The 72089-nt window shown below is 35.2% G+C and overlaps 2 protein-coding genes across 10 annotated transcripts; one reads left to right on the top strand and one right to left on the bottom strand.

Annotated features, from left to right (window-relative positions):
* Positions 1 to 32398: 32398 nt before the first annotated feature.
* LOC121992641 (histone-lysine N-methyltransferase ATX4-like) lies at positions 32399 to 45132 on the top strand. 4 transcript variants are annotated; one of them, XM_042547141.1, is made up of 23 exons: positions 32399 to 33603; positions 33702 to 33757; positions 33851 to 34046; positions 34198 to 34311; positions 34440 to 34508; positions 34603 to 34668; positions 34776 to 34855; positions 34949 to 35041; positions 37968 to 38103; positions 38759 to 38846; positions 38958 to 39057; positions 39194 to 39318; positions 39493 to 39638; positions 39762 to 39866; positions 40422 to 40486; positions 40675 to 40879; positions 41118 to 41204; positions 41294 to 41350; positions 41428 to 41517; positions 42196 to 42282; positions 43802 to 43876; positions 43956 to 44056; positions 44555 to 45132. In XM_042547141.1, the coding sequence occupies exons 1-23, from the start codon at positions 32650 to 32652 to the stop codon at positions 44643 to 44645; spliced, it is 3186 nt and encodes a 1061-aa protein (XP_042403075.1). In that variant the 5' UTR covers positions 32399 to 32649; the 3' UTR covers positions 44646 to 45132. The 4 variants fall into 4 exon arrangements, 3 of the variants coding, with proteins under 3 accessions (XP_042403075.1, XP_042403076.1, XP_042403077.1); XR_006114969.1 differs by lacking the exons at positions 43956 to 44056; positions 44555 to 45132 and having other exon boundaries at positions 41466 to 41517; positions 43802 to 43856; XM_042547142.1 differs by lacking the exons at positions 43802 to 43876; positions 43956 to 44056; positions 44555 to 45132 and having other exon boundaries at positions 41428 to 41566.
* Positions 45133 to 46194: 1062 nt separating this feature from the next.
* On the bottom strand, positions 46195 to 51185 carry LOC121992640. 6 transcript variants are annotated; one of them, XM_042547136.1, is made up of 10 exons: positions 50966 to 51184; positions 50399 to 50530; positions 49489 to 49659; positions 48840 to 49001; positions 48623 to 48728; positions 48237 to 48419; positions 47936 to 48098; positions 47227 to 47525; positions 46913 to 47002; positions 46195 to 46735 (listed from the first exon to the last, which is right to left on the bottom strand). In XM_042547136.1, exons 3-10 carry the CDS (start codon positions 49501 to 49503, stop codon positions 46668 to 46670), a joined length of 1086 nt encoding a protein of 361 aa, XP_042403070.1. In that variant the 5' UTR covers positions 49504 to 49659; positions 50399 to 50530; positions 50966 to 51184; the 3' UTR covers positions 46195 to 46667. The 6 variants fall into 6 exon arrangements, with proteins under 6 accessions (XP_042403070.1, XP_042403072.1, XP_042403073.1 ...); XM_042547138.1 differs by having other exon boundaries at positions 49489 to 49634; XM_042547139.1 differs by lacking the exon at positions 50399 to 50530 and having other exon boundaries at positions 46195 to 46559; positions 46630 to 46735.
* Positions 51186 to 72089: the final 20904 nt, after the last annotated feature.

Raw genomic sequence — 72089 nt, 5'->3', positions numbered from 1 at the left:
ACGTATCAAGTAATGGTATACACTTAGACGCATTTAATAGTATCCTCCTCAACGGAGTCACTGTTATTGTTTTGCGTGACCAAAGGAATACCAACTATTAATTTATCATGAATTTAGGTGAAACCCCCTCTTACAAATGTCTGAATTTGTATATGTCCACACTAACGTGACATATAAATTTATGGTGTTTGAGGTAATTTTATTTGTCATAAAGTTAGGTTGATAAGATAATAAAATGGGTAAAACCTCTACAAATATCTGAATTTGTATACGTCCACACTAATGTGGCATACAAAATTCATGGTGTTTGAGATAATTTAAGGTTGACAAGATAATTAATGGGTAAGACCCTCCTTTTACAAATGTTTGATTTTGTATACCGTGCACACTAACGTGGCATACAAAATTCACGGTATTAGAGGTGTTGGTGAATTTAAATAATTTGTTTTGAGGAATTAATATTATTTTAGATTCAAAGTTTTGACCAAATATTTGATCAAAGACAGACCAACTATTAATTTTATTTGTCATATAGTTAGGTTGACAAGATAATAAAATTAATGGATAAATCACAAGGATTTTGAGGTGTTGGTCTTGACCAAATATTTTTGTGATTCTTACGATTTCAAATGTTTGTCAATCCCCTAGTTGGTATACTATAGAATAGACTTAGTAGTCCCAATTATAATGATTGGAAATAGAACTTGGACTCTAAGGTAGACTGCCCTCTCAGAACTAAGAACAATATAGTTATATTTTATTCATTAGTTGTTGAAACATGTTTAGTGGTGATATCTACTGGTACTTGGCGTGTAGATACAGGAGCCACTGATCATGTCTGCAATTCATTGTAGGGGTTCCAGGAAACCCGACAACTATATGAAGGAGAAATCACCGTCTACATAGGCATTGCTGCAAAAGTAACAGCTGTTGCAGTGAGAGATGTTTATCCTCTGATAGGAATAAAACATGTATTTTGAGAAATTGTCTTAACGTACCAAGTTTAGAAAGAACTAGATTTCAGTTTCTAAACTATTCAAATAACTTGATATTCTGTCTCTTTTGATAACAAAGTTGTTATCAAGAAAAAGAGAGAAGTTATCTGTTCTGGTACATTGGATGCCAATTTATATAAATCCAATAAATTCCACGATGCAACAAATGAAAATTAATAACACATCTTCTAACTCTAATAAGAGAAAACAACCTTTAGAAATGAACCAATCATATCTTTGGCATCTAAGGCTAGGTCATATTAACTTGAGTAGGATTCAAAGGATAATAGCCGATGAACTTTTGGGTTCATTGGTGGAGGAAAACTTTCCAACCTACGAGTCTTGCTTGGAAGGAAAAATAACCGAGAGGCTTTTTAAGTCTAAGGGGTATAGAGCCAAAGACGTGTTGGAATTGGTTCATTCTGATTTGTAAGGACTTATGACTATCCAGGCAAGAGGTGGTTTCGAATATTTCATCTCTTTTATAGATGACTATTCGAAATATGGGTACATTTACTTGATGCGCCGCAAGTCTAAGTACTTTCATAAGTTCAAAGAGTACAGGGTTGATGCGGAAAAACGTCAAGGTAAAAGTATCAAGACACTGCGGTGAGATCGTAGTGGCGAGTACCTCTTAGGAGAGTTTAGAAGACACTTATCAGAAGTCGGTATTAAATCCCAACTGACTGCACCTAGTACATCCCAACAGAATGGTGTAGCAGAAAGAAGGTATAGGACTCTTATGGAAATAATTAGATCGATGATGAGCTATTCAGAATTACCAAATTCGTTTTGAGGATATACTCTGGAAACGGAAGTGAACATAGTACCTTCTAAATCAGAACCCTTTACACCCATAGAATTGTAGAATGGGCGTAAGCCTAGTCTAAAGCATACTCGGATTTGGGGTAGTCCAGCACATGTGCTGAAGGGAGACACTGATAAGTTAGAATTAAGAACAAGAGTTCACTTGTTTATGAGTTATTCTAAAAAAATGAAAGGAGGTTTATAGTTCTAAAAATCAGAAGGTCATTGTTAGCACCAATGCTCGATTTTAGAAGAGGACTATGTAATGAACCACATGCCCATAAGTAAATTTGTTCTTAAGGAAATAATAAAGGGCATGTCCAATCTAGTACCAACAGTACAAGATGAGATACCACAAGAAACTGCAACATGTGTCACAAATAATGCACAATTATAGACAGTGTCTCGTCATAGTAGGAGGGTTGTTAGACAACCTGAAAGATTCATGTTTTGGGAGAGTCTCTGGACTTGATCCCTGGTGAACATGAACCTGATCCCTGGACATATGACGAAACGCTTCAAGATAAAGATGCAGCATCTTGGCAAAGAGCAATTGAATACTAAAATCGAATCTACATATTCTTATGAAGTCTGGGAGCTTGTAGAACCACCAAATGGAGTAAAATCCATTGGGTGTAAATAGTCTACAATAGGAAAAGAGGGATAGATGGGAAGGTGGAAACTTTCAAAGCAAGGCTTGTTGAAAAAGGAAACTTTTTCACCGGTAGTCATGCTTAAGTATATCCGGATTCTTTTACCTATTTGCTGCTCATATGGATTATGAGATATGGCAAATGGATGTCAAGACAGCTTTTATTAATGGAAGTCTTGAAGAAAGCATCCATATGAAGCAACCGGAGGGGTTCATTGCGAATGACAAAGAGCATCTAGTATGTAAGCTTAATCGGTCTATTTATGGACTGAAGCAAAGCTTCAAGGTCTTGGAACATCCGGTTTAATCAAGTAATCCAGACCTATGGATTTATTCAGTGTTCGGATGAGTCTTGTAGAAGTGTGATGGAAACGTGGTGGTATTTCTTGTACTATATGTAGATGACATATTTAGTAGTTGGAAACAATATCAAAGTGTTGTCGGAAGTAAGGGTATGGTTGTCCAAACAATTCGATATGAAGGACTTGGGAGAATGCACATATTCTTGGGATCAAAGTAATAAGGGATCGCAAGAAAAGAATATTATGATTATCCCAAGCTTCATATATCGATACGATCCTAGCTTGTTTTAGCATGCAAGACTCCAAGAAAGGTTTTCTACCTTTTAGACATGGAGTAACTTTATCTAAAGAGATGTCTCCGAAGACATCAAAGGAGATAGAGCACATGAAGGCAGTTCCTTATGCTTCGGCTATCGGAAGCCTAATGTATGTTATGCACGAGACTGGATATATGCTTTACCATGGGCATGGTTAACAGATATCAAAAGTAACCCTGGACAGGGACATTGGACTGTTGTTAAGTATATATTAAACTACTTGAGAATAACTAGAGATTATATGCTGGTTTATCAAGCAGATAATTTGCTCCCTAAAGGTTACACGGATTTTGACTTCCAATCAGAAAGGGACAATAGTAAGTTGACCTCAAGGTTTTGTGTTTACTTTATGAAGTGAAGTCATAACAATGGAAGAGTGTTAAGCATAGGTGCTTTTCGGATTCCACCATAGAAGCTGAATGACTCAGAAACTTCATGATGGACTTAGACATGATTTCTGGTTTGTCCAAAAATTATTACAATTTATTGTAATAATAGTGGTGCAGTAGCAAACTTGAAGAAACCATAAGTCCATAAGGCAAGTAAACACAATAGAGCGCAAGTACCACCCAATACGAAACATCATATAACGAGGAGAAGTTGTTGTCGCCTAGATTGCATCAGGTGATAACTTAGGAGATCCTTTCACTAAGGCCCTTAAGGCAAGAGCTTTTGATGGGCATGTTGAAGGGATGGGAATCAGATGTATGGCAGGATATATGACAGCATAGTCATTTAGTATAAGTGGGAGATTGTTGAAATGTTTACTAAAAGCCTAGCTTTTTGTATAAACATTTACTTAGAAATAATAATCATATTGGTCAAATATCTACATTTAAAAGTTAAGTGTAGTTATTTGATGAATTTATATTATAGATAACATGGTATGTGGTGTGACACACAGAAGATCATGTTATCAATTCCTTATAAATTATAAACATTAGCTCACGATTGAGATAGAAAGGAACAAACCATTAGAATAGTCATATTGTAATTAGGTATTAGTTTATCTTGACTGATAAATTACACTAGTACACTCTGAGTGTATTGAGCAGGACCATTTAAGGTAAGTTCTTTTTATACTGACTTAATAAAAAAACAAGACCTTAGTTATTATGGAAGTGTGTGCTCTTAATCCTAATATAATAACAAGCACATATATTTAGTATTTATTTCTTTAACTTATCAAAGGGTGAGATTTAGCTCGATAAATCAATAGGCCCGATAAGTTGGAAAATGATATTACTTATAGTGTGTGCTGTTGATTATAGAAGGAAATTGTGTCCTAGTAATCTAGGTTGATAATGCCCCCAAGAGGAGATCATAAGGATTGTCATGTTAAACTCTGCAGGTGGACTTAGTCAGGCATGACAATAAGGTTGAGTAGTACTACTCTTGGACTAAGATATTAATTAAAATGAGTTGTTAGTAACTCAATTAATTAGTGGGCATCCGACATCTTAAACACAGGGAGATTAACACACTCATGATAAGAAGGAGCCCAAAATGTAATTTGGGATTAGTGCGGTAGTTCAATAATAATTCTTTAGTTGAATGAATTATTATTGATGAAATTAAATTGGGTGTTCAGGGCGAACACGGGAAGCTTAATTTCATCGGGAGACCAAAACCAATTCCTCCTCTCGGTCCCTATCATAGCCTCCTGTTTATAAAGTATTATACCCACCTATACCCACCTTTATACCCATCCTAAGGTGGCCAGCCAAGCAAGCTTGGAACCCAAGCTTGGACCGGCCAAGCAAATAGGATGAGCCAAGTTGTGCGGCCGACCCTAGCTTGAATCCAAGCTTGGTGTGGCCGACCACATTAAATTAAAAAGGATTTTATTTTTCAAATATTTCTTATGTGGATACCATGGTTTTAAAAGAGAGTTTAAAATTTAAATCTTTCCTTTTATAGCTTTCTACAAAAGATTAAGTGAAAGGTTTGATATCTTTCCTTATTTGTAGTTAAAAGGAAGATTTTAATTTTTGATAAAACTTTCCTTTTATGAAACCATCCTCATGATTTTAAAAGAAAGTTTTAAAATTAAATCTTTCCTTTTATAGTTTCTATAAAAGATTAAGAAAAGATTTGATATCTTTCCTTATTTGTAGATTGAAAGGAAGATTTTAATTTTTGATAAAACTTTCCTTTTATGAAACCATGTTCATGATTTTAAAAGAGAGTTTTAAAATTAAAATTTTCCTATTATAGTTTCTACAAAAGATTAAGAAAAGATTTGATATCTTTCCTTATTTGTAGATTGAGAGGAAGATTTTAATTTTAAAGATACTTTCCCTTTTAGAAATCATCCACATATTTTAATAGAGAGATTTTAATTTATAAAAGTTTCTTTTTATAACCAACCATGAAGGAAAATTTAATAGAGAAATCTTTATTAAAAATTTTCGGAAGCAAATTAGGAAGTTTTAATTCTTGTGTTATTAAAATTTTCCTTGCTTGGAGCTATGAGGTGGCCGACCACTTTAATTTAAGAAAAAGAAATTATTTTTAATCAATTAAATTTTCCTTTCCATGGCAAAGAAAATAAGAAAATTTTTATTAAAACTTTCCTTATTTGCCAAGACCAAGGATTATAAAAGATAGGGAGGGGGTGCCTTCATGAGACACAACTCACTTCTATTTTTCCTCTCTCTTTTCCTCCTTGGTGGTGGCCAGCCCTATCATCTTCTCCTCCTTTTCTTCCTCCTTTGTGGACGAACCTCATCAATCTCAAGGAGCTTGTTTTGGTGGTCGGATCTAGCTTGGAGAAGAAGAAGAGAAAGGAGGATTTTGTTTCCTAGTTTTCCTTGGAGCTTGGTTGGTGGCCGAGACTTGTTTTTCTTGGAGAAAGTTGCTTGGCCGAAACTTGGAAGAAGGAATAAGAAGGGCTTGGTGGATTCTCATCTCGGTAGATCGTTGTCCACACAATGTCCGAGATAAGAAGAGGAATACGATAAAAGATCAAGAGGTTGTTTCTTACAAAGAAACATATAACTAGTAATTCTTTTCCGCATCATACTAGTTTTTTCTTTGTATAGATTTTGAAATATCAAACACAAGAGGATAGAGATTCTAGATGTTCGGATGTTTTCGAATTTGTGTTTCTTTTATTTTTCGATCTTGTGATTCGATTGTTCTTTTTGGTTAAACCTAGAGTTATATAAGGAAATTAAATATTGAATTTCGTTAAGAGGCTTTGTCGAGGCAGTGGTGGATGTTCCCATACCTAAGAAGGCCAAGTGCCTTGCCATGTTGACCTGAGAGCCGATTTTCGAAATAAATATTTAATTGAATTTGTAACATAGGTAGATTTGGATCTATAATGTTAAAAATCGTTTGCGATCCAAGTCTAAATCTCTAAGAACAAATAAGTTAAATTTGGAATCAATAATCTTAAGTTCCATTTACGATTCTGAATTTAATTTCTAAATGACACAATAGGTTGTTAGGAAAGGTTCAGGACTTATACAAAATTTTTGTACAAGGGAACCGTTACGATATTCCTAGGACCAACCAACAAGATCCTATTGCAGACGCATAAGGTATCTTATCTATGTAAATCCTCTCATCTTCTGTGTGTGAGCACATAGACTTTGAAAGGTGAATTCCATGCCTCATAGGTATGAAACCTTTCTTGGATTTAGATATGTTAAACTGTTTTATCACTCTGTCTATATATATCAACTGTGAAAGACCAAACAACCTTTTCGATATATTTCTATAGATTTTCATCCCAAAGATGTAAGTTGCTTCTCCCATGTCTTTCATGAAGAATATTTTGGTCAACCAAACTTTAACTGACTGTAGAACTGGCATATCGTTTCCCATAAGTAATATGTCATTAACATATAATATCAGGAATACGACCACACTCCCACTAATCTTTTAATACATACAAGGATTATCTGGATTTTGTGACAAATTAAATTCTTTAATTGCCTCATAAAAATAGATATTCCAACTCCTGAATGCATGTTTTAGTACATAAATGGACCGTTAAAGCTTGCATACTTTGTTTTTGTCAACAGATGTGAAACCTTTGGGTTATGTCACATACATATTCTCGAGTAGATTTCCATTAAAGAAAGTTGTTTTCACATCCATTTGCCTTATCTCATAATCATGATGAGTTGATATGGCTAGGAGTATCCAAATAGATTTAAGCATGACTACAGGTGAGAAAGTTTCGTTATAGTCAATGTCTTGCCTTTAACGATAGTCTTTCATTACCAACCTTGCCTTATAGGTAATTACATTACCATCCATGTTGGTTTTCTTCTTGAAAATCCACTTTCACCCTATAGGCGTTATGCCCTCAAGTGGGTCCACTAAATTCCAAACTTGGTTTTTATACATGGAATTCATTTTGGTTGTAAGCCACTTGTCCTTTTCTAAACTATTCAGAGCCTCTTTGTAATCAGCAGGTTCCTCATCCTCAATGAGTAACACGTCATTTGATTATCTTATAAGAGATCCATATCTCCTAGGAATATTGCGTGTCCTACCTAATCTATGAGGAGGTTGTGTCATAATTTGTTGTGGTTCTTAACTAGGCATCTCGTTAGTATTTATTGGAGTCTCTTGAACTTCATCAAGTTCAACCATACTCCCACTTGCTTCTTGTAAGAGAAATTATTTCTCTAGGAAAGTAGCATGCTTTGAAATAAACACCTTTTGTTCTAAGGGATGATGATAGAATTGGTAACCCTTAGTTTCCTTAGGGTATTCAATAAATAAACACTTATCAGACTTAGCGTCCAACTTGTCTAATATAGTCCTCTTCACTTAAGCAAAACATCCCCCATAAGATATGAGGGGTTTCTTACTAGTATATACCTCATATGAAGTAGTTGAGATTGCCTTCATCGGGACTCTATTTAGCAAGTAAATAGCTATCATGAGTGCATAACCCCAAAATATTTTCGGAAAATTTGCATGATCCATCATTGACCTAACCATGTCCAACAAGATTCAATTACATATTTCCAATACACCATTATGTTGTGTCATATATGACGGAGTCCATTGAGATAATATACTATTGTCCCTAGATAATCTTGAAACTCTTGACTTAAATACTCACCACCTCGATCGGATTAAAGTACCTTGATATTTTTACCAAGTTGTTTCTCTACTTCATTTCTGAATTCTCTAAACTTTTCAAAGGCTTCAGACTTGTGTTTCATTAGATACACATACCCAATAACGAGAGTGGTCATTAATAAAAGTAATGAACTAGCTATAACCTCCTAGTGCATGAGTTGACACTGGTCCACATACATCGGTATGTACTGTTGGTCCCTCGGTGGCCAGCTAGAAGGGGGTTGAATAGCCCTGCATAATCTAAAAACAAATACCCTTCTCGGACTTAAAAAAACACTTGCATAAATAATTAAAGACTGAACTTAAAAGAAAAGAGACGTCGGAGTTTACTTGGTTACAATCGAGGTTGTTAATCCAAGGAAGATGATCGCACTAAATTCTCCTTCAGGCAGAGAAGTCTTTTTTATAACAGTGTAAGCACAGAAAGAAGGAAGCTAAACAAAACAGGAAAGTGCACAAGTGTTGTTACAGTGATTGCTTGATTGATTGAAAAGCTTCTAAACCAAGACTATATTTATAGCCTTAGTCGGGGCGCCTAGAGGGTTCCAGGTGCCTGGGAGGGGATAAAACTTTATCCCCTTCACAACGGATCACGGTCAAACGTGATTTGGTCAAAGTCGAATTCCGGGCGCTTGGAAGGGTTCTGAGCGCCCGGAAGGGTTCCGGGTGCCCGGACCCTTAAAGTCAACATTGTTGACTTTTTACGGTCCGGGCTCTCTACTCCAGTTCTGTTTGCCTCGGTCCAGATCTTCCGCTCAGCTCACTTGGGTTATTTCGGCCAACCGAAATAAGGCTCACCCGAACCCAATTTAAGCCTTCTCGAGCAACCTTCCGCTCCGGCTTCTCGTCCGCCCGTATACTTTCCCATAGCACCTCGTCCCTCGAACGCACAGAGCCTGTCGGCTCTCTCCCGTGTCGTCCTTCTCGCTAGCTGCGTCTTTTGCTCGACTTCTTGTGTTTCTAAGCTCCTGCACACTTAGACACAAGGTTAAAACACCACAGGACCTAACCTAACTTGGTTGATCACATCAAAATAACCTTGGTGTTCCAACAATATCCCCTTTTTGATGTGGGCAACCCAAGTTAAGCTAGGGTAAAGAGACATAAGGTTAAAATAATAAATTTTACTATAAAGTGCAAAAATAAAAAATTTGAATTTACCTCCCCTTAGACTTAATCTTTTTCTTCTCCCCCTTTGATCACATAAAAATGGGGTACCAAGAAAAAATCTAAGAGTAGAAAATTTTTGAAATAACTTTATCGAATTTTGAAAACTTTGAAAATTTTGATAATACTGAAAAAATTTGTAAAAATTTCCAAGTAACAAAATTTCAAGCAGAAAAATATTTTTGACTAATTAAATAAAAACATATTTTTTGAGAAAATTTTGCTAAGTGTTTGCAAGCAAAAATATTTTTGAAATTTTCTAAGAAAAATTCAAGCTGAAAAAAAATTTCTAAGTAAAAAAAATCTAAGTTAGACATTTTTGCAAAATATTTTTGAGACAATTCCAAGTAAGAAAAATATTTGAAATATTTTTTTAAAGCATTAAGTAATCCCAATTTAATGTTTTATCAGTTAGTCAATTAAACATTTTATTTCAATATTTTGGCTTCCAAACTGTGGCAAGGCACTAGGCCTTCTTGGTTATTGGATCATCAACCACTTCTAGACAAAGCCTCATACAGAAATTAAACGTTTAATTTTCTTGCTGAAAGCGTTAAATCTAAGTTAAGGTTTAAGTTAAATAAGACTTCGTAACCCAATATAGGTTCTAGCCAACTGGATTAATTAGGTATTTCTTAAGGACATATTTCTTTGAAATATTTCTAATTTGTCCCTTGTGATATCTAAAATACCAATTTAGATTATTGAATTTTCTAAAACTTGTATTAGATGAGCATGCATGATTTTTTAAGTTATTTATTTCTTTTTGCAAAATCTCATTTTCTACTTTTATTTTGTCAAATTCTTCTAATGGACAAGATTTTGCTAGAATTACTTTCAAATTTCTAACTTCTTTTTACAATTTGCAATAATCTTTAGTTAATACTTCAACAAATTTAAATAATTTATCGGGAGGAAGAGATCGTACCTGACTTACCTTATCGATCTCATTATCTGTGGCTCCCCCTGAATTACTGCTTTCTTCCGATATAGCTCCCCCTTCATCGATGCTCTCGATGCTCATTTCGGACGAGCTTGAATCGTAGTCCTCATCTTGATGACTTGCCATTAATTTAAGTCTGGAGAAGGCCTCGACTTCCGATTCGGACGACGTATCATCCCACGTCACTTTTAGTGTCTTGAACTTGTTTGTTTAAACAGGCTTCTTCCTTGTCCTTGTTCCTTAGCTTGGGCCAGTTGTCTTTAACGTGCCCTTCTTTGTTGCAGTGGTAGCACCTAATTGTCCTTTTCTTTCTACCCTGCGGATGGTTAGTTTTACTTGAATTAAACAACTTTTTAAAGCGCCTTACCATCATTACCATTTCCTCGTCGTCGAGAGAAGATTCTAACTCATGTTCGTCTCTTGTTGCCTTGAGTACGATGTTGTGCTTCGGCTCCTTCGTACCTGCACATCTCGATTCATGCACTTTAAACGTAGAAAATAATTCTTCTAAGGTAATAGTTTCTAATTCCTTAGAGATATAAAAAGCATTTACTAGTGAAGCCCATTTCATATTCCTAGGGAATGCATTTAACGCGTACCTTAGCGAATCTCGGTTACTTACCTTTTCTCCGAAATTCGATAGTCCGGTGATGAGCTCCTTAATCCTCGAGTGAAGATGCGCAATTGTTTCGTCTTCTTCAAGTCGTAGGTTGGTCAGCTGGTTGCGAAGTAAGTCCCGTCTCGCGAGCTTGCCTTCGGACGTCCCTTTGTGTAGCTCAAGGAACTTCACCCAAAGATCCTTTGCTGAGTCATAGTTGCCGATCCGGTTGACTTCTTGTGGTGGAAGGACGCTCAGCAGATGGAACTCTGCTTTGTCGTTTGCCGCGTAGTCGACTTGCTCCTTTTTCGTATACTGGTATTTTTCTTAACTTTCGGCGCTATAAAACTGAATTCCATTATTAAAAGTAAATCAAAATCAGTTTTAAAAAAAAATACTTGCATTCACTTTTTTCAACTAGCGAACTCCCCCTCGAACTTCAACGGATATATGCTTGGTCTGACCATAGTCTTTGCTTCGATCGGTGGTTAGTCCTCCTAAAGTGTCCTGGCTCTGATACCAATTGTTGATCCCTCGGTAGTCGGCTAGAAGTGGGGTTGAATAGCCCTGCACAATCTAAAAACAAATACCCTTCTCGGACATAAAGAAACACTTGCATAAATAATTAAAGACTGAACTTAAAAGAAAAGAGACACCGGAGTTTACTTGGTTACAACCGGGGAGGTTGTTAATCCAAGGAAAATGATCACACTAAAATCTCCTTCAGGCAGAGAAACCTCTTTTACAGCAGTGTAAGCACAGAAAGAAGGAAGCTAAACAAAACAGGAAAGCGCACAAGTATTGTTATTGTAGGACCGTTGGGCCGGCTGGAAGAGGGGTTGTTGGATATCCTGCAAAATCAAAAACGAACAACCCTTCCTCGAACTCTTTAAGCTAACACTTGCATAAATAGATTAAGCAGTAAATTAAAAACATTAAATAAGAGGCACGAGTGTTTACTTGGTTACAACTGATGTGGTTGTTAATCCAAGGAAGATTAAGTCCAATATCAATCTCCTTCAGGCGGAGAAGTCTCTTACAGCGTGACGTACAAAAAGAAAGAAGCTCAACTAAAACTCTAAAGCGCACAAGCGTTGGATTTACAGTTCTGAGTTCCTTTTAAAGATTCTGGATCAAGGCTATATTTATAACCTTGGTCGGGGCGCCTGGAAGGGGTTCCGGGCGCCCTGGGGGGATAAACTTTATCCCCCAATGATTAGATCGAGTCAAAACTCGATCCTGGTCAAAAGGCTGGTCCGGGCGCCCGGAAGGGTTCCGGGCGCCCCATACCAGTAAAGTCAACCCATGTTGACTTTTTCATCCGGGACCACTGCTCTGGTTCGGTTCGGTTTGGTTCGGCTCAGTCCGGGTCTTCTACTCCGGATCCGCTCGCTTGGGTGATCTCTGCCATCCAGAATAGGGCTCACCCGAACCCAACTTCCGGTCTTCTCGAGCAGGCTTCCCTCCAGCTTCTCGTCCCTTGGAATCGCTGTGTGTTTCCTTCTCGTCCGCCGGCGTACTCATCCGCAGTCTTCGTCCCTCGGACGCACCGCGTGTCGTCCTTCTCGCTAGCTGCGTCTCTTGCTCCCCGAGCAATCTTCCGCTCCGGCTTTCGTCCATCGGAACCACCGCACGCTTCCTTCTCGTCCACCGGGGTACTCTTCCGCAGCACCTCGTCCCTCGGACTGTCGTCCTTCTCGCAAGCTGCGTCTTCCGCTCGACTACCTGTGTTCCTAAGCTCCTGCACACTTAGACACAAGGTTAGAAATACACAGGACCTAACTTAACTTGTTGATCACACCAAAACAACCTTGGGGTTCCAACAGTTACAGTGATTGTTTGATTGATTGAAAATATTTTGGACCAAGGCTGTATTTATAGCCTTGGTCGGGGCGCCTGGAGGGTTCCAGGCCCTTGGAAGGGGATAACACTTTATCCCCTTCGCAACAGATCATGGTCAAACGTGATCTAGTCAAAGTCAGATTCTGGGCACCGAGACCCTTAAAGTCAACATTGTTGACTTTTTACAGTATGGGCTCTCTACTCTGGTTCTGCTCACCTCAGTCCAGATCCTTCGCTCCGCTCGCTTGGGTGACATCGGCCAACTGAAATAAGACTCACCAGAACCCAATTTCGGGCTTCTCGAGCAATCTTCCGCTCCGGCTTCTCGTCCCTCGGAAATGCCGCGCGCTTCTTTCTCGTCCGCCCTCGTACTTTTTCGCAGCACCTCGTCCCTCGGATGCACCGAGCCCGTCAGCTCTCTCCCGTGTCATCCTTCTCGCTAGCTACGTCTTTTGCTTGACTTCTTGTGTTTCTAAGCTCCTGTACACTTAGACACAAGGTTAAAACACAACAGGACCTAACCTAACTTGGTTGATTACATCAAAACAACCTGTGGGTTCCAACATATACGAGCCCAAGTAACTCATCAACTCGTTCATCCTTTCCAAAAAAAGGTAACTTTGTTATCTTGCCTTTTATACATGAATCGCATGTATCAAATGTATCTAATTTAAATGATTCGAGAATTGTAATATTTTTCAATTCGGATATGTGTTTCTTGCTTATATGGCAAAGGTGACAATACCACGAGTAAAGTTAATTGATTATCTAATCGGGCGCGTTTATTGCTCGTATCAATATTAAATGTGTCACTAGATGTATCTAATGCGTAGATGTCATTTCATAAAGTTCCAGTGTCATGAAGAACACCATTCAACGTTATATAACAATAATTATTATTAAAAGTCAAATGGAAACCTTTTCTATTTAAGCAAAAAATAGAAATAATATTCTTTGTTAATTCATAAATAAAATAATAATTATTTAGTTCTAAGACAAGCCCACTAGGAAGCTGTAATAAGTATGTTCCAATAGTGACTGCAACAACTTTTGCTTCATTCTCAACTTACAGACTTGTTTCTCCCTTGACGAGTCTTCTGCTATTCCTTAGCCACTGTATGTCATTACATATATGTGAGTCACACCCAGTATCTAATATCCAAGTGTCTGAGGAAAAGTATGACAATCAATAACAAAAATACCTGAAGAGGATGGGGCATCAGATGCCTTATTCTTCTTCACGGACTTAAGATAGATCTTGCAGTTTCTTCGTCAGTGTCCCATCTTACCACAATGATGGCATGAGCCCTTTTATCTCGGTTCTACTGTCTTGACCATTTTACTCTTCTCTTTAGCCTGATGTTTTGGTTTCCTCTTAGAACCTTTATTGGAGAAGTTTATTAACATCACAATTTTCTGTTCAGCCTTAACAGAAGGCTCTACAGTCTTGAGCATATTAATCATCTTGAAAATAGTCGAGTTCAAATTGTTCATCCGATAGTTCATCACAAATTATGAATGACTTTTCAGTAAAACTATGTAAAATTAGGTCAATACTTAGCTTATAATCCATTGTAAAACTGAGTGATGCTAAACACTCTATGTAGTTGTTTATCTTTAGTATATATTGTACTGTGGACGAACCCGCCTTCATCTTTGAGCAAAAGATAAGAGAAGCTTAGAGACCTCGAACCTTTCAGATCTAGCTTGATCATCAAATAGCTCACGAAGATAATGGACAATATCATAAACATCCAAATGCTCATGTTGTTTTTGTAGTTCAGGAATTATAGCAGCTAGGATGATACAACTTGTAAGTACAGAATCATCTTATATTTCTGAAGGGCCAACAATTGGTCCACAGTTGCATCAGCATCAAGACTTGTGAGAAGAGGCTGATCAAAGACATAAGCTAGTTTCTCAGCTTTGAGAACAATTCTCAAATTTCAAAACCTGTCCAAGAAGTTCGGCTCAGTCAGTTTATTCGAGTCCAAAATCGAACACAGTTTAACAGAAGTCATAATTAAATGATTAACCTAGAAATACAAAAACGAGAATGTATAAAGGACATGATATTATTTATATAAGCAATTTACATAAAAGTCTACTTATTTATCGAATTTAAATACTCTTATTTTTAAATTCGGGAGATGATAGTTTTTCTCAAAGTGGGTTGATATCCACTACAGATAAGAATAACCTTAACTTTGGCTAATAAGTCATTCTTAGCTATAGCAGTAGGTAACAAGTTTACCGATTACATATCACTTATATGTAACTATCACATTATATTAGCAACTGATTGATCTTCGCATAAACATCGGATTGTTAACACATTAACAAGTATACATCAAATGCATATCACCCAACTTCATCTCTATCCACATTGATCATGGCTTTGGCACAACAAATCAACGCTTCAAGTTTAAAAGCGACCTGTTAATCATGAGATTGTATCTCTATGGTTTGAACATATTTAATTTCAAGTTTGAGCTTGACTTTGGCCAACAACTCAAACAAGAACTTAAACTCTGGTTCTTACTATATTAACGGAAGGTGCAGGTTTTAATATTGAGTAAGAGATTTGGTCTCATCTACATTAAGCAAATATTCTATCTACATGACATTACATGCATGACATAAATGGTGGCAAAAGACGAATACGCTCGCCTCCAGCGCCCCCGCCAACCTGTCCCAGGGCCAACACGGAGGAGGTAAATCACGGGCGGCTACTAGCCTTTGGAATACTGACTAGCACATAAGGGAGGTAATTACATGCATGACATAAATGATGACATGGCACGTTGCACGCATCAGATAAATGATGACATGACACATCGCACGCATGACATAGCATGATACATCACACATATAGTAAATCTAATCACATCACACGTATAACAAAATCTAATCATGTCATAATTAATGTATTTATATGACATACAATATGGTATGAACATGATATAAATTTATATATATTATAATTTTATTTTAGAAATAAAAATATGTTATAAATATGATTTTAATAAATCAAGATTTATCTAATCAAATTAGGAAATCAATTTTCAAATTTAATTAACATATTTCATCTAGAATTTTTCTATCAATCAAGAATCTTTAATTATTTTAGAAATAAATTTCTAAATTAATTTCCTAACCATTTAAGAAATAAATAATTAATATTTATTAATTTATTACCGAATAATTCAAATTTGGATTTTTTTTATGATTTTCTAAATCTTTCTAAATTTGACATTTCCTAGCAATTTAGGAAACCTTCCAAAAATAAAATATTTTAATAAATCTGAAATTTTTAGAAAAGATTAATTCTATAATTTAATTTAGAATATCTCAAATTTATATTTTTAATGATTTTTCAAATCTTTCTAAATTTAGTATTTCCTAACAATTTAGTAAACTTTCCAAAAATAAATATTTTAATAAATCTAAAAATTCTAGAAAAGATTAATTCTATAATTTAATTTATAATATCTCATATCTAGATTTTTTTATAATTTCAAAATCTTTCCATATTTGGTATTACCTAACAAATTAGAATTTTTTTAAAAAATAGAATATTTCTTCAAATTTAAGAAAATTCTAGAAATGATAATTTCTAAATTAATAGAATATTTCTAAATTTAATTTTATAAAATTATATCAGAAACTTTCCAAAACTAGAATTTTCTAACAATTTAGAAAACTTCCAAAAATAGAAAAAGTCTTAATAATTCTAAAAAAAATTAAAATTAATTACAACACTAATTACGGACTGTAAAATAATTTTACGATAATGTTGAAGCACGATCAAACTCGAATACCACTGTTGGGATATGCCCGATGCGGGTACGTGTTAGAACACATTTCGTAAACATACGCAGCGGAAAATAAAATAATAATAATTCTTAATTATTACATCATACACGTCATACACATACAAGGATACAATATGCTAAACATAATCGCATAATTAAAATTTTACGGGAAGTAAATTTATGTTAGGTATACCTTACGGATGACCTGTAACGAGAAGGGCATCAACCATAGTGACGTTGTCGAACCTCGCTTATATTCGTATCCACGCCGAGTTCCTCAAGACAACTCCTTGAGTACAAGCTTTTCCTTCGGAAGTTACTAGCCACGAGCGTAGAAGAGAGATCAAGAGGAAGAAGAGAAACACACAAGGGAGAGTTTTTCTCCCTTGTGGTGGTCACGACAACAAGAGGGAGCACCCTCTTGTTGGCAGTGGAAGAGAGAGGAGAGGGAGAGGAGGATTGTGTTTCCAAAAGTCAATCAACCAAATAATAAAACTTCTATCTAATTCTGTCCTAATTATATATATATATATATATAATCCTCTTTCAGAAAGCTCAAATTCAACTCATTATCTCTTAACTAAAAGTTAGCCCATTAATCCCTTAGTTTGGTTCACAACTAACTCAAATTGATTCATGACTAATTTATGATTAAACTAAATATGGTTCAACTCTACTATAAGAGATGTAGCCCATCGTCGCTTTCATTATGACAAATATTTCCATATTTGTCTTATGTATGATGTAACTAAACATTTATCTCTTGATCTAAGAATCTTATTCTTTAACTTGTTTTACATCTTTTAGAGACTCGTTAGTGTGTGTGACCCAATAGGTTCCCGATTCATCTTGGTCGTCTATAATTAACTACTTAATTATAGAATAATCATGAGTGACACCTAGTAGTACATCATGATCCCTAATTAGCCGGAAAATTATAATTGATCTTAGAACTAATTCTAAACCCTTAAACAGCTACAGTGAGTTGTGCATTGTTCCTTTCACTCGTCTTATACCCACTTGGTTCAGGACATGGTTTATATGTCTGTCCCCACTAGACTGACTACATCACACCTAGCCCAAGTAATACTTCCTCGTTCTACAGATTCAAATTACTCGTACATGTGTCTAAGAGTCTCACACTCTTAACATGTGATACTTTAACCAAAGACTTTGAGTAATAATCCTAACGAGTGACCATAGGGTATACGTCTCATCGCAAGGAGTGGTGAATCCTTTGTAGGCTATCCAAACATCTTTGAGCATTTTGACTTATACCCAATCATCCGGGGTCCACACTTCAATGAGATACATGCTTAAAATATCAAAGTATAAGTTTCTATGACCAAGATGACTTGTATACCTCAAGTCGAAGGAAACTTGCACTCGAGTTGCAGTAAGAGCTTCACAGACATATCCATATATATAGATAACCATATGAAGTCTTACAGCAAGTCACTCTAATAAACTAATTACGATAACTAGCATCCACGTTTAACTCTCGACATCCCAATGTCTCTAGCTAGTGAGAAAATGACTGCTTGGCAAACCAAGGAGTATAATGTTAGGATGTATATTAAAAGCCTAGCTTTTGGTATAAACATTTATCTAGAAATCAAAATCACATTGGTCAAATGTCTACATTTATGATAAATGTAATTGTTCAATTAATTTATATAAGATAACATGGCGTGTGGTGTCACACACAGAAGATCATGTTATCGGTTCCTTATAAATTATAAACAGTAGCTCACGACCAAGATGGAAAGGAACAAACCATTGGAAGGTCGTAGTGTAATTAGGTATTAGTTTATCTTAACTATATAATTACACTAGTACACTTAGAGTGTATTGAGTAAGACCATTTGAGGTCATTTCTTTTATACTGACTTTATAAAGGAACAAAGACCTCAGTTATTATGGAAGTGTGTTCTCTTAATCCTAATATAATAACAAGCACATATATTTGATATTTATTTCTTTAATTTATCAATGGGTGAGATTTAGTTCGATAAATCAATAAGCTCGATAAGTTGGGAAATGATATCACTTATAGTGTGTGTTGTTGATTATAGAAGGAAACTGTGTCCTAGTGATCTAGGTTGAGAATGTCCCCAAGAGGAGCTCATAAGGATTGTCATGTTAAACCCTGCAGGTGGACTTAGTCCGACATGACGATGAAGTTGAGTGGTACTACTCTTGGAGCTAGATATTAATTAAGTGAGTTGTCAGTAACTTACTTAATTAGTGGACATTCGACATCTTAAACACAGGGAGACTAACACACTCATAATAAGAAGGAGCCCAAAATATAATTTGGGATTGGTGCGGTAGTTCAATAATAGTTCTCTAGTGGAATGAATTATTATTGATAAAATTAAGTTGTGTGTTCGGGGCGAACACGGGATGCTTAATTTTATCGGGAGATCAAAACCAATTCATCCTCTCGGTCCCTATCGTAGCCTCTTAATTATAGAGTACTATACACACCTATACGCACCTTCTTACCCATCCCATAGGGGCCGGCCAAGCTAGCTTGGAGACCAAGCTAGGGCCGACTAAAGTTTGGATCATGGGTGCTTCAAGGTGGCCGGCCCTAGCTTGGGTTCAAGCTTGGTGTGGCCGGCCCAAATTAAAATAAAAGGATTTTTATTTTTTAAAATTTTTTCTTATGTGGATAACATGAGAGTTTAAAAATTTAAATCTTTCCTTTTATAAGATTCTACAAAAGATTAAGAGAAGAGCTAAATCACTTTCCTTATTTGTAGATTAAAAGGTTGATTTTAATTTTGGTAAAAACTTTCCTTTTTAATCATGTTCATGATTTAAAAGAAAGTTTAAAAATTAAAATTTCTCTTTTATTAGTTTCTACAAAAGATTAAGAAAAGATTTGATATCTTTCCTTATTTGTAGATTGAAAAGAGATTTTAATTTTTAGAGATAACTTTCCTTTTTGGAAAATTATCCACATGTTTAAAAGAAAGATTTTAATTTATAAAATTTCCTTTTTATTAACCAATCATGAAGGGATAAAAATTATTGAAAAATTTTATAAATTTCCGGAAGCAAATAAGGAAGTTTTAATTTGTGTTTAAAATTTTATTTGCTTGGAGATTTGTATATGGCCGGCCATTGTAAATTGAGAAGAGAAAAATTATTTTTAAATAAATAAATATTTCCTTTTCATGGCAAAAGAATTAAGGAATTTTTTATTTAAATTTCCTTATTTGCCAAGACCAAGGATTATAAAAGAGGGGGTAGAGGTGCCTTCATGGGTGAACGACTCTATTATTTTTCTCCCTCTTTTCTTCCTTGGTGTGGCCGGCCCTTCCCCTTCTCTTCTCTCCATCCTTGTGGCCGAACCTCTCTTCCTCCTTGGAGATCAAGTGGTGGCCGGATTTTAGCTTGGAGAAGAAGGAGAGAAAGCTTACATCCCTTGGAGCTTGGTTGGTGGAAAAAGATCTTCTTCTTTTGGAAGCATTGTGCTTGGCCGAAACTTGAAGAAAGGAGAAGAAGGTGCTTTGATGGTTTCTCATCTCAGAAGATCGTTGCCCACACAACGTCCGAGGTTAGAAGAGGAATACGGTAGAAGATCAAGAGGTCTTTCTAAAAGGTATAACTAGTATTTTTCCTTTCCGCATCATACTAGTTATTTTATGAAATAATACTAAATACAAGAGGCATACGATTCTAGTATTTCGAATTTGTTTTCGATGTTGTGTTCTTTTTTTTTTTCCTTGTGATTTGATTGTTCTTTTCGGTTGACCTAAAGTTATTTAAGAAAATTAAATATTAACTTTCCTTAAAAGGTTTTGTCTAGTCGGTGGTGGTTGTTCCCATATCCAAGAAGGTCATGTGCCTCGCCACGTCAGTACTGGGAGCCAATTTTGGAAACTAATATTTAATGAAATTAATAACCTAGGTGATTTGGATCAAACGTGTTAAGTTCCGCAGGAGATCTAAGTCAAAACATAAAAGAACAAATAGATTAAACTTTGGATCAAACGTGTTAAGTTCTGCAGGCGATCCGAGTTTAATTTAAAAGAACACATGGTAGCTAGGAAAAGGTTCAGACCTTTGTACAAAATTTTTGTACAGTGGAACCATTAGGTTTTCCGAGCAGCAACCAACAATTGGTATCAGAGCTAGGGTTTTGCCTCTGTGTATTTGGTATTAGTTTAATTATGCACATGTCATACATAATTTAGGAAGGATAATAGTAGGATGTGCTAACTTTGTGGATGCAGGATCCAACTATTATGGCTTATAGATATTGTGTGTGTGATTGGACCCTTGGACATGTCAAGGGCATTTTATTGTGTGTGCATGATTGTATTATAAAATACAGCAGGAGCTGTATTTAGTTTTATTAGGATTTTATTTTTTGATCTAGTTACATGTACATTCCTTTTATGGAATATAGGATCGATGGATGTAAATTTTATTTTATGTTCGATCTAGTTTACATGTACATTCCTTCGAGGAATATAGGATCGAAAAATGTAAAATTCTATTTATGTCGCGGATCGAATCTTGCAAGGCGTGGAACCTTTTGAGGACCAGAGGCGCAGCGGAACAAGGAGCAAGATGGATGCGACAACTAGACGAGGTGGCGGTGGCCAAAGATGGCAGCAGCTAGGGTTGGCGACACACGGAGGACAGCAATAGATAAAAAGCCATAATATTTGAAAATTAGTTTTTCTATTTATTGCTTTTTATATTGTGTTGTGTGTGCTTGTTAGTATGCATGCTAAGTAGGCTAGCATAGTCAAAATTCCTCACTTTAAATAACTAAGTGGGAGAGGGATTTATTTTTAAATAAATTCCATGATCTCCATTACTGGTTTATAAGTGATGCAACAAGCTTGCGCGTTGGCTCTGAGTGCCTTCCTCCATATCGGATGAGCTTGTTTGCAGATCACTAGCTTAAACATCCATTTTGGATGACTATATGAAGTTAATTAAGAGCGCGTGATCTTCCCCATCGGAAGGGGCACAATCTTATTAATGGATTTAGTGTCAAGTAATGGTATACACTTAGGTACGTCTAATAGTATCCTCCCCATCGGAGTTACTGCTATTATTTGTGTGGCCGAAGAAAACCAACTATTAATTTGTCAAATAAATAGGTTGACAGGATAATAAAATTAAAAACTCCTCTTACAAATGTTTGATTTTGTATACGTCCACACTATCGTGGCATACAAAATTCACGGTGTTTGAGGTAATTTTATTTGTCATAAAGATTTATTAACAAGATAATTAATGGGTAAACCCCTCCTCTTACAAATGTTTAATTTTGTATACGTCCACACTATCGTGGCATGCAAAATTCACGGTGTTTGAGGTGTTGGTGAATTTAAATAATATTGTTTGAGAAATCAATGTTATTTTAAATTCAAAAGTTTTGACCAAATATTTGATCAAAGATAGATCAACTATTAATTTTAGTCATCATAAAGAAAAGTTGATGAGATAATAAAATTAATGGATAAAATCTTCTCTTTAATTTTGTATACGTCCACACTATCGTGGCATACAAAATTCATAGGGATTTTTAAAAGAATTGATCTTGACCAAATATTTTTGTGATTCTTAGGATTTAAAATGTTTGTCAATCCCCTAGTTGTTATACTATAGAAAAGACTTAGTAGTCCCAATTGTAATGATTGGAAATAGGACTTGGACATTAAGGTAGACTGTCTTCTTAGAACTAAGAACAATTTAGGTGTATTTAATTCATTAGTTGAAACATGTTTAGTGGTGTTATCTACCAGAACCTGGAGTGTAGATACAGATGTCATTAATCATATCTGTAATTTATTGCAGGGTTCCAAGAAACCCGACAACTAAATGAAAATAAAAACACCGTCCACATAGGCACTACTGCAAAAGTAGCAGCTGTTGCAGTGGGAGAGGTTTATTCTCTAATAGGAATATGGATTATTAGAAATTGTCTTTACGTACTAAGTTTAGAAAGAACCTGATTTCAGTTTCTAAACTATTATAGAATAGATATTGTGTCTATTTTGATAACAAAGCTGTTATCAAGAAAAATAGAGAAGTTATCTATTCTGCTATGTTGGTTGACAATTTATAATCCAATAACTCCCACGATGTAATAAATGGAAATTATAACACATCTTCTAACTTTAAGAGAAAGCAACCTTCGGAAATGAACCAATTATATCTTTGGCATCTAAGGCTAGGTTATATTAACTTGAGTAGGATTCATTGGTAGCTGATGAACTTTTGGGTTCATTGGTAGTGGAAATCTTTCCAACCTGCGAGTCTTACTTGGAAGGAATAATAACCAAGAAGTTTTTAAGTCTAAGGGGTATGGAGCCAAAGATATGTTAGAATTGTTTCATTCTGATTTGTGTGATCCTATGACTATCCAGACAAGAGGTAGTATCGAATATTTCATCTATTTTATAGACAACTATTCAAGATACAAATACATTTACTTAATGTGCCGCAAGACTAAGTGCTTTGATTAGTTCAAAGAGTAGAAGGCTGATGCGGAGAAACGTCAAAGTAAAAGTATTAAAACACTACGATGAGATCGTAGTGGCAAGTACCTCTTGGGAGAATTTAGGAGTCACTTATCAAAAGTAGGGATTCAATCCCAACTAACTGCACCTGGTACACCCCTACAGAATGGTGTAGAAAAAGGAAGGTATAGGACTCTTATGGAAATAAGTAGATTGATGATGAGTTATTTGGAAAATTACCAAATTCATTTTAAGGATATACTCTGGAAACGGAAGTGAACATAGTACCTTCCAAAGTCAGAACTCTCTACTCATATAGAATTGCTAAATAGGCATAAGCCTATTTTGAAGCATATTCGGATTCAGGTAGTCCATCACATATGCTGAAGAGAGACAATGATAAGTTGGACAGGAATTCACTTGTTTGTAAGTTATCCTAGAGAAATGAAAGTAGGTTTATAGTCTTAAAAATCAGAAGGTCATTGTTAGCATCAATGATCGATTTTTAGAAAAAAACTATGTAATAAACCACAAGCCCATAAGTAAATTTGTTCTTAAAGAAATTATAAAGGACATGTCTAATCTAGTACCAACTGTACAAGATGAAATATCACAAGAAACTACAACACGTATCACAATTGATACACAATTATAGACTACATCATCGTAGTGGGAGGGTTGTCAAACAACCAAAAGGATTCATCTTTTGGGAGAGTTTTTGGACTTGATCCCAAATGAACATGAGTCTGATCCCGGAAATATGATGAAACATTCCAAAATAAAGATGCAGCATCTTGGTAAAGAGCAATGAATACAGAATTAGAATATATGTATTCTAATAAAATCTGGAAGCTTGTAGAACCACCAGATGGTGTAAAAGTCATTGGGTGAAAATATGTCTACAATAGGAAAAGATGGATAGACAGGAAGGTGGAACTTTCAAAGCAAGGCTTGATGAAAAGGGAAACTTTTTCACTGGTAGTCATGCTTAAGTCTATCCGGATTCTTTTATCTATTTAGCAAGTGGATGTCAAGACAGCATTCCTTAATGGAAGTCTTGAAAAAAAAAAGCATCCATACAAAGCAACCAGAAGAGTTCATTGCAAAGGGAAAAGAGCATTTTGTGTGCAAGTTCAATCAGTCTATGGACTGAGGCAAAGCTTCAAGGTCTTGGAACATCCGGTTTATCAAAGGAATCCAGACCTATGGATTTATTTAGTAACCGGATAAGTCTTGTGTATACAAAAGGTGTGATGGAAATGTGATGATATTTCTTGTACTATACGTAGATAACATTTTTGGTAGTTGGAAACAATATCAAAATGTTGTCAGAAGTAAGGGTATGGTTGTCCAAACAATTCGATATGAAGGACTTGGGAGAATGAATATATTCTTGGGATCAAAGTAATAAGGGATTGCAAGAAAAGAATATTTTAATTATCCCAAACTTCATATATCGAACCTTGCTCGTTTTAAGCATGCAAAACTCCAAAGGTTTCTTACCTTTTTAGCATGGAGTAACTTTATCTAAAGAAATGTCTCCATAGACATCAAAGGAGATAAAGGACATGAAGGCAGTTCCTTATGCTTCGGCTATGGGAAGCTTAATGTATGCAATGCTGTGTACGAGACTGGATATCTATTTTGTCGTGGGCATAGTTAGTAGATATCAAAACAACTCTGGACAAGGACATTGATCTGCGGTAAAACATATATTGTAGTACCTTAGAGGCACTAGAGATTATATGCTAGCTTATAAGGCAGATAATTTGTTCCTGTGGGTTGTATGGATTTTAACATCCAATCGGAAAGGGACAATAGTAAGTCAACCTCGGGGTTTTGTGTTTACTTTAGGAGGTAAAGTCATAACTATGGAAGAGTGATAAGCATAGGTGTTTCCATAGAAGCTGAGTATATGGCAAGCCTCTGAGGTAGCCATAAAAGCTAAATGACTCAATAACCTCAAGATGAACTTAGATATGATTTCTGGTTTGTCCAAAGATTATTACAATTCATTGTAATGATATTGGTGCAGTAACAAACTCAAAGAAACCATAAGTCTATAAGGCAGGTAAACACAATAGAGCGCAAGTACCATCCAATACGAGAAATCATATAAATGAGGAGAAGTTGTTGCTGCCTAGATTACATTAGATGATGACCTATAGATCTTTTCACTAAGGCCTTTAAGGCAAGAGCTTTTGATGAGCATGTTGAAGAGTTGGGAATCAGATGTATGGCAGCAGATATAGCAGCTTAGTCTTTTAGTATAAGTGGGAGATTGTTAGGATGTATACTAAAAGCCTAGCTTTTGGTATAAACATTTATCTAGAAATAAGAATTACATTGGTCAAATGTCTACATTTATGATAAATGTAATTGTTCAATTAATTTATATTAGATAACATGGTGTGTGGTGTCACACACAGAAGATCATGTTATCGGTTCCTTATAAATTATAAACAGTAGCTCACGACCAAGATGGAAAGGAACAAACCATTGGAAGGTCGTAGTGTAATTAGGTATTAGTTTATCTTAACTATATAATTACACTAGTACACTTAGAGTGTATTAAGTAAGACCATTTGAGGTCGTTTCTTTTATACTGACTTTATAAAGGAACAAATATCTCAGTTATTATGGAAGTGTGTGCTCTTAATCCTAATATAATAACAAGCACATATATTTGATATTTATTTCTTTAATTTATCAATGGGTGAGATTTAGTTCGATAAATCAATAAGCCCGATAAGTTGGGAAATGATATCACTTATAGTGTGTGTTGTTGATTATAGAAGGAAACTGTGTCCTAGTGATCTAGGTTGAAAATGTCCCCAAGAGGAGCTCATAAGGATTGTCATGTTAAACCCTGCAGGTAGACTTAGTCCGACATGACGATGAAGTTGAGTGGTACTACTCTTGGAGCTAGATATTAATTAAGTGAGTTGTCAGTAACTTACTTAATTAGTGGATATTCGACATCTTAAACACAGGGAGACTAACACACTCATAATAAGAAGGAGCCCAAAATGTAATTTGGGATTGGTGCGGTAGTTCAATAATAGTTCTCTAGTGGAATGAATTATTATTGATAAAATTAAATTGTGTGTTCGGGGCGAACACGGGATGCTTAATTTTATCGGGAGACCAAAACCAATTCCTCCTCTCGGTCCCTATCGTAACCTCTTAATTATAGAGTACTATACCCACCTTCTTACCCATCCCATAAGGGTCGGCCAAGCTAGCTTGGAGACCAAGCTAGGGCCGACCAAAGTTTGGATCATGGGTGCTTCAAGGTGGCCGGCCCTAGTTTGGGTTCAAGCTTGGTGTGGCCGGCCCAAATTAAAATAAAAGGATTTTTATTTTTTAAAACTTTTTCTTATGTGGATAACATGAGAGTTTAAAAATTTAAATCTTTCCTTTTATAAGATTCTACAAAAGATTAAGATAAGAGCTAAATATCTTTCCTTATTTGTAGATTAAAAGGTTGATTTTAATTTTGGTAAAAACTTTCCTTTTTAATTATGTTCATGATTTAAAAGAAAGTTTAAAAATTAAAAATTCTCTTTTATTAGTTTCTACAAAAGATTAAGAAAAGATTTGATATTTTTCCTTATTTGTAGATTGAAAAGAGATTTTAATTTTTAGAGATAACTTTCCTTTTTGGAAAATTATCCACATGTTTAAAAGAAAGATTTTAATTTATAAAATTTCCTTTTTATTAACCAATCATGAAGGGATAAAAATTATTGAAAAATTTTATAAATTTCCGAAAGCAAATAAGGAAGTTTTAATTTGTGTTTAAAATTTTATTTGCTTGGAGATTTGTATATGGCCGACCATTGTAAATTGAGAAGAGAAAAAATATTTTTAAATAAATAAATATTTCCTTTTCATGGCAAAAGAATTAAGGAAGTTTTTATTTAAATTTCCTTATTTGCCAAGACCAAGGATTATAAAAGAGGGGGTAGAGGTGCCTTCATGGGTGAACGACTCTATTATTTTTCTCCCTCTTTTCTTCCTTGGTGTGGCCGGCCCTTCCCCTTCTCTTCTCTCCATCCTTGTGGCCGAACCTCTCTTCCTCTTTGGAGATCAAGTGGTGGCCGGATTTTAGCTTGGAGAAAAAAGAGAGAAAGCTTACATCCCTTGGAGCTTGGTTGGTGGAAAAAGATCTTCATCTTTTGGAAGCATTGTGCTTGGCCGAAACTTGAAGAAAGGAGAAGAAGGTGCTTTGGTGGTTTCTCATCTCGGAAGATCGTTACCCACACAACGTCCGAGGTTAGAAGAGGAATACGGTAGAAGATCAAGAGGTCTTTCTAAAAGGTATAACTAGTATTTTTCCTTTCCGCATCATACTAGTTATTTTAGGAAATAATACTAAATACAAGAGGCATACGATTCTAGTATTTCGAATTTGTTTTCGATGTTGTGTTCTTTTTGTTTTTTTTTCCTTGTGATTTGATTGTTCTTTTCGGTTGACCTAAAGTTATTTAAGGAAATTAAATATTAACTTTCCTTAAAAGGCTTTGTCTAGTCGGTGGTGGTTTTTCCCATATCCAAGAAGGTCATGTGTCTCGCCACGTCAGTACTGGGAGCCAATTTTAGAAACTAATATTTAATAAAATTAATAACCTAGGTGATTTGGATCAAACGTGTTAAGTTCCGCAGGAGATCCAAGTCAAAACCTAAAAGAACAAATAGATTAAAGTTTGGATCAAACGTGTTAAGTTCCGCAGGCGATCCGAGTTTAATTTAAAAGAACACATGGTAGCTAGGAAAAGGTTCAGACCTTTGTACAAAATTTTTGTACAGTAGAACCATTAGGTTTTCCGAGTAGCAACCAGCATATAACTCGTGCTAGTCTTACAGAATTAATGATGTATCAATTCGACGACTAGGGAAATTCCATTATATTCATAATTGCACATGTAGAGATAATCACTGTAACAACCCACCCTTCTTACTACTACTCTCTAAGGGCGACCGTTACCTAACTACTACTTTACTTACTAGTGTCACTTATGCTATTATTAGCGACACTTAGATTTATCACAGCCCAGAGGAAAACCTACCGAAAAATTTCGACAGAGTCTCCCCTGTACCGGTGACCAAATCTATAATACACAAGATATATACACAGCCACATGCGACTGGATCACATTTATTCACAACCACGCAGTAATAAATTCATATTTTAACCAAAAGACTAGTCTAATAATAAGAACTAAACACAATCTCCCAGAATGGAACATAATAAGCTACAATGCAATCAAACTCAATCATAAACTCATAAACTTCATAACGGAAGTTTAAAGAAAGGAACTAGAGTATAAACTCTAATCAAATAGGTCCTGCAGGTTTGATAACACTCTCTGGATCTCTCCATAGTCGCAGTCATCACACACCTTCATCACCACCACCATCCTGTCGCCTCCCTTTCATATCTTAGCTTTTCCTTTATCTGCGGTAGGAGGAAAAAAAAAACAAAAGATCTATAAGCGAAAACGCTTAGTAAGTACTAATCTATCTCACAAAAACATCGAAGTATATAAAAAGGATGCAACAATACTAAAACTGAAATGCTAAAAGCAAAGCTGCAGGTACTCATGGTATACAGAAATAAAACTGAATACTAAACATGCTCACTAACTGACAGGAAAGTAATGAAACAACTACTGTAAGCTTAGAACTAAAGAACTAAACTTTTATTGATTCTAAGCATAAAACTTGTTTCATTTTCTTATATCTTTATACCAGAAATTAATCTTTTAATTTCTCTTTTACTTTCTTCTTCTTTTCTTTTTCTTTTCTTATGCTAGAAATTAATCTTTTAATTTCTCTTTCACTTTCTTCTTCTTGTTCTTCTTTTCTTCTTTGGGCCCAGGCTTAGTACCAACTCATGCGCGTTCCCTAATAGGTTGGGGTTGCGAGCCACCAATCCTATAAGAGCAGACCTCGGTCTACCAGGGCCAAGACCTCGGAAATGGTCACCTGGATTTGTTTAACGACAAGCTCTTGGATGTCGGGCACTAGCCTCTTACTTTAATTTACTTGTTATCTCTTTTTAATTAGACCTTGGTCTTTTTCTTTACTCATACTTCTCATAATCCTTTATTAGAGCTTATTAGAATCCTTTAGATATATATCTAACAAGTATAGGATTACAACTAACCAAGCATGCTATATAAAAAATAACATAAAGGAAAGCAAATCTGAACTCTCTCTAAGCATGTTATAAAACAAAGCAACAGAAAAGCAAATCTGAACTTTCTAAACATGCTGTAAAACAAAGGAAAAGAAAGCACATCTGAACTTAATAATCATGCTCTAGAATAGAGCAAAAGAGAGCTAGTTGTAACTTTTAAAACATGCTGTGATAGAGCAAAAGAAAGCTAACTTGGACTTTCTAAACATGCTGTGATAAGAGCAAAAGTAAGCTAATCTGATCTTACTAATCATGCTACAAAATAGAGCAAAAGGAAGCAACTTTGAGCTTACTAATCAGGCTATAAAATAAAGCACAAAGAAAACTATTTGATCTTGCTAATCATGCTACAAAATGGAGCAAAAGAGAACTACTTTAAGCTTACTAAACATGCTGTAAAATAGAGCTGTGAAATTCTGAATTTCAGGTTGAAATGCTAAGGAACTAAGCAACTGAAATGCCAAACAACCAAATACTAGAGTGCTAGAAAAGTAGCACAACAAGCAAACTCCAAATCATAAAAACAAGGCTAATCTCTTTAATCATGCTTCATCAGAAAAAATACCAAACGGTAATGAAAAGTACTCGAACTAAATTCTGCATTTGCTAAGAACATGCTTATTCATAACCAGCAAATTAACACAAACAAGACTAATACTTGCTGAACTTCAAACCCTAATACTTGCTGAAATTAAAACCCTTATAACGCTTGTTTCAATGATATAAACGAAATATCAATCTGCACATGTACAGGACTAAATTCAGGACATGCATGCTATAACAGAACACAACCAGCTAGCAAATAAATCCCTTAAGCATGCTATAACCGAACTTAAGCAGGCAACTTCTCTTTTCTACACAGCTTAATCCAAAACAGAAACAAGAAAGCTGATTCCCTAGCTACCCTATTCTGTAAAGCATGATCCGGAAACCATAGGAAGAAAATCCGAACAGAATAAACAACCTACAATTCATACCGAAATCAACAGGTCTTAGCAAGCACCCTGTACAACTCAAACCAACCTTAGCAATTCGGCTAGATAAACCGAGCATAGAATAAAAGCCCTAGCTTATAAATCCACTCGGCACAGCAAAATCCGCAACAAAGGGAATCGGAAACCCTAAATTCGGAGCAAGGAAGAAAATCGAAACTCGGAGCAACTCCTACCACAGGTGAGTAGTACTTACTTAGGGTTTCTTGCACTTACAACCGGAAAGAAGGAAAGGAAGCTTCTAGGGTTCGGAGAACATCGTTTCTCGGCAACCTCTTTGTGTTTCCGAGCTCTCCTCGTCGAGGTGGTCACGTACGAATGAAGACTGGCCGGAAAGAGCCTTTCGCCGGCGCCGGAGACAAAGGCCTAACGCGGTTTTGTTTCGCCCGAGCAGAGACGCCGCGTCGTCGCGTGAGAAGAGGAGATGAATCGAGAGTTTTAGGTCACGGGAGAAACTTAAGTCCTCTTCTTATAACTAGGGTTTTTATTTATCAACCATAACATATATATTTCTCGCTTCATACTTATTAACAAAACACTTGCAGCTCGGTTGGTTAGCTGCGTTCGGTTAAGTCGGGCTCGACCGGAGGTCTTGGGTTCGAGCCTCGCCTTCAACTCTTTCTGTCAAAATTTCTTTCTTTTTTGTAAACATACCAAACGACCTCCAAATATTACGTAAAAATACTCTAAAAATTTCTAAAAATCTATAGAATATTTTAAAAGTATTTCCAAATATTTTTAGGGACATTTGGAACTCGAAATGGGGAAAATTGGGTTGTTACAATCACTAGTTGTGATCTAATCATAATTTTTCTCATACTATGAATTGTATTGCAGACATTCAGTAAATGAGTTTAAGACAATCAAACATATAATATGCACTCAAATAGCATATCTATATTTAGTAAAAATCGTAAGACGATTGTCTTAGGACATCCCTCAAAATCTAACACCGAGCCCGTCGGCTCCTTTTTTCGTGTCATCCTTTTCGCTAGCTACGTCTTCCGCTCAACTTCTTGTGTTTCTAAGGTCTTGCACACTTAAATACAAGGATTAAATACATAGAACTGTACTTAATTTCTACAAACGGAAAGTGTAGCGTGTTACACTTCTCCGATTATTTTTGTACTTGATTACCTTTTTCAGCGGTTCCGAAAGAGATTTTTAGTAGATTACCAGTCAATAGGTCCACGGGACCTGAGTCTTGGAGTAAGAGTCATCAAAGGCTCTGAACTAAATAAAAACCGAACGCATAGTTTTTTGCTTGCTTTTCTATTTTACTTTCTTACTTAGTTTTTCGCTACGCACTTTGATTTAAAAATCGAAAAGTAAATTTTTGAAAATCACATGATTCATCCTCTCTCCCTGTAGCATGTATCTCGATCTAATAAAATATTCTTAAATGAGATATGCCCGAATGAGGATGTTTTTAAAGTGACTACAAGAAAAGTCATGTGTATTCTTTTCAGGGATATTTTTTGGACGAAGATATTTCCAAAGTGAGTGTCTTTCCATAAATGTTTCTGAGAATATTTTCAAAGTGAACTACTATCGAGTAGGGGTAAGTATTCGGTTAATTTAGTACATAAATTAACCGAATTAACCAAAAATCGATTTAGTGTTGGCTAATCAAATCAAATCAAAATTTTACTAAAACTGAATTAACCGAATTAGTTATTTTAGTTAACACCGAATTAACTAAATTTATTTAAAATAACAATAAAAAGAATTTATACAAAATTAATATCAAATTAATCGAATGCTCACCCCTATTATTGAGCCACTTCACCTCTATGCGCACGCGGCGTGTGCCTAGTTAGGCCCATGCCCTATCGTTGGTTTGGGCGAGTTAACTTCTACCTCCTGTGCGATATATTTCCCATACGATTGAAGATAGTTAAGGGAAAATATTTGAAGATTTAGAAAGTGTTTTCTTCTATTTTCAAAGTGAGGGACACACTTTGTAAATATTACTAACTTGTAGGTGCTATCTAGAAAATTCCCTAAAACATTGCGTCCGATTGCCACCCAAGGCGGTTTAATCCATACCGAATTGCGACAATCTCGGAACCCAAAAAAACGTAACGGCACGATATCCGTTACGTTTCCGTAGCATCTATATATACTCCGGCGCTATGCCGTTAAAGGGCTTTCAAGTTTCCTTCTTCTCCCCAAAGAGCTCTCTTGCGAATCCGACGGAAGAGAGAATTAGAGGGGTAGGAGATCGCAGGAAGGCGTTTGCGAAGTTATCGTGATCCGGTTATTGTCCAATTCTTTCGGCTTTTTTGTTTCTTTATTTTTTCGGGGTATATTGGCATGGGAATCTCGAGGATTAGGGCTTCTTTCAGGAATTTCCGGAGAATTCTCGGTTCTGCTTGGTCGAGGAAATTCGGCGGGTTTTAGATCGGAGGATGATCATTAACCGCAGTTTGAGGGGCCAAATGCCGAACTTGAAGCGATGCAAGGCCGAGGAGCCGACGTTCTGCGATGATGAGAGCGGCGACGGGGCGGCGGACGGACGCAGGAAGCGGCGTAGGGATGGGTCGTTCCCGTCCGAGATGATGGGGGACGTCTCCGCCGGCGCTGGAATTCCCTGCCTTTCGGATGGTTTGCGGATGGGGAGTGACTGCGGGGATCTCGGCGCAGGTTGCCTGGGTTCCTCTTGTTCTGGCGAGCTGTCCGTATCCACTTCCGTCGTGGTGGAGGCTGACGAACGAGTCAGGGAAGGGTCGGCGGTGCGCGCGGCTCCTTCCGCACCAGTCGTGCGGACGTCCAGGGGGCGCTTGCAGTTTCTTCCTTCTCGTTTTAGGGATTCTGTTCTCGCTGATCCTTGGAAGAAAGAAAAACAAAAACCGAAGGGTACAGGTACTGGTTCATTTGTCCAAGCTGATCTGCAATCCTGCAAAGATGATAAATTTAGCTACACTGGCTTCGAATTTAACTCGGGATCGAAGAATTCCTGCACATTGGTAAGGGAAGTGGAGTTTTATAGAGCTTGCAGAAATAGCAGTACGAACAAGTGTTCTACTTCTCGAAGTACTCTTACATCCATCGAGGACAGCCTGGTGGGTCTGGAAAAGAAGTTCCTGCAACCTGTTCTCAATGCACAGGACCAGCCGCATTGTTATTCTAATTTAATTATGGAGTCAAATCTAGCAAGGGAAGGTTCAGACAGAAAGGAAGATTTTTACTGCCCAGAGGATTTTGTTCTGGGTGATATAGTTTGGGCAAAATATGGAAACAAAAACCTTTCTTGGCCAGCAATGGTGATTGATCCTTTGCTGCAAGCTCCTGAAAATGTTTTAAATTCGTGTGTGGCTGGAGCTCTTTGTGTTATGTTTTTTGGGCAGTCCAGAAATGGAAGGGTAAATGATTTAATCTTCAGTATATATATATATATATATATATATTGTGTATATTTTCATTGCAACTGGTTGAGTATTGATGAGGTTTAATTTGGCAGGTATATTCATGGGTGAAACAAGGGATGATTTTCCCCTTCTTAGATTACCTAGAAAGGTTTAGTTTGATGATTTCCCCCTTGGCTTTATGATTTAGAAATATTTTTTCTGTTTTTTTATCATGTGTTGATGCACCACTCTCTTTCTCCAGATTTCAAGGGCAAACTCAATTATATAAGTACAAGTCTAGCGATTTTCGAATGGCTATTGAGGAGTCTTTCTTAGCTCAGCATGGTTTTTCTCCTGTGAGCAGTAATGGTCACTTTGCTTCAGACAAATCTGTTCCTTGTACATACCAAGAGGTTGCTGATTCAAATCGCGAACAAGAATGCCAATCAAAATTCCAGGCAAGTTTAAAGTTATTTCTAAGTTCATCATTAATTTGTTTCAACTTTGAAGTTATACTGATCTATTCAGCATGTCTTAGAAGTATGTTCACTTAATGTGTGTAGTGCTAACCTCATACTTTTAGGATTTTAAGTTTTATTTGAACTTTAGATTGTAGACAAATCAGGGATGCTTTGTGAAAGCTGTGGAATGAATCTTCCATATGGAAGTGCAAAGAAGATGAAAGGGAATTCACAGCAGTTACTGTGTAAACATTGTGCTAAGGTTTGTATTTTTGCTTCATGAATGGCTGATGTCGTATGCAAAGCACTAGCCTTTTCTTAGTTGTCATTTCTCCTTTTTTTCTTTGATGGACAAAAGTGTCTTATGAGAGATGCATTGGTCTTTCACAGCTCCTGAGTTCAAAGCAGTACTGTGGGATTTGCAAGAAGATTTGGCATCACACAGATGGGGGAAATTGGGTAGGACAACATTACACCATAAGTTAGAGAGTTTGATTTCAGTTTTTTTTCATAGGAGAAATAATGTCTTACTAGTAACATTATTTCCAATTAGGTTTGTTGTGATGGGTGTCAAGTGTGGGTACATGTAGAATGTGACAACACATGTGGTAACCAAAAGGTATGGGATTGTTTTCACAATTTTTTGCTTATGTATTATTCTGTTTGTAAAATGAAGTTTCGTATAAATATATAATCTAATCCTTGCTGACTTTCTTTTTATACAAGGATCTGGAGAAGAACGATTATTTCTGCCCTGATTGCAAGGCTAAATTTGAAGTGTCAGATAGAAAGTCTATAACAATCAGGTTTTTCACAGCTTTTCATAAATACTAAAACTTGTTTGTAGAGCCTGTAGATTTGGCTTGCTTGGAATGTTTAATAATATGCCACCTATACAGATCTATTGATGATACTTTCGGGGAAAAGTTGTCTGACAAGATCACTGTTATCTGCTGCAATATGGAAGGAATATATTTGCCAAAAGAACACATGTATGTATTTTTAAACTTTAACACTTTTGCATTTATTCAAATGTTATGTTCCATTTTGGTAACTGTTTTAGTCGCGTGAAGGAGTAAATGCTAAACTAGAATCTTGGAGGGAAACACTAGAAGGGAAAGGTTTTAAGCTTAGTAGATTAAAGACAGAATATATGGAATTTAAGTTTAGCAATATTAGAAGTAATGAAACAATTGTTAAGATAGGAGAGGACGAGTTGCTCAGAACCGAGAGATTTAAATATTTAGAATCATTTTTACAAAATGATGGAGGGATTGAGAGAGATGTCTTACATAGAATACAAGCAGGATGAGTGAAATGGAGGGGAGCGTCAAGTGTTTTATGTGACCGTGAAGTACCTCTTAAATTTAAAGGTAAGTTCTATAAAATCGCAGTTAGACCTACTATGTTATATGGAGCTGAATGTTGGGCTATGACTCGAGCACATGAGCAGAAGATGAGAGTTGCAGAGATGAGGATGTTAAGGTGGATGTGTGGACATACGAAGATGGACAAAATAAGAAATGAGAGCATTAGAGAGAAAGTCGGAGTTGCATCTATTGAGGAAAAACTCCGAGAGACACGTTTAAGATGGTACAGACATGTACTTAGACGACCAATAAATGCTCCAGTTAGGCGATGTGAAACTATGATAAACATGCATATCAAACGAGGAAGAGGAAGACCAAAAAAAACTTGGTTAGCAACAATAAAACAAGATAAAATTTATTTAAATATAAATGATGATATAATAGGAGATAGAGCTCAATGGCGTAAAATGATTTATACAGCCGACCCCACCTAGTGGGAAAAAGCTGGTTGTTGTTGTTGTTGTTATTGTTTAGTCGCAATCAATTAGGAAAACCATTTCAAATGTATTAGAAAATACAAAATGAAAACAAAAAAAGTGTCCTTACTGGTGTCTAACTTGGCTCACTTTCCTTTTTTTTTTTAAAAAAAAAAAAGTAAAGCCACTTGCAAAATGTTGAATTTTTTTTGCTATCACTTTGTATCTCAGTTAGAGCTTGGAAGGCTACACTTAAATCTAGTGATCTAGATTGTCCAGGCAATGGTCAAAGAACAAGAATCATTTAGCATTTTCCCACTTAGCTTAGCATCACTCAAAATTTTCTATCAAAGGAAACTGTGGCTAAAAATATATTCCTGAATACTATGTGCATTTCTCTATGACAAATAGATGTTCAATAGATGCTTTGTGATTCTTTTCTTTTGAAAGCATAAGTGGCATGCCACGTTTATTAAGCCCCTCCTGCTTAGTCTCTCTTTTGGATCCAAAAGTGGATCTGGCTTTCAGTAGATGTTTTGCTTTCAAAACCTTCAGATACCATGTGACCTTTACTATTTCTGTTCTAATGCTTATATTGATGGAATTCACTGAGAAGCTTCTGGGATTTGCCTGTCTCCATTTTTTAACACACATAGTTTTGTTGTATGTTCAGCATTCCGTCTCCCATTTTTAATCAGATCACTATATCTTTGAATAGGAATGACATAGCGGAAGCTTGGTTGCAAATGTACACCTTTGTTTGCTTTGTTTATTGGTGCATGCTTATAACTTGGAAATTTAAGCCAAGGCATGTGCCAGAATTAAAAAATTTTTCTCCCGAGTCCTGAGCCATTAAGATATGTATGGCTGATACTGACTTTGTCCTTTGTTTGCTCATTGATTTGTCATGTGATATAGGTTGTCGTAGGTAAAGTAGATTGATGGTACTAGTTGCAAGGTTTAAAATCTTGACCCGTGCCGAGGTTTTGGTCGAGACCGGAACGATATAGTTTCGGTATCGTATCGTGCCATGCCAATATGGTTTCAGTATTTTTTTCATTTATATATAGTAATTATTAAATAAATATATTTATTGTGTATAATTTAAAAATAAGTTGTACATTGATTTTTTTATAAATTCTCAATTATTGGACAACATAATATGGTTAAAAAAAATAATTAAATATAGTTTTCTTTAGAGAAAATTAATTATTTATTCATTTAATTAATTATTAATTTAAATAATAGATATTTTAAATAGTAAAAAAATATCAATTAAACAGTAAAATAGTAAAAAAAATATAAAAAATTATCATAATATAAATCTAATTTATTAAAAAAATAGAATTTTTTAAAATTTTTAAATGATATTTAAAATAAAAAAAATTAGAATATAAATCTGGATTATTATAATTTTTTAGAATTTTTAAATGAAATTTAAAACATTAAGAAATAAATTTTCAGAATATTAATTCATAAAATTTATTTAAAAATAATAATTTTAAATATATATATTTTATTGGGATAATTTAATTAGGGTTTATAAAAGTCTGTTCAAAATATCACGCATACTTGGGAATTCTTAAAATTAATTAAATCAAAATTTTAATTTACTCGGTGAAAAATCATCGGCACCAGAAGCGACCCTTTTGGTGCCGTCAGAGGCGTCCTATGACGCTTCCGACACCGTTGGAGGTGCGGCGCCAAAGGCATTGCGGGACACTTCTGGTGTTGTCCCGGCCATTTGCGAAGAGGAGAAATCATACGTCCGGAGTGGTTTGCTTCCTGTCTCCTCGCCGTTGCTGATTGCTCATCGATGCCTCCTTTATATAGGTTTTTTTTTTCTTCTGCGCTAGTAATCGATTGCAATAGCTATTGCGGATATGCGCTGTCGCGTGACGCATGCCATGCGAAACTTCGGCGCGTGGGTGCCGGTTTTGCCCGCGTGGCGGAACAGTAAATACCGTCCATGCTGCCTGACACGGAATCGCATTTCACTCCATGACTAGTTGTACTAGTTGAATGTTCTTTTATTCGCTTTGTTTTTTTCTTCTAAATGTTGAGATGTGAATCAGTCTTGCGTGTTAATTTTAATGTTTTAATTAAACTCATTTCCTCTTTATATTATGCAGGGTTTTATGTCAATGCAGCTCCTGTAATTCAAAGAAACTAACTCTTAACGAGTGGGAACGACATACAGGTTCTAGGAAGAAGTATTGGAAGGTTAGCGTCAAAATCAAGAGTACTGGACAGCAACTGGGAAAATGGGTTTGTAGCCTTATCTTCTAAAAATCTGCAGGGTTATATTATTTTTCTTTCTCTAACATGGTAATGGTTCCTATGTAGAACTATTGAAAAGGACTTGCCGTTTTTTACTTTAATGCTTTCATGCATTCCCAACTAATTTCTCTAAGCACTGAAAATCTATACCAGAGTATCTAACAGACATGATCTTGATCAGTATATATGGCATACTGACTTGCATGGTTGCAGAAATGTTTTTTTTTTGCATTTTTCAAATTGTATTTCTTATGTTTGACTCTCCTATTCACCCTTCTTAAGGTTCTTATCCATCATGTACCATTTCAACTCTCTTGAAATGAATCCTTATGGTGTCAGTCTTCTTCCTAAAAATCTTGATTTTCTCTTGATGAAGCCTATGGTTTGATCTATAATTGTTACTGTACATCATCACCAGCCATGTAAATCCCAGCTATTTGGGATTGACTACACAAATCTTATCCATCCCTTGAACTTATGGAAGACTGCATCACTATTAATATTCAAATAAATTAGATTACTTTTTATTAGGTTACCTAGAGTTCTCTGCCCTATGTTGTTATTCTAATTAACTAAACTTGTATGTCCATAAAGTGTAACATATTAACATTTTTTTTTCAACTTCTGTTTGTGTAAAATACAGCTAGAAGAGGGCAGCCCATCTTTTAATAACCAAGTTAAGTGCCCATCACTTGGTAATAGAAAAGAGAAGCTCCTTACTTTGCTTCAAGGTAGACTAATTTTTCATATTTATCATTTTATTTGGCAATCTCTTCATGCTTTTTCTTTAAGTCACTACTCTGCCAAAATAATGGAAATAATCCTTGTTCTTTCTTGAACAGAACCATATGAACAAATACTTGCCAAGTGGACAACAGAAAGGTGTGCAATTTGCAGATGGATAGAAGATTGGGATTACAACAAGATCATTATATGCAACAGGTCATACAATCTGGTCCTTATCCTCCATTTTTTAGTTATCTAAATTCTAAAGAGAATCCACCGTTACAAATATCTATGGAGGGTAATTGAGATTCTTACATATAGTTTACAGAACCTAAGTTGTCTTATTCTACAGATGTCAAATAGCTGTTCATCAGGAATGCTATGGAGCAGTAAATGTACAAAATTTGGCCTCCTGGGTTTGCAGAGCTTGTGAAACGCCCCTTCATAAAAGGGAGTGTTGTCTTTGCCCCATCAAAGGTACATGTGCATCTTGGAACTATCATTTGCATGCATCGTTCCATAGTATGTCTTTTTTTGCAATGCTAGGATTCACTAATTGAAATTTGGGCTTAATCATATCACTTCTCTATTGTTTTTTCTAGCTTTAAACTGTTGCAAGTCATGAATGCTTACTTCTCAAGTTTTGCTCAGGTGGTGCACTGAAGCCAACAAATATTGATAAGTTGTGGGTTCATGTTACATGTGCATGGTTTCAACCAAAGGTATCCTTTTCCAGTGGTGAAACAATGGAGCCTGCTAACGGCATATTAGATATACCATCTCTGCTGTTTGAGAAGGTGATTTATGAATAATTTATTAATTGAGTTGTTTGTTATAAAATATAGTATATACGTCTTTGGTTATAAAGAACATTATACTCTGACCTTTAAATCCTAACCTGTCATTCATTTTGCCATCAGGTTTGCGTGATATGCAAGCAGAAACATGGCGCTTGCACACAATGCTACACATGTTCCACTTATTACCATGCTATGTGTGCATCACGAGCAGGTTATAGGACGGAGGTAAGCGACTCTAAGCTAAAAGCTCTATAATTTGGCAGTTGAATTGTGTTTGACTAGAAAAATTAGAGGGCATAGTTTACATTTATTATGTTTCCTTGATAATCATGCAAATTACAAATTGTGAATTTATTTCATCTGGATTTATTTTCATGTCATGAACAATGATTTCTACTTTTTTTTCTCACTTCTTTGTTGATGAATTGAATAAGTCTTGGCATCACCACACTATTCAGCTTTTCTACCACAGTTTTTGTTTTACCAGCTGCAGAGAATGTATTTGTTCTGCTTGACAAATATGTATAATACGGTGAAAAGATTTTTATGGTTGCATCTGTCATGGGCTTAACAAATATTCAATTTGGAAAAACATGTTTTCCAGTTGCATTCCTCATAGGCTGAAAATTGCAAGATTTTCTTTCTATCCTAAATAATTTGGAAGACTAGTATTGTAATTGTCTATCTGAATATATCTTCTTATACATCTATAATTGTTTCTTTCTTGTCCTAAATTGGAGAAATATGGTACCTTACCTAATTACACTTTTACAAATGCAGTTGCATTGTCTGGAAAAAAATGGGAAACAAACAGTAAAGCTGCTATCCTATTGTGCACATCACAGGTAAATCCAGCTGTCCTTATTAACAAATTAAACTTTTGAGTTATTCTGAATTTTTTGTTGTGTTGGTTGCGAAGCTGCAACCACCTATTTGGTATGCTAAGTGATTTGACACTTTTTCTCAGAAAGGTTTTGAATACTTAAATGTGTTTAATTTTGGTTCCAGAAATAATTAATCTTGGCATTTTTAGGTCTCCCAATCCGGATAATGTGCTAATTATGCAGACTCCGTCGGGGATTATCTCCACTAATAAATTGTTGAAGAACATTAAAAGGCAAAGTGGTTCAAAACCAATTATGATGGAGATGCCACGGGAAAACATAACCTCAACATCTCTATCTTCTAAAGCGCCATCCGCTATGAGATGCTCAATTTACCCAAGAACAGAAACCAAGGTAGATGAGGAACATGCTAGATACTTGTTTTGTGTGAAATAGTGTCTCAATATGAATATTGTAGCATGTTTCTGAGACATTCTAAATTTCTCATTTTTTGGTGCATTATTATTTGTGCGAAAGAAAATATTTGAGTCTCATATTGCAATTTTTGGAGTTCTTGATCAATTTGTTCTCTTGATTGCTGAACCATCTTTAATTCTCCTGCCATGCCTAAATTCGTAACTTTCTTTTGTAGAATATACGAGAAAGTGGAATTCCACATAGAGTTATGGGACCTTGTTATCATTCTTGGGACTCTATTGAAAGTTTAAATGCAGCTATGGTAATTACCTTTTCCAAATTGTATATTTCATTATTCAACTCAATCCTTGCACCAAAAGATGTTTAGGTCATTGTATTCTTCTACAACAGGATGATAAAACTCGGAAATCATTTTCTTCATTTAAAGAGCGCCTTCGCTATTTGCAGGTAATTTAATGTCTTTTGCCCTCACTGAATTTTTGCTTCGTTTTTGTGCCCAACACTTTCATTTTCTTTGTTCCCAGTCAACTGAACACACTAGGGTATGCTTTGGAAAATCCAGGATTCATGGATGGGGTCTATTTGCCCGTAGAAGCCTTCAAGAAGGAGAAATGGTATTACTTTTTGCTACATCTTGTGGAATGGATTATTGTGATGTCTCATGTGAGTTAAGTATACAGTTTATTTTGCTCATTTGCCATTGATATGATCGTACAGAAAACTGTAATTTTTTTATTGGCTCTTATTTTGTTTTAGTGTGGTTACCCCCAGAAGAGCTAATTGTAAGGATTCATTAATTACAGGTTACATTGCCATGTTTCAGTTTGGTTTAATTCTATGATTTCTAATATCCCTGCTATCGGTTCTCCAAAATATTAAGTATTTTTCTTATGTTATATTCTATTTTTCACTTTATATTACATTTTTTATGATATTGAGGCATGTAGCTTTTTGTGTTTTCTGACATAATGATTTTCAGGCATAATTTTTTACTTGTATCTAAATCGACGTGACCAGCGATCAGTACGCCATCATACATATCAACATAGTTTTGAGCTTTCTATTAGATGTCGGTTTGATATTTTGGAAGCACCTTTTGTTTAAACTTGCACAAAGCTTTTTTAACCTTAACTAAGTTACATCTACATCTATAAATTTAGCCACTCATGTCATTCAATTTTTTGTTTATATGATGAAATTTCTATGCATTTAAAAACTTTGATTCTTATGTGATATTTTTTTCCCCCTATGCATATTAATCTATCTACTGAGCCTCACCAATTTATCTGCAGGTCATTGAGTACCGAGGAGAGCAGGTCAGATGCAGTGTTGCAGATCTCCGAGAAGCACGATATAAAATGGAAAAAAAAGACTGCTATGTAAGTCTTACAATCCTTCCTTCCTGTTTCTCAATGTGGCATTAAGTGAATATTGATTAGTGATATAGTTGCTGGCGTATTTTGTTATGCACATGCAATCTATGGGAATATTTGTTTATAAGCTATGATATGCTGAACAAATGGTAGCAAATTGGTAGCATATTTGGGGTTGGATCATTTGGAATTTGCATATTCACATTAAGTGTGCAGTCACATGTTAGAGTTGAACAATTTTGTAGTCTGGCTGCAGCTTGTGTTCAGTTTATTATACTCAGCCGGGAAATGCTGCTTTACCAAAGATAAGACTTTTATATTACTTGGAGACTTATGTGTACGCCATGACAATTTGATAAGATTTTGAATAGAGATATTAGTTAATTTGCCCAAAGTTTTTAGTAAGATTTGTTAATTGAAAATAGAAGCTAACCATGAAATTGAATTTTGATAGTACCAACTGGCCAATCAATGCATGAAATCATAGATTTACCAACACTCACCCATGAATGTTTTTTACCTACTACTTTAATTGGCTGTCTCGACTGGCAGGATTGGTGTTGTGAGATGCTCATTCAGAAATGACTAAACAATTCATTATCCTTTCAAATCCTTTCAAGACATGTGAATAATTTGATATGTGATTAAACATGAAACGCCTGTGGAGAGGCCATTGTGATGTCTACATCCATTGAACATACTCCCTTGGAAATCCTTCAATTGTGCATATATTTACAAAGATTAAAAACTAGCAAACATGCCATTGTATTTTATTTTGACCAGCTGGCTTTTAGCTAATAATATACTAGCAAATAAATATAGGTTCAATTTTGAATTTGATGAAAATAAAAATATTTTGAACATGTGAAAGTTATGTAACATAATAAGTTTATTGATCATATGATACAATATTTATTTATATAAATGAAGTATCCGTTTAATTTGTATTTGTTTATTCTTGATTACAAAGAAAACCAAATTCCCATTAGGATAATTGGAAATAAGACAAGAAAAAAAAAGTATTTTTCATGAAATAACCTGCTTTAATTATTTTAATTTTTTAAACTTGAGTCATATATATTAAGCTGATTCAACCCAAATCAAACCTCCATAGTCCAAAACACTGCACGACACTTCAATTATAGCTGAATATATTCAAATTTAATAGTAGATCCACTTGCTTATGTCCAAATTAGATTTGCTCCCAAGTGACATAACTTGACATTTGAGGCTGTCATTCAAAGCTGATACTGAAAGCAGTATCCAACTCAAATTTTAAAACTTAAGGATATTTTAGTTTTTCACATATGTTGTAAGCTTAGAATATAGATGGTTTTTATACTTTTATCTGATAATTGCTGAGACAAAAGGCTTATATTACACAATACAAATGAAAAGGATCTCTGTTTCTTTTGCAGTATACAATATTCTAGTTTCATTATAAAGGATGAATGCATGAAATGATAAATTTTAGTCTTTTATTTAGAATTTGATTTTAGTTGATCTATTTATTCTTTGTTTGCAGCTATTCAAAATAAGTGAAGAGATTGTAGTTGATGCCACAAATAAAGGAAATATAGCTCGCCTAATAAACCACTCTGTAAGTCATTGTTATCATATTTATTTTGCATCATGGACTCATGTGGATTAGTTCCCTTTAAAAAATTTATTTGATGCAGTGCATGCCAAGCTGCTATGCTCGGATCATGAATGTTGGTGAGGATCAGAGCCGTGTTGTTCTTATAGCTAAGAAGAATGTTTCTGCAGGAGAGGAGCTAACGTACTCTCTTCCACTCATAATGTCAATCTTAAAGTGGTTTCTTCTTTTTTATCACCAGTTTATTGTTCTTTTGCCCTCAACCCATCTTTCATTCAGATTGAAACTTATTTTGCTTATTTCTGCTCCTTCATTGTTTAAACTCCCTACTTGAACCTCTTATTTTGCTTAAGTTGATTCTGGCAGGGAACTATATAGTATGAACAATCACACATGTGGTTTACATGTGTAGTCAAAAAAAAATTGTACTTTGTTTTCATGAACTATTCTAAATTGACTCCAATTAACTTAAAATTAGAAGCTACTCTATTTTGGAGTTTAATAGTTCTCATGCAATTCAAGGTGTGAATTTTCAAAACCATAATTGTTCAAGCCTTAGGAACAGGAAGTTCATTGCTGTGCTAGCGTTACTTTCGGTTATTATTCTCATATTCATTCCCATTTTCATAGGTCCTTCAAAGACAGATGAGAATGACCAATACTTTGTATTTTATTTTGCAGGTATGATTATTTGTTCGATCCTGATGAAGCTGAGGAATGTAAAGTTCCCTGCCTCTGCAATGTGCCAAACTGTAGGGGATTTATGAACTAGCTAACCTCATTAGCCATTACTGTGTGCGGCAATGAACAATATTGCAATGCTGGAATGGAGAAACTGAAGCATTAGAGATCTAATCTAGCTTCGTCAATCTACCTGTCGTCGAGTCCTCGAGTTGAGAGTGTCTCGGGGCATCAAAATTCAAAATGGTGGTCTCTTGAAACCATTCGGTTCATCGACAGCAGCCAATCCAGCTAGAGTTATTTACACAAGAACTCAGAGAGGAGACCAAGCATATCTAAATGAGTTGTTACGGGCGCAAGGTCCCGTTTCTTTTTGTGTATATATATATATAATCTTATTTTTCATTTTTCCACAGAAGGAAGTATTATTTTTCCTATTCTTTTTCAAAATCTTGATAAGTTCCCCCAAATTATACGGAAATGAAGATAGCATTTGTTGACTTGTATATATTAAACAAGTGACGATCTGTGTACAATCCTCTTTATTATTAGTATTTTTTTTGGGTCTGTTTCTCTTTATGATTATGCCACACGCATGTTGTAGATTTTTTATGGAAAACTCGTATGTCTGATCCTACATGATAATGTTTGCCCCAAGTGCACCTCATAGTCATTATTCATATTCAATATGGCGAAGGCATAGTATTTCTTTTCTTTTTCAAATCAAAACTTATTGGCACCAAGCGTAAAGAAATGTTAGATGTTTAGTAATTTCTCTTCCGACCAAAATGAAAAATACTATCGAAATGGCTATTTCCATGCATATTGTATACACGTCAGACATCACAAATTGCATAGTATCAAAATAACTATTCTTGATATTATCCATCCGCCGAGATGGTTATTTTCATGCATATTGTATACACGTCAGGCGTCACAAATTGCATAGTATCAAAATAACTATTCTTGATATTATCCATCCGTCGAGAGAGTTTATAAATAAATAAAGATCCCTATATCCTATGGTGATGAAGAGAAATAAATAAAATACTGATTGGCCTTAAGTTGGAGGGTTATTTATCGTGACTCAAATCTTTCTCATTGATCTACCAGTTGGGTGGAAAACTCTTATATTTAATCTTGATGAAATTTGCTTACTTCTGCATAATTCAAATTAACGAACATAAATGGAGAAGTCTTGAACGATTTAAGCTCCCCAACGAATAAAGTGACATTTTCCAAAATCCACTTCAGATCTTGTTTTCTAGACATTGATAAAAAAATCTTCATTAATTTATTATTCTTAAGACAGAAAATTTAAGAAAAGAAACAGAACGCTTTAATGTTTCTTTTAAAAATAGATAGCTTCAAAATATAAAAAATATGTTTGAGAATAGAAATTTGTTCAATGAAACTGGATCCCCACTTTGACAAACAAACAAAAAAGAATGTCATTTCCGTTTGATTTAAATGGAAACAAAATGGGCAATTTCCTATTGATTATTTTCTAATTTTTTTATTCATGAAAATTTTTATTTTAATCAAAATTTTCAAAATTAAAATTGAAAAGAAAAAAAAAAATCACCATTGCCTCTTGACATCGTTCACTACTAATAAATAAATTGAAAGATTCTAAAGGCTATTACTAAATCTGTATTCCCCTTTTAGATGCCATTTCTTCTTTCAAAAAAAAGATCAAGAACAGAACCGAATAAGGATTGGATAAGAGAGCTTGACCGTGATGATAGTTCAACACCAAGCATGAGCACACAAGCTACTCCAAACACAATAGTTTATCGATAGCAACTGCAGGAACAGCATTTTCTAAAGATCAATGCACATCAAAACTTACTAGTCAGATTCAACAAGGTTTGGGTTGTGATACTCGGGCCGAGCTGCAGCTATCGGCCGATGAAATCCTAATTGTACGAGCTAAATCATTGTTGATGCTGCCGAATAACTAAGTTTAATACACAAACCATCAACCTTTGATGAGACACAGCAGCTGTTCCATGGCATCAAGCTTTATTAGTTTATTAGTTTATTATGTAGGAGAAACCAGGGTGCCGATTTACCATCAAAGGAAAGCGAAAAAGGAAAGCTCAAACTTGCTCTAAGGTTTCTCTTCGTCCGATTGGTGAGAGCACGATCCATTAGCAACATCAGCAAAGTATTCTTCCACTGAAACAAGTACCAAAGAGGATCATTTATTTTGTTATAGTATTGACAACTAGACAACATAAAAGCAAACAGGGAAATCACACTCACAACAGGTTATATAATCTTCGCATCGCATGAGAAAGAGTGACTGTTAAGGGAGAAAAAAAAGCGAAAAAAGAAGAGGCTTCATGAGGTTACCTATATCATCCTGTTCTGGGGAGCCCAGCAAGATGTCAGAGTCTGATGGCAAGAAAGGAGAACCATCATAGTCTCCCAAAATTCCAAGATCTTCGCCGAAACAAACAAGAAAGTGATGTCAATTATTTCCTCGAGAAAAGATCACTAAGGAAGATAAAAATAGTTATAAGCACCATTGAGTTGTATGTTTCAAAGTACTAAACATGGAAATCCAAGGAATCAGATTGTGTATCTCCCCAAGGGTTATGTTTATGTTTATATTTTTGTTTTCTTGATTGATAGCTGATTTTTTCTCAAAAGTGTTGAAACATTACCTCCTAAATTTGAAAAATCTGCTGTCAGATCTGATAAGCTGAAATTCCAGAGTTGTCCCAAAGATCTCGTTCCATCTCTTGGGTGTCCATCATCTGATCCTAGTTGCAGCCCTCCCGTGTGCGTTGCATCAGATGGGAAGGTTGATTCTAGAGCTGTTGCATCCATGCCTATCCCAGACATCTCTGGAGTGAAAGGAAAATGATTGCTTGATGCTGCTGACGCAGGACTCAGAGCCATCTCCGACATGGAAGAAATGGTGCCACATGGAGGGGTGGCATGAGCCACTTCAGGCGTGCCGCTGCCAATCATAATTCCAAAGCAAAAGAAGTTTTCGTCAAATAAGGAATAATGAAACGGTAAAGGATGAATGTTGCGTGTTCTGATTAGCTTGAAGTATACCCTCCCGGTGACAGGTGTTTCACTATGTATAGAACAACGATCGTGATAATACACAGATGTTGATTACAAAAACAGAAAGATGCAATCCAGATATTCCCACATGAAGGGAGGTGAAGCCTGGTATTTCTTGAAACAAAAAAGAACCAGCAAGTATGCTACAATAATAACAATCATGAGTATTATGACATGCTTCCAAAGCTATGTAATTGATTTGGCTCCTGACATTGAAATGCTGAATGTTCTAAAGCCTATTTCACTATTTTATAACTGATGGGGAAAAATTTTTAAGCATGTCGAACAATTTCTTACTTGGTCGCAGAGTTGATGCGAATGGGATGAAAACCACCTGGAGCAGGAATACCATTGACTACATGACAACTGGAGAGGCCACAAGCCATCGAGTCAATGTGAGGCTGACCTGTAACTTGCATTGCGTGCTGAGGAAGAATAGGATAGCCCATGGGTAAATTGACTGCACTGCAAATGAGTGTTAATTAAGCATTATGTTCTCTAGAAGCAATTTAGTCAGTTAGAAATAAAGATCAACTGTTGGGAAAATATAGTTCATTTTTGTTCAATGAAATTTCAGAGGAATCAGTCGAAAAATTACCAGGCATTGTGTGAATCCCATTTTGAATTGGAGCCAATGGAACCTTAGGCTGAACAGGATACTTCATCAGATGATACTGGTGCTCAAGCAAGTGATTGAACAAAATGATTTGCTTCTTCAGCTTTAGTCTTATATAATAAGCTCTGAAAAAATCTGCATTTTCTTCTTCCAATTTCTGCCATACTGGAAAAAACGCAATAATTCAGACAAAAAAAAAAGAATCTGCAGTGCCCTGGTAAATTCAAAAAAATTAAAAGTTTAAGCAGCACTCTTATGTTCAGCCAAGTATGACATGGCATTGGTGGTTGAATTCATGTTGCAACTGTTGTCAACATATGAACATGATATCAATTACAAAGCTTAAGGTTTGAAATGAGAATGCCTACCTAATGTTGTAAAACCAGGTTCTATCCTAGCACGGTTAGACAATGTTCGAACCACCTCGCTTCTAGTCATGTACAATTGTAGACATCTTTCTATCAAGTTTTGCACCTGAAACACATTGTGAAGAGATAGGAAATTAACCATCCATGGACATTCTATCTTCACAAAATGTTCTTGATTGATAAAAAACTAAATCAAACCAGCAATGGGAAGCCTCACCAGTTCAATGTCTTCGCGAGAAACCTTTCTACTATAATTGTTTGCATTGGATGCTGAACCTGAATCTGCTTTAGGAGCTTCAACAACTGGAATACTTTGAGGGTCACCATGTAAATCATGTGAAGCGTCTGAGGATGGTTGTACTTCTGCACACTGAGGATCCTTTCGAGAAATCCAAGAGAAAAATAAGATAAAAGGACAATATATTTACATATTCTAAATGAGATCTAGTATAAGCCTATAAAACAAGCTTGTTCCATTTTGTAACAAGAATTTTAAATTACAACAATGTCTGCTGGAAAAGTACAAAGGCGAATAATATAGTGTCCCAAGTCTAGTTGAGTTACTGCAGAAAAAATGTAGGATATCACTAAACCACTAGACTTGCTACTTTATATATTTTACAAAGTTAGTAGTTGAGAACATGATCTCATTGAGTGTCTGTTCATTTGTAATCTTGAGCATTCCACTTTTAACAAGTACCTGTAATTCACCTAGACTGCTTGTAAACCATAACAATAGTTGTTTAGTGAGCAGAAGAATTGGGATCATGGCATCCACTTACATGAAGATAAATTTTAATGAAACATAGGCAATTTAGTTGAGCAAGTCAGAGATATTATTGAAATTAGAATTGACTAACTTTCACCTGTGAGGTCTTCATTCAACTCTGTCTCAACGTGTTAATACAGCAAAACTCATTTGATTTGTGAGGGCAGGCACACTGAGAGCAACGTCTATCACCTTTTATATTTTCAGGACTTTATCATGCTCCATAGATATTGTGCTTTACTCCTGCAATCTAATTTGTTACTACAGCCTACAAGGGTAAACAGGTTAAAAAAGAGATATTCTAACACACTTTTCTTAGCTGAAAAGGAAGCATAAGAATTTTGCATCAAAGCATCCAAAGGCAACCCCAACGGGAGGGAAGTGAAAATCTCATTGATCACAACACCCTGTTTTTTTTTCTAGTTTTATTATTTGAACCGGACCAATGGTTGCATAAATTTGTCTAAAATTGATTTTTAAATGCCTACTGTTTCTGGAATTCTCAAATATCAAGCCTGTTGATAAAGAAAATTGTCAATGTATGCAGGAGTTTTGGCCTTTTGGGCATTATGGTTAAAAGTATGTTAATCAAGTTCCATATATATTTTTCTGCATGGCAATTGAAGGTTATAATATTCTAACAACAAGTTAACCTTGGTTATGAAGCCTCCAGGTTCGATGCATAGTAAAAATCTTAGGTGTTCAAACTCTATGAAATGTGGCAAACTTTCAAGTTTGTTAAGTACACTATTATACCATGGGGAAACTTGTGCAAACTAAGCACATAAAGCTTTATAACACCCATATCCGAGGTTGCAGACATAATCTTTCCAACCAGTAAATAAAAAAAAACACAAAGTCAAGTATCAATGCTAATAGAACTCTCTCTGCACTTGGCATAAGATTAAAACAAGGACTAGACGAACAAAATAGGTTTAAGATGGAAGCAAAATAAAACGGAAAAGATAGAAATATTTGTAAAGTTTCACAAATGAATCCTTCCTTACCACCGCAACAAATGAAAATATGATATGTCAAATACTACGCCAAAAACAGCTTTTAGCACGGATTCTTTCTCAGATAAGAAAACCAGTCACAGGCAAGCAATATTTCCAAGCGAAAAGTCGGAATAATTTTATCTGGAGACAAACAAAAAACAAAAAAAAGCTAAGTTTGGTTCGAAAGACACGTACTGTGGAAGCTTGATGACGTAGGCACAGAGAATAATACAAATACTACCCATATGAACAACTATTGCGAAGGCTTCTTATCCATGGATAACATGTGGTTAGCAATTAGTTGGACCAGATAATCTCAAAGTCTCCCGGAACTCTTCCCCTTGAGAGGAAATACGAAGCGATATAGAACCAATCCCAAAATTAAGTTCTCAAAACTCATACAGCAAGTTACTAAAACATTAAGAGAAGGAAGCGGAACTAGAACAATACATTAACGTGTTTTTTTGTCGATTTATGCAACACACAAGTCAGAGAAAATCAAAACAAAAAAGGAGACATTTTTCATTCGCAACTCGAGAGCAGCGGACTGAAAAACACTGCAATTCGGAAGCTCACCAATAAGCAAAACGCTTGACGAAAGAGATGAAAAAAGGCGAGATTTTCAGGGTTTTTTCCTCTTTCTCGCGGACTGCGGAGGAAGAATTGGAAAGAGAAGGAGGTGATGGAGTGCGATGGTGAAGTAAAATACTTCCTAAATGGTAAAGTCGCCGCCGCTCATGGCTTCGTAGTTATACACTACATGACCCCTGGGCAACCGTATAGAACCATTATGAAGACGCCCGTTCCATAGTCACCAATGAGACGCTTTCTCGGGATCCGAGTCACCCATAAGCTTTTCATAGTCGATGACGTCATGAACGCAATTACCCACGTCAGCAACTTGTACCTGACACTTTTTTTTTGCCTTTTTCAATTTTATACAAAATTTCAAAATAGTCCCAATAATTTCTAATCTTTCTTTGCTGTTTTAACTCGGTCATTGATATTATTATTTCTGTATCTACCATAATAAGTTAATAATAACGTGAAAGATTTGATTTTTATATCATAGTTTTTTAACTCATGGCATTCCACTCTTTTAAGTCTTAATCATTAATATCGTTTTTTATTTACTAGATGAGAAAGTGGCATGAAACAAATGTAGCAATCTCTAATGGCAAAGGGTTAATAAAAAAATTAAAATTTCCAGGAAAATAGTGATAAACACTTTGAGAACTACAAGAATTGAAAAATACCAATGCGTATTGTTATTATTATTTTATAAACACATTACCCAAAAGAAAGATTGTGAGATGAGGAAGTGAAGGCTTACCTGCAGTAGAGAATTCAGAAATGAAAAGCAGAGGATGGTCCTCAAAGCGGAGATTATTATTAGTATTCTGTGGTTTTGGACTGGTTCCTTGAAAAATTTTGTGGACCCTGACACTGATTGGTCTCGAGAAGACAAAACTTTGTTGTATCTGTGCAACAAGATCTAAGATATTTATTCAGAAAAACGAAAAGGAGAACAAATTACAGATTCCTCTAGGAGGAAAACCATGACTTATTGAGATAAGACTAGCACACAATAATTGACCCTGAAAGAAACTATTTGTAACTATTAGGTAATAGTTCTATGTTACTTGAGAAATAATAAATTACATTTTAATCTAAGAGAAGTCCGTAGCGCAAAAATAAGCAACCACACACAATCAATTACCCAACAAATTACTCAATCTGTGAATCATGAAAGAATTCCCAAGTCCTAATAGTTGAATGCCAATTTCCAACAGTAGAAATGATGAGATAATTTCCACCAGTAGAACCGATGAGATGAGACGGGTTGTTTTCTTTGTAATTTTGGGTCCTTGCTCTAGGAAATTTATGCAAGGAATGCTACACTTGTTCTTCTGAAAAAAGGATTTATAGGTAGTTGGTGCTAATTATGGAAGAGACTATCTCCATCAGACTTTCTGATGGTGATGCCAAACTCACTCCATGCATTGAAATATAAAAGGTAGAGATATTTTATGCATTATGATGAGATCCCCACACTCCCACCTATAGCTAAAGAACAAAGATGATAAACTTTGTGGTATCCTTGTAGACCCTAGTTAAATAAATGGAGAATGCACAATGATATGGACTCCAGCTCTTTGTAGAAAGTATGGGTTAGCATAAGTATGGGTTTCCAAGAAAGTATGAAGCTGCCAAGGACTAAGCTTTCAGAAGAGGATGTTTTTGTGCTGATTGAACAACACAATGTGAAATCCCTCTTTAGAATATGGGATGCACATGAGATATTATTAAGAAAAGTGAAGACTATAAGTGTAATTGTATGGTGGTATTTCTGAGATGCTCTAAATACAACACAATATTCCAACGGGCTAGGGATAGATAATGACTTTTCTCCTACTTCTATTTCTATGTAACATTCACCATTGACACATTAACTCATGTTAAAAATTAAAGTTTCATTTGTATGTTTTAGCATCACTTTAGTTTGCGCTAACAAGATTAATCCTGGCTTTTCCAGAAGATAACAGAGAAAATGATCCTGTGAGATTTAATTAATGTATTTAAATTTTAAAAACACAGAAGTAAACATCAATCGGTTGTCAAGTTTTCATAGATGTTGCAGGAACTTTCGCCTCAAACTGTGGAATATCGTACTTACTGTAGGATCGTGTAGAATTCTTTCATTTGCACACTTGATATACATATTAGATCACACAATAACAACCCTTAAACCTTTTGTCATGCATCAAAATACTTATGCATATTATTATATTGAATTTTCAGTTCATATTTTTCTTTTCTCAAAATTAAGGTTTTGAGTCTCAATTTCTAAAATGGAAATTTTACAATATTTTTAAAGAATCTACAAAATATAGGTGTTTGCAGTCAACTTAACACTAGGAAATTGGGCATCAAAGACCAAATATAGTTATTCCAAACTACAAGAATAGTGGAAAAAAAATCTTGGAAGGCAACGATACAAGTGTCAAATAAACCTTATTTTTAAATTGCTTTCGATATAGTTTTACATACTGATGGCAATGACTGCAAATTTCTTATTAATGGAGCATTCCAAGTTAGAGATGTTGTATGATGCATTTAGAGATTTAGGAGACTAAAATTCTTGTAAAGAAGAGAGTTTTCTTCTAAAAAAGTGATTTTTTTGTATTAAGAGAGTGTAGTTGAGGTTTTTCACTTTCCTCAATCAAATTTAGGGAGGATTAAGAGAAATATTAAATGCTATTTTTATTGTACTTTTATTCTCACATTATATAGACTGGGATTCTCTCCTTAAATGTAGGCTTAACCAAATCAAGTAAAATTCCTCATCTTTTTTTGTGTGCTTGTGTTGTTCTAATAAGGGAGTTGCAGATTTCCACCAAATTAGCTTATTGCCACTGTTATCCCGCATTCTAGAAAGTGGAGCAATCTCAATCCCATCAATTGGTATCATAGGCACTTATAATCCCCACAAGAGAAACATCACTGCTTTTACTAAAGTAGGTACCTGTTTTGAGTTATCACCCTTTTTAGCTCATGAAAAGGGCGACTTTTGGTTTTGGGTGGTCAACTTGTGGCCATCCAAAGCAGAGCTCCAAGGAACATTAATAGCCTATTAAATTTCTTGTGACATCCCTCTGCGATGGATGACAAGCCATGAAAGCAAACGCATGGACCTTGTGAATCCACACTCATATTCACCTTAGATTCTAACCCCTACTCGGATTGGAACCATTGGACCACAGGAAATGAAACAAAGCGACAGAGAGAGAGAGAGTGATAGAGAACCTGGACCAGAACCGACGTGACCTAACAGGATTAAAGCGAGCGATAGATCAAGTATTGGCATTTGGGCCTTACTTGATTCCGTGAAATCTGCAAACATTAAGAAGTAAACAAAGATCTAAGTTTGTGCGCTGCTACAGACGCATACTTTATCTACAGTTTGAGGGTTCATAAAAGACTCACATCCAGGCGATAGGTGAGCGAGATGGTAAGGGGAAAAGCTTCGGTTTGAAGAAATGAGAACAAGTTCGAGTCCGCGACAAATGACCGCCAGAGAGGAGGAGATCTCGTGCGCCGCGTCGGAATCGCCGCCTGGCCCACCGCCGGCCATCGGCCATCGGCAATAGCCGCTGGGGATTGGGAAAGCGCCGCGGCGCCGCGGCTCCACCACTGGACGATGGGGACCATTTTACAAAATTCCAAGGAATTAAAACCAATAAACCACTTGGGGACTAAAACAAATAATGTAAACTTATCGGTCAATCTATATATTTCTAAAAAAAATCTAAAATTACTTTGAAATACCAACAGTACCCTCGAGTTTATATTCTAATTCTGGTCTCCTCGGGTTAGCTTTTGCCTTATTTGGTTTGGCCCAATATAAAAAATACTTCTTGATTTATATTGGACCATGATCGATATTCGATATCAAAATTATCTTAAATACATGTTTATCACTAGTAAATTAGTTAGATTAAAAGATCTTTACCAAATTGAAAGAGTTTAAATTCACTATTAGTAGGAGTTTAATTTTGTTACCTTTATTGCAAACTTAAATTAGCCTCATGTCAAATATTATTAATAATATGAGTCTTTACTAACAAACTCTCAATTAATTTAGTAAATTTTAAAATTAAATTAAGTTAATATTTTTTTACACCGAAAATAATTTTAAGATTTATTAGTAATTTCTATATACACATCAAAATTTAGAATTCAAGACTAAGCTGTGATTTATTATTGAAAATTTTTTTATTAATCAATCAGGGATCTAGAATTTGAAACTCTGTATCGTATTATTAAGAATTTTTCTCATTATTAATCAAATAGGAATCTTAAATCTCTTTAGTCCCCCATCTTAGGATTAATAATACTACAAGCTGAGAAGCTTTTATAAATACTTTGGGTCGGTGACGTTAGAAAGCATACTTTTCTCAGTTTTTTATGCTAAAATCAAGTATGATATTAAATTTTATATATATATATATATATATATATATATATATATATGTTGCGGATGAAGTGATGAAGACTTTGTCCGCGTCAATGGTCGATAACATTGTTTTATTTTTTTTTTAGCTCCGGGGTTAAGCTAATTAGATTTTATCTTTCGAGTTGGGTTATAGTATTCAAACTAAAAAAATTTAAACTAAAAAATTTTAAGTGTTAGTGTTCTGGGTGTACCTAGGAGTTGTACACATGCTAGGGGAGGTGTTTACGACTGATAATGAACTTCGGATCGATCCACAGACCGATCTACTAATACTGGCACGGTAGGAAACTTCGGATCGTTCAACCGACCGATCCACAAACTACACTGCAATTCTGTACGCTGCTGGATCGGTCAGCCGACCGATCCAGCTGGTCCCTGATCGGTCAACTTCGCGACCCAGCTCCTGATCGATCCACGGATCGATCAGGGAAAGAACAGAAGCTTCTGTTCGCAGAACCCAGGTCCCTGATCGGTCTACCGACCGATCAGAGACTCCCTGATCGGTCTGCTGACCGATCAGGGGTTTCTGATTTCGTATCAGACCCCTGATATCAGCACTGATGAGTGCCAAAGTCACTACACAACACTATACAAGCTAAGAGAAACATTCTACTAGGTAATGACTAACATACTAAACATAATTAAGGCATAGAATACTAATTCATGGCGTGTAAACATATGAAAACCAAAACTAACAAGGTTTTAAACTGTTCTCTTGCTAACTAACAGAAACATAAGATAACGCTTGCTATAAGTACTAATGCATATTAAACACGTTCTAATGCATAATAAAATAAAGCTAAATCCCTAGGATCTTTATTCCAGTTCCTTCCACACACATCTTGATCTGCATTGACCTCCAGCTTCCACTGCTAGTCCACTTTCCTTTTACCTGTATCTGCAGTATAAGGAAAACAGTATCTGTAAGCTAAAAAACTTAGTAAGAAACCATCTACCTCACTAAAACATGCATACGATGCAAATATGATTTTAAATCATGCTGTTTGAAAGGATATGCTAAATATACTGAATAAACTAAACATGGCATGACATATAAGCATACAATCATGGCATATCTAAAGCTGAACATGATATCAATCACATGGTATCAATGAAGAACTAAGCTGATTCTAAAAAACTGAGCTACTGCTAGGACTGTACTGAATTCACGAACTAATTTGTGAAAGGTTGAAAACCATATACATATAGTAAGTGAAAATACTAAACATGCTGCTGATGGGCCCTGACAACTGTACTTGCTGTGCGCGCATCCCTAACTAGACCCGGGATTGCAAGTTCCGAATCTAGTAGAGTTTACGAGGTTAGCTAAACCTAGGGACGACTATGGGAGTCCAACCCAATGGATATCTAATCCAGTACAGTGCCACTGAAAAGTAAAATACTGAAATAGCTACTACTATTTTGCTGAATCTAGGTTATCTGAACCTAGAGCTAGGTTGTCTGAACCTAGAGGCGACTGTGGGAGCCCACCCATTGGACCGTAGTCCCATATAAGCTAAAATAAACTGATTTACTGATTTAAATGCTTCTAATGCATTTAACTGAGCTATTAAAATGCCTAATTTACATTTTTACTTAACTAGCTATTTTATCGAACACCTAGTGTGCCCCAACTCTCCCTTCTATTAGGGAGACCACTTCTAGGCACCCGACAACGTCTAGGAACCCCCCCCTGAAGAGGGAATACGTGTCCGGCCCATCTAGAAGTACTCACTAAATCCCTAAATCTGCGAGGAGGGTCAAATTCACCCTATGCGTCGATAAAAACAGCATATAGCTAACCTAGTGCGTATAAAACCAAACGGAGCTACTTATACTGCAGGTGAGGGGTTTCTTACCTTGGGTACTAGATTTCTTACAAATCTAATCGCTAGAAATTCCGGTGGAGACGACTTCTCGACGATTCGCTCGCGTCCACGTGCTCTACTCGCGGAGGGAAATGTCCTTGTGCTGAAATCGTCGCCGGAAGATGTCCTTGGGACCCTAGGGAGAGAACCCTAGGTTTTCCCTTGTTGTGGCGCCGAGAGAAGGAGAGGGGAGAGGTGTCGTCGGTGAGTTAGGGTGAGGAGAAGAAAGTTGCCGAACCAAGTTTTTTAAAAATAAACCAAACCCCAACTTAAATTTCCTATTTATACTAAGTAATTAATTCGGCCAAACAAATTATAAATATAATTGATTCCCTTTCCTTTCAGCACGGTCCTGCTGGGTTCACCGGTTACTAAGGATAATTAAAGGTTTAACGGACCCGAGAGGTCCCGTGTTCGATTCCCGCTTAAGCCATTTTACTTTTCTAATAATTTTTGCTACTTCCGCTACTCAGAAAATTCGGGAAAAATATCTAATAATTCCAGAAAAACCATAGAATATTTCTAAAATAGTTTTGAGAATTTACGGGCATTACACTACGAGACGTAGCTTCTACTGTTGAGTTGCAATGTTACAAACAAAGTCTCACATTAAAAATACATGAGAAAGATCATAGATTTATAAAGGAAAGATATCTCTATTGGTATGAGGCCTTTTAGCTAGAGGCCAAAAATAAAACCATGAGGGCTTAGGTTCAAAGTGGACAATATTATGTCATTATGGAGATATCTAAATTCGTTTTGGTCCTATCAATTGGTATCAGAGTCTGGACTGCCAGAAGGTCTAACCGCCGACTGTGCACAAGAGCTATGGTCTAATTGAGTCGTGTGAGTAGAATATTAACCTCGAACAAAGGAAATGGGGGGGCTCCCATGTCCGAATCAAGATGACCAAACACCAGACAGAAAGTCCTAATTGTAGTTAGGTAAGGAAGTCTTAGTAGGTCGGGTGGATCGAGGGTTAGGAAGACTTGGTGGGTTGAGGATCGAACGTAGAAAGCTTATGGTCCTTCGTTTAAGGGGGGATTGTTGGGTTGCAAGGTTGCAAATAAAGTCCCACATTGAAAATACATAGGAAAGATCATAAATTTTCAAGGGAAAAATATCTCTATTGGTATAAAACCTTTTAGGTAGAGTCCAAAAATAAAACTATGAGGGCTTAGGCCCAAAGTGGACAATATTATGTCATTGTGGAGATATCTAAATTCGTTTTGATTGTATCAGCTACAACGTGATTAAATAAATCACGACCATGTTGTAGCAGTTACGGTTCTATAGATGTTACAGCATAGATTTAATGTCCATCATTGTTACAATTGAAAATTATGCATAACTGCACAGTGCGAGCCTATGCGCAACGTTTTTTTTTTAAGTTTATGGTTTAGGTATTTAAGATTTTAGCTTTAGAGGTTAGAGGTTTGTGTTGGATCGAGACGCACATAAGAGGGGGGGATGAATCACGTGGTTTTAGAAAACTGACTTTTCCGATTTTGAATAATAAAGTGTGCAGTGGAAAATTTAGTAAGAAAGCAAAATAAACAAACAAGAAAAAAAACACGATTCAATTTTTACTTGGTTCGGAGTCTTCGGCGACTCATACTCCAAGACCCAAGTCCCGCAAACTCATCGATGAGTAATCCACTAAATCCTCTTTGGGAACCGCTAGAAGAGTAATTGAATACAAAGAAAGTCAGAGAAGTGTAACACGCTACACTTCCCATTTGCAAAAAATAAGTACAGTAATTAACATTTTACCAAACACTTATTTGTAGTTAGTCGGCTCGAGCTCAATATTTGGGCGGCTTCACGGTGACAGTCGGACGTAGTAGAGTCACAGTAAAGCAACACCAGTAAGCCAGAGCAATCAAAAACTCAATTGGACGCATAGAAACTCGTATGGAAGTTATTGTTGAAGCCTTGGGCGAAACATCCTTTTATTGAGCATGGAAAGTGCCTTCCATAGCTTTGAAGGCATCTCCAATGTGAGGAATCTGATCCCAAACCACCCGCTCCTTATCTGTGACAAACTCTGAATTTTATCCTGCGGAAGACGCCTTCCATGGCACTGAAGGCACCTTCTATGAATAGTGCGAAGGCGCCTTTCATACCATGGAAGGCTCCTTGGGTACTATTCACTTGAGGCCTTTTATGCTTCTTTTACCCTACAGTAATTAGATCTTATCTCTCCAAAATCAAGATCTAGTCAATGTCTCAATTTAGGTTTCTGAAATAGACTTAAATTAGACTGACGCCTACTGTCCCTTCGAACAGGGATGCACTCTCACTTAGTCACTCTCCTCAGTGACTTACCTCTACTTACTAGGTGTAGAGTCAGCTCCAGAATCACACATTCGGACTTCGAGAATTAAACATCCTGACCCATCGAAATCGTACATCCGGTCTTCTTCATTCGGGAATCACACATCCCAACCTACTGGAATCGCACATCTGGTCTTCTCCAATCGGGAATCGCACATCCCAACCCTTGCCAAAATCCCACATTTGGACTTCAACTTGTCGAGAATTGAACATCCTGACTTACCGGAATCACACATCTAGTCTTCAACCAATCAAGAATCGAACATCCTGACTAGGTTTAGTCAACCCTGCATACTTGATAATAAGGTTAGATTATGACAACACGTAACTTAACTCACTTGTCATTTATTAAACCTGAGTTAGACCGTTAGTACAAATTGCACCAACAAGCTCTCCCTTTTTGATGTAATGACAACCTAAGTTAAAATTAGGAAAAGATATGCAATAATAATAATAACTGATTCAAGAGAAAATTAATTGAGAAAGATTAATTGTTATTTTATTCTCTTGATCATTTTAGGGTTAAGGATTTTAATTTTTTTTTCTTACTTAACCCTTACCCCCCCCCCCCCCCTCCCTTTGGCATTCATAAAAAAAATATGCAAGTAAGTATACCAAAATATTGAAATACACAAGTGAGTAATAACTTTTCAAAACAAGCATAAACACTTGAAAGCTAACTTTAAACAAGAAATATATAACAGATTTTCAAAATAATTTCAAGTTTTAAAGTACATTCCAAGAAATTTTCAACCGAACTTGTCAAAATATTTGAGGAGGGGGTTCAAAACAATTTTCAACATAAGTCTTTTTCAAAAAGATCCAAGAATTTTGAATGATTTTGAAGTATTTAAATAAGAATTTAGAATTGTTATCAAAATACTTGAAACATAAAGTTTTTATCTTAGAAATATATTCAAAATACTTTAAGTTATTTTGAGTAAAAGAGAATTTCTAAATAAAAAATATCAAAATAAATTTTTTCAACCATTTCAAAAGTATTTCTAAGAATTCCAAAGATTATTAATTGTAAAATAATAAAGTAGTGTCAAAACTTCTCAATGCAAATAATAATTTTAGAAATAATTTTCAACAAAAAAAGGTTTTTCAAAGTGAAAAAGATAACTTTTGAATAATTTTTTTAAAAAAAATTCAAAGTATTTTCCAAAAATATCCTTTAAAATATTTTACAATTTGTATTTTGTAAAGCGAAAAGCAAGTATCTTAAAAATAATTTTGAACGTTAGTAAAATTTGAAAATAATTTTGAAGGTAATTTTGAAAATTATTTTGAAGGTATTTAGGAATGGAAATAAATTTAGAAAATTATTTTCAATTATCCTCCCCTAAACCTGATATATAAAAAAATATTCATCTAAGAATTTGACGTTAAATATCTAACCGTTAGTTATTAACTAACTATCAGAAGATAGCAGTGTTAGAACTGATATTATCAATATAAACTTTTATATTTTTTTATTCTAAGTTAAAGTCTTTTAATGTGTGCATCATTCATAACAATTGTACCACACACTCACCCATTGTTGTGTATTCTGCTTTAGTAGTAGATAAAGTAACACATTGTTATTTTCTACTAAATCAGCTGGCAAGTGATGGTCCAAGTAGTTGGCATCCACCACTTGTACTTTTACGATCTAGTTTACAACCGACATAATCTGACTCAGAGTAACCTATTAGTTCAAAACTAGGTGTTCTCAAGTACCAAATGCCTTTCAAATATCTAAAAATTGTTTTTACATTAGTTAGGTGAGATTCTTTAGCACAAGTTTGATATCTAGCACACATACTAACTGCAAATAAAATATCAGGTCGACTTACAGTTAAGTATAAAAGGCTGCCTATGACACTCCTATAATATTTTAAATCTATGAGTTTTCCATTTGGATCACTATCTAAGTTTATGTTTGCCTCCATTGGTATTTTTATTTCTTTGGTATTTTTCATTCTAAATTTTAAAAGTAATTCTTTTATGTATTTTTATTGGTAAACATAATTTCCTTAATTAGTTTGTTTAATTTGTAATCCTAAGAAATAGGTTAGTTTACTTATTAAGCTCATTTCAAATTCTAGTTCCATTAAGATTATAAATTCTTACAAAAATTTTGAGTTGGTTGAACAAAAAATTATATCATCTAATATTTGGGCTATGAAAATATCTTGTTTGAGTGATTTTGTAAATAAAGTTAGATCAATTTAACCTTGGTTGAATCCTTTGGAAATTAGATAGGAGGTTAATCTTTCATACCAGACCCTAGGTTCTTGTTTGAGATCATACAATGCTTTCTTTAATTTGAACACATGGTCAGGATGATCCAGACTCTCAAACCTAGGTAGTTAACCTACATACACCTCTTCTTTAATTATTCCATTTAAGAAGGCAAATTGAACATCCATTTGATAAAGTTTAAAACCTTTATAGGCTGCATAGCTAAGTAGAATTCTAATAGACTCAAGTCTAGCCACTAAAGCATATGTTTCATCGTAGTCAAGTCTCTCTTCTTGACTAAATCCTTTGGCAACTAGTCTGGCTTTATGTCTAACAATTTCTCCATTTTTACTTAGTTTATTTCTAAATATCCACTTTGTTTCTGTTACCTTTTTATTATCAGGTAGTGGTACTAAGTCTCAGATTTCATTTCTTTCAAACTAGGCAGTTCTTCCTGCATGACTATGATTAGTCTGAGTTAAGTAGAAATTCTTCTATTGTTTTGGGTTTAATTTTAGAGAGTAAAGATATTTGACTTAGATTTCTTAAGGATGATCTAGTTTGAATTCCTAGATTTGAATCATCTATAATTTGTTTAACTGGATGGTTTGAGCTAACTCTTATTGTTCTATGCTCAACTTATGTTTGTTCATTTTCTTGTGATTGATTTCATTTATCTTCGTATTCATCTATTGGGTTTTCACTTACTCCCCCTAGGTTAGTGCTGGTTCTAATGAAATTAATTAGTTGGTGTTGAGTTGAGTTAGATTCTTTAAAGTTTGTAATTTCGTCGAATTTTACATTGGTTGCTTCCTCAATTCTTAGTGTAATTTTATTATAAACTCTATATCCTCTACTGGTCAGGGAGTACCCTATGAAGATTCCATTTTCTACTTTTGAGGTAATTTTTTCTAAGTATTCTCTTATGTTTAATATGTAAACAGGGCATCCAAATATCTTAAATTATTTAATATTTGGTAATTTATTATAATACATTTCAAAAGGAGTTTTATTATGTTTCTTATTTATTTTTGTTCTATTTTATACATAGTAGGTTGTACTAACAGCTTCTGCCTAAAAATATTTTGAAAGTTGATATTCATTAAGCATTGTTCTAGTGACTTCTTTGAGAGTTCTATTTTTTCTTTCCACTATTCTATTTTGTTGAGGTGTGTTAGGACACAAGAATTCTTGATGGTACCCATTTTCTAAGTATAATTTAGTGAACTTATAATTTTTAAACTCACCACTGTTATTACTCCTGATTCTCTTGATTCTTTTAACTCTTTTTTATTTTAAATTTATTTACAAAAGTTGCTAAATATTTCAAATGTTTTATCTTTATTTTTTAAGAATTTTATCCAAATAAATTTTGAGTAATCATCAATTATTACTAGACAATATAAATTTTCATTGATGGACTTAATCCCATGTGAGTCAAATAAATCTAAATGTAGTAATTCAAGGGTTGAATTAGTTTGTGTTTGATTAGTTTGTTTGTGGGTTGACTTAGTTTATTTTCCTTGTTGATAAGCATTACCGATTGTTGAGTTTAAGTTGGGTAATTTTGGTAGTTCTCTAACTAAGCCGTTTAGTTTGATGAGATTTCTAAAGCTAGTGTAGGACATTCTCCTATGTCACAGCTAGGTTTCCTCTTTCTATGATAAGTGACACTTGAGTGAAAAGATGGTCAAGCTAATCGTATAAATGTTATTATTCCTAAGTCCTTTTATTTTTATTATAGGGTCTTTTATGTGCTTAATTACACATTCAGTGGATGTGAACGTAACCTTATATTCTGAATCACATAATTGACTAACACTGAGTAGATTGAATTTAAAATTTTCAATAAGTAGTACTTTATAAATAATAAAGTTAGATTCTAGTTCAATGTTACATATTCCAATTACCTTAAGTTTGCTGTTGTTTCCTAAGGAAATTGTTCCTAGTCTTTTGAATGTTAAGTTTGTGAACATTATTTGATTCTCGATTATGTATCGGGAGCAACCACTATCTAATATCTACTTAGATTCCTACAAAGAGTAGGAAGAAAGAAGAAGAATTTAGTTTAAGTGTGAACTTAGTTTGAATTGAAATTTGAATTTGAGTTTAATTTTAATTTAATTTAAATTTAATAGAATCTAATTTGAATTTAATTTAATTTAATTTTTAATTTAAATTTAATTTTAATCCTTAGTCATCTCACCTGATCTATATTTTCAATAAGGAAATTTTATAATTTTGTGAGATGAGTTAGATTGAAATTTAGGGTTTGATTTAACTAGAGTTAAATTCAAGTTTAGTTTTGGGTTCAACAAATAGGCATTCTTTGAATAAACTTCTAAGCTGTGGTGAGTCACCTGGACATCATTAGAGTAATACGCCTTTAAAATTTTCTAAATAGTCCTATCTACTTAACTTAATATAAAACTCTGGTCTAACTAGTTAGGATTAGTAATGGGTAGCTTCAGTTAGTTCCACTAAGCCAAATGCATCAGGTCAAAGTCGTATTTTCCTAGACATGCATAGGTAGAGATTCTCTAACCTACTGTCATCTAAAACTTTCCCAGTATCATTTATCAAGTTAAACTTTTATCCCTATTTATCTTAGTCCTAATTACCCAGCCAGGTAAATTATTTTTAGAGGTACTAACTAGTTTTGAGCCTCCTCTGAATTATTGGACTTTGGATTTAGTTTTTAGATTTGTGTCGATTTGCTTTATAGTTATAGTAGACTTGGTTATAGTTTGAGTTTACATTGATTTTATTCTTGTTTAGTTTTGGTTTAATTGATTTTATGTTTGAATTTATTTTTGAGGTTGAGAGTAGTTTATTTGGATTTGTATAGTGAATTTTATTCTTTGGTACATAGTACTGATTGAGCCATACGTGTGTGGTTAGACACGCTTTTAATTTGGAACTCAAGCTTTAGTTAATTTTAAATTTTGTGTTATCATTAAGAATGATTTGTATTTTATGTTGGGTTTGTATCCGAGTCCGGATTTATTGTGCGCCACTCTTTGGGATTCAAGCATCATGTTTAGGTACTTGGTTCCCGAGGTAAACTTTTCCAACTACCCTTTGAGCTCGTTAACTTGACTTTTCAAGACAGAATTTTCTTCCTCAAGTTTTGCAACTTGAATTGAATCTTTGTCTTGAACTTGACTAGTCACCGAGTTCATGTTCAGTTGTTGCTTAAGGATATTATTTTCCTTTAGGAGCTATTTAACGTGTTCCTCGATTTTAATTAATCTTTTATTTAGGAAAGTAATTATTTTAAAGGAATTTATGCTAATAAAAGAATTTACCTCGGGTTGGTCTGACCCGGATGAAGATCGTGGTTCGACTTGTTTTCAGACTCGTCGTCTACGTCTGGTTCACCTCCGATTGCCATTAGTGTGAGGTGGCTTGCTTGCTTCAGTTAGTCTGCTCCCAATCCATTCGAAGAAGATTCATCCCAACTCACTGTTAGTGCTTTCTTCTGCTTCTTGATTTTGTCTTTGTTCGGGCATTCATGTTTGAAGTGCCCTTTATTGGTGTAGCGGAGCTCGACAAGAGGGGTGAATTATTTGTAAACTTAAAATAATCTTTCTCGATCTTTGGACTTGATTAGTAGCATAATTAAATCTAATAATAATAAAATTGAACTAAATAACTTAAAAGGAAGATTAAGAGGCCAGAATTTTACTTGGTTATAACCTACGTAGTTGTTAATCCAAGGTAGTGAAAGACACTAAAAGTTCTCCTTCATTGCAGGAGGAGAAGTCTTTTACAATCGTTGAAAAGATCAAAGAAATGCTAGGAAAGTATTACAAGAGTTGTAATTCAAGTTCTTAATTATTTCCTAACTCTAAGGGTCTTTTTATAGCCTCTAGAAAACTCTATCTGAGGCTGGAAGGCACCTCTAAGATGGTCCAAGACACCTTCCATCAGATAAGTCTTATCCGTCGAAGATAAAACCTTATCTCCGCTAACAGTCACTAGCGGTGTAAATGAACCAAGCCGCTTATGAGCTATTCGAAACTCAATCGATAAAAGCTTGTTTGAGTCTATTTAATGAGGCGCATTATAATAAACAAACTAAGCTCAAACTTCACAATACTCGGCTCATTAGCTCGTGAACATGCTCGTTAGTAAGCTCATGAATCAACTTTTAAATGAAAAAAATAATAGTTTTGATATTGAATTTATAGATTTTACACTCTACTATACTTATAAAAAATATAGACAAATATATTAAATTTATTTATTAGAATAAAATTATAAATTTTAATAAGAATATTATAATTTTCACTAAACATATAATTTAATTTTTAATAAAAATTTAAATTTATAATTTATATTTATTAAATTCGTTTAGGCTCGATAAAATCTCGAATAAGCTCGTGAGCCATGAATATATTCATTAAATAAAACTCAAGCTCGGTTTGATTATAAACGAGTCAAACTCAAACATTCAAGAGTTCGGCTCGACACAGCTCGATTACACCCTTAATGGTCACTGGAAGGCGCCTTCTATGGGCTGGAAGGCACCTTCGTACTGTTCATCGAATGCGCCTTCCAAACCTTTGAATGCACCTTTGAAACTATTCATCTGAAAATGGTTAACTTCCCTTGTTAACCATTTTTCGCTCCGCTTACTTGGGTGATGCTCCGGCTGTCCGGAATTGAGCTCACCCGAACCCAATTCTGGCCTTCTCCTCGAGCAGCCTTCATTCCCAACTTCTTATCCCTTGGACCACCGTGTACATCCTTCTCGTCCATTGGTGTACTTTTCGGCAGCACCTCATCCTTCGGATGCACCGAGCTCATTGACTCCCTTCCCATGTCATCCTCCTCACTAGTTGTGTCTTCCACTCAATTTCTTATGTTCTTAAGTTCTTATACACTTAGACATAAGGATTAAATATACACAAGACACAACTGAACTTAGTTGGCCACATCAAAACTATCTTAGGGTATTTACAATCTCCTTTTTTTTATGTGCATCAACTCAAGTTCAAGTTAGAGATAAAAAAAATATAATAACATAACTAAAGTAAATAAGTTGCAATTCTATGAATTAACCAAGTTTGCAAAAAAAAATAATCCTAACTCCTCCTTAACTTGTACTTATTTCTCCCCTAAAAAGATTAAGGAAAAAAATACAATAAACAATTAAACAAATTTGAGAAAATTTCTAAGGGTATATTACAAATATTACTAGTCAGCTAATATTTTTCAAAAATAATTTTTAAAAATATTCTATTTTTACTAATTAATCTTCTATTTGACAAAAATTAATTTAATAATTACTTTTCAATTTAATTTTAGAAAATCCTAAAAAAATTTGTTGAATTAAAAAAGAATAAGATAGACCGGTAGAAAAAAGTTTCTTAGAAAAATATTATTTAGTCTAACAGAAATAATTTATTTTAGTAAAGCAACTATTTTTTGAAAATAAATCTTTTAAAAAAAAATTCAACTCTAAAAATTCTGATAATTTTCTTGGATATGAAAAATACTTTGTTTAATAGTAGAAAAATAAAAGTTTCCAAATTTTTATTTTCTTAAATTTTTAATATTAAAAATTTACTTTTAACAAAATAATTCATTACAATGCAGATAATATTCAAAAACTTTTTTTAAAAAAATTATATAAAGATTGAGAATGTCATATTCTTTCAAATAAAAATAAAAATTTTCATAAATAAGTCTGTATAATAATTTTAAATTTTAAAATATAATTTTTTTGATAATTTTATAGAAAATAACTCAAAAAATAAATTTGAAAAAAAAAGTTTTTAATAGAAATACTTGTTGTTCTATCAGTGTAAATATTTTGAATAAGAAATTCGAAAAAAAATTAGTTGAAAAATTTTTTCTAATTAAAATAATTTCTATCATAATAATTCAGAAACTTAGAAATTTAATCTGAAAAGGATTTTGGAACCCAAAATAGGTTCCTATCTACTAGATTTACTAAAAAAATTTATAGGTACATAATTCCTAGGAATTTTCTTAATATGTTCCTGGTGATTCCTAATGTAACAATTAATTTTATTATAATTTCTAAATTTTGATTTTTTTTTAAATCGTTTGAACATGCATGATCATTTTTTTATTTTTCTATTTTTATTTTAAATTTTTTGTTTTCTATTTTTAAATTATCAAATATATCTAATAGGTATGAATTTACTAAGTTTAATTTTAACCTAGCATTTATCTTTTCTTGGTTGTACTATATTCTTAGATAACATTTTGATCAATTCAAAAATTGCTTAGAAGATAGTGCATGTACCTCACTTACCTCGTTCTGATGCTCCCCTTTCATCGTAGTTTTCTTCTAAGGATCCTCCCCCTTCATCAATGTTCCATCTCTGAGTTGCTTTCATCTTCTCCTTGGTGGTCCGCCAATAGGGCTAGTTCGACGTATTCTTCAATTTCTAACTCCAATGATTACTCGTCCCATGTAGCTTTTAAGTTTTTGTGCCTCGATTTGGTTGGCTCTTTCTTCTTCTCCTTTATCTTTAGCTTTGAGCAATCATTCTTGATGTGTTCTTCTTTGTTGCAGTTATAACATCGAACCTTCCTTTTGCTCTGAAAGTGCTTTTCATCTACAACTTAAATTTATTAGATTTATTAAACTTATTAAATTTTCTTACCAATAATGCTGCTTCATCTTCATTGATGGATACTTCGGAGTCTTGATCATCTGTTCTTACCTTTAGGGCAATATTTTGACTAGGCTCCTTTAATTCTACACATCTAGATTCATGAAGTTCTAAAGTAGAAAATAAACTCTCTAAAGTACTTACCTCTAGATCTTTTGAAATATAATAAGAGTCTACTATAGACATCCAATCTTGTGTCATAGAAAAAGCATTTAAGGCATACCTTAAAGAATCTCAGTTTATTACCTGTTCTCCAATATTTGTAAGTCTAGTTATTAACTCCTTCAGCTTGGCGTACAGTTGTGTTACTGACTCTCCTTCTTTCATCTAGAGGTTGGTCAGTTGGTTCCGGAGTAGATCTCATTTTGTGATCTTGGCTTTAGACGCACCTTCGTGTAGCTCCAGGAACTTCTCCCAAAGTTCTTTTGCTGAGTTGTAGTCACTGATTCTATTAACTTCTTGCGGAAGTAGCACACTCAATAGATGGAATTCGGCTCCTCCATTTGCTATGAAGTTTGCTTGCTCCTTCTTGGTCCATTGGTTCCCTCTTTTTCACTTCCTTGTGGGTCCTTGGGAGCTACAAAATTATATTTAATTATTAAAATTAATTCAAAGTCTGTTTTAAAAAAAATACCTCCACACGTTTCTTCCATGTCACGAATTCTCTCTTAAACTTTGGTGGGTAGATACTCAGTTTGGCCATCATCTCAGTACTTCAGTTGGCGGTTAGTCCCTCTGAGGCATTCAGTCAGTGAGTCTTGGTCTACTTAGTTAAGTTCTTCTTTTATGAGTCTGCACTGGATTGTGTTCAATACTTTAGAGTCAATCTGGGCTTTCTTTTTGTCTTATGAACTCTATCTTTCTAGATTGAGTGGTACTTTTGTTGTTTTATCTACAAGTGTCCGGTACCCTCGTCGGATGGTGAACCATTACTTGATGTCCATCTTTAGGTAAACTTACATCCTCTTCTTCTAGTACGAAATGTCATTTCCATTGAAGAGAGGAGGGCGAGTAGTGTTGAATCCCTCAAGTTGGGTCATTTGTTTTGCTGAAAAAGAAAACTAAAAGGAGGTACCAAGACTTGGTCTTAGATTAGTAGTGTTTGAGAAAGAAAAGAGATTGATGACTCGAGTGGTGTTGCACCGATTTTGAGTAAGAACTGAACGAGAAATAGTTATTTGAAATGGTGAATTTTACCATGTCAAATAAATTGTGAAAAACTGAAAATACTAAAAAATGGTTCCCCCGGCTTGATTGATGGTTGCACCAATTCAGAGAAGAACTTGGCTCTGATACAACTTGTTGGATCGAGACACACATAAGAGGGGGGTAAATCACGTGGTTTTAGAAATTTACTTTTTCAATTTTGAATAATAAAGTGTGCAGCGAAAAATTAAGTAAGAAAGCGAAACAAACAAACAAGAAAAAAAATATGATTCTATTTTTACTTGGTTCAAAGCCTTCGGGGACTCCTACTCTAAGACCCAAGTCCTGTGGACCTATCGACAGGTAATCCACTAAATCCTCTTTCAGAATCGTCAGAAGAATAATCAAATATAAAGAATGTCGGAGAAGTGTAACACTCTACACTTCCCATTTGTAGAAAGTAAGTACAGTAATTAACTTTCTACCAAACACTTGTTTGTAGTCGGTCGGCTCGAGCTCAGTGTTTGGGTGGCTTCACGATGGCAGCCAGATATAGTAGAGTCGCAGCAAGGCAGCAGCAGTAAGATGGAGCAGTCAGAAACTCGATTGGACGCGTAGAAGCTCGTATGGAAGTTGTTGTTGAAGCCTTGGGTGAAATCCTTTTATTAAGCATGGAAGGTGTCTTCCATAGCTTTGAAGGCACCTCTAATTTGACGAATCTGATCGCAAACCATCCGCTCCTTATCTATGATGAAATCTGAATTTTATCCTGCGAAAGGCACCTTCCATGGCACGTGTGAAGGCGCCTTTAATACCATGGAAGACACCTTGAGTGTTCACTCAAGGCCTTTTATGCTTCTTTTACCCTACATCAAGTGTTAGTCTAATAACATGTAAGATAATGTGAGCACAATAATAATATAAAGTAGTAATTGTTGGTACATTGGCAACCGGTTAGAGAGGGGTGAATAGCCTGCACAATAAAAACAACCCCTTCTCTACTTTATAGATATATTAACATAAACACTTGTACAAAAGAAAATTAATCAAAGAAAGAAGAGGCTTAGATATTTTACTTGGTGACTACCGAGGAGGTTGTTAATCAAAGGAATATGAAAAGCTCACTAAACAATCTCCTTCAGGTGGAGAAGCCTCTTACGACAGTTGAAGCACTCAATTATATAACAAGACTAAAGAATAATCAATTACAAGTGTTATTATCACCTTCTAGGACCAGAGCTGTATTTATAGCCCTGGTCAGAGCACCTAGAAGGGTTATACGCTCTTGAAGGGGGATAAACTTTTATCCCCTTCGCAATAGCTCGCGACACCTGGCATATCGATAACTTTTTTGGTTCGGGTGCCTGGACCAGTTCCGGGCGCTCGGACCAGGTTAAACCCGCTCAGCGAAATCGTTGAAACAAGGCACCCCCGGCCTGTCTCGGGGGTCCGGGCATCTGGACTTAAGTCCGGGTGCCTAGACAGAAAAGTCAACCTATTATTGAATTTTCAGTTCTAGTCTTTTGCTCCAATTCTGCTCGCATTGGTCCGGATCTTCCGCTCCGATTTCACTCGCTTGGGTGATTTCAACCATCCGGAATAGGGCTCACCCGAACCTAGCTTCCAGCCTTCTCGAGCAAACTTCCGCTCTGGCCTCTCTCCCCCGTACCATCTTTCTCGCTAGCTGCGTCTTTCGCTTGACTTCCTGTATTCTTAAGTTCCTGCATACATAGACACAGGGGTTAAATACCAACAGGACCTAATCTCACTTGGTTAATCACATCAAAACTAGCTTGGGGTACTAACAGTAATTAGATCCTATCTCCCTGAGACTATAATCTAGTCAGGGTCTCAATTTAGGTTTCTGAAATGAATCTAAATTGGATTGACGCTTACTATCCCTTCTAACAGGGGCACACCCTCATTTATTCACTCTCCTCTAGTGACTAAATCCCACGAGGTGTAGAGTTACCTCCGGAATCACACATCCAGACTTCAGGAATCAAACATCCCTACCCATCAGAATCGCACATCCGATCTTCTCTAATCGAGAATCGCACATCTCGACCTACCAGAATCGTAAATTCGATCTTGTCCAATCAGGAATCGCACATCCTAACCCTTGCTAGAATCCCATATCTGGAATTCAACCTGTTAGGAATTGAACATTCCGACTTGCTAGAATCACACATCCGATCTTCAACCAATCAGGAATTGACATCCTAACTAGGTTTAGTCAACCTTGAACACTTGATAACAAGGCTAGACTACGACAACACCTAACTTAACTCACTTCTCATTTATCAAAATTTGAGTTAGACTGTTAATGAAAATTACACCAACAATTAGGGTATAGTATTAATCTAAATAAAATTATACATGGTGCTCACGGAGTGTGCGACACAATATATATACACACACATGAGGGGTGATATCCTATACATCCATTCATG

The sequence above is a fragment of the Zingiber officinale genome, chromosome 6B, assembly GCF_018446385.1.
Source record: "Zingiber officinale cultivar Zhangliang chromosome 6B, Zo_v1.1, whole genome shotgun sequence".
In the NCBI taxonomy this organism is placed as follows: domain Eukaryota; kingdom Viridiplantae; phylum Streptophyta; class Magnoliopsida; order Zingiberales; family Zingiberaceae; genus Zingiber; species Zingiber officinale.
The sequence above is the reverse complement of the archived record's forward strand: the minus strand, read 5'-3'. Positions and strand labels throughout refer to the sequence as shown.

What these genes read in the sequence shown, in the direction of transcription:
- LOC121992641 (XM_042547141.1), top strand. Translation starts at nt 32,650, where the DNA reads ATGATCATTAACCGCAGTTTGAGGGGCCAAATGCCGAACTTGAAGCGA. An exon ending in GACAGCAACTGGGAAAATGG is followed by an intron (nt 38,104 to 38,758) that starts GTTTGTAGCCTT and finishes TGTAAAATACAG; the next exon opens with CTAGAAGAGGGCAGCCCATC. An exon ending in GCTCCTTACTTTGCTTCAAG is followed by an intron (nt 38,847 to 38,957) that starts GTAGACTAATTT and finishes TTTCTTGAACAG; the next exon opens with AACCATATGAACAAATACTT.
- LOC121992640 (XM_042547136.1), bottom strand. An exon ending in ACCTGGTTTTACAACATTAG is followed by an intron (nt 48,420 to 48,622) that starts GTAGGCATTCTC and finishes CGTTTTTTCCAG; the next exon opens with TATGGCAGAAATTGGAAGAA. An exon ending in AGATTTTTCAAATTTAGGAG is followed by an intron (nt 47,003 to 47,226) that starts GTAATGTTTCAA and finishes GTTTCGGCGAAG; the next exon opens with ATCTTGGAATTTTGGGAGAC.